Below are 72089 nucleotides of genomic sequence, written 5' to 3' on the forward strand. Positions count from 1 at the left end.
GTGTCCTGGTGGCAGAAAATGTACAAAGGGTGTGTCAATGTGCAGCTGAAAATAAATGTTTTATTTTCTCTCATGCGTAGCTGTTCAAGCAAATTAAAATAAAATAGAGTAAACTAGAATGGAGTCACTTGAAATTATACATTTGTGACCAGTTATATGCATTTGTCTTTATTAGGAATGAGTGGCAGTTGTGTGAGGTGATATATTGTTTAACCTGGAAAGTGCCTTTATCATCTTAGTATGTAAGAAGGTGAGACAAATGTAAGCAAAAAGATAATGAAAAAATAACTACAGTGAAAGTGAGCGGTATAATAGCCAGACAAAGAGGAAAGGGGGTGCAGGATGGACAGTAACTGAGACTGGTTATGCAGTCTGCCAGTTATCAGCTTTCCTGAATCTTTTGTGACACATAGCAGGTCACGAGGCTGACGGATTAATGCTCTGATCTTGACTAGATCAATGGTGCATCAGTGGCAGATAAAATAGGAGGAAACTGCTCATGACTGCACCACTGCCTTCAAACCGCTGGCACCAGACATGACCACACATTGAGTGGCCTCGGGCACTTGCGTTCTCACATTGTTGCAGACACTTAATTTAAATCCTGTGTTTAGTCAGGACCAGAGTATATGCTGCAGTAATGGCTAAATCACTATATGTCACTGGGCACCCTGCAGTTAGTGGCACACTGGATTTTCTTTTGGTATAGGATCACATTTCCCGTTTCTAGAGCTGCTGACCTAAAGAATGAGTGTATAAACAGGGAGTTTGGGGTTCAGCTTTGACTGTAACTGCACTCTGGAGTTGAATTTTGTAATTCACAGGTGGAAAAGTGTCAAACAACCTGCTTTTGCATTTCAAATACCCAGTCTGCATTCTCTACTTTCTGGCTCTAGAAATAAATCACAGAGAGCCTGCTAGTTTACTAGGAATGCAGGATCTCCTGCATGCCTGGCTGAGATCAATGTCACCTTTCAGAGGGTCCGAACACCGGGCAGCCTGGGGGAAACGATGGCCACAAAGGGCTCTTTCAGCAGGAGAGCGTGACCTAAATCTCCACCCTCTCTCCCCTCTCCTCTCTGCCTCACGGCAGCTACTCAGACATTCAGCCTTCATCGAGGCTTCACAGGGAGCAGGAACGTGTGCCTAGTCAGGGAGTCAACGCTGCAGGGTAAAAAGAAAAAAAGAAAATAAAAATGTGGGCCTCTGGGGGAGATGGGAGACGAGTCTCCAGGGGCTGTGGGCGCTAAAATGTAATAAGATTTGATAGCGAGGTGGGACTGGATGATGTTTCATAAGTGAAACACTGATCTAAGTTTGAGATTGTATTGTGTTTCTAGACAGTACACGTTTAGAGGAATGTGACTGCTCACAGTCATTTATCTGCTTCCAGTACTCGACAGTTGGTGAGATTTCATCAGTTTGTCCTTGTTGCTCAATCCAACTGGCAGATTAAAATGGTAGTGATATATAAATAAAAGAGCTCTGACACTCTCCTCTGGAAGATGGCAGCTTTTCTGTAGACCGCCATACCCTCTGTTCTGCCATCAGTCCTACAACCCCCATCTGTACAACTTTCATATGGTTGCGTGTACATGTTTACTCTCGGCCCCTAAGGTAAACTGAGCTACATTTGCACTGGTGTACATCATCACACCACACCCCCGAACACTCCGGAGCTGCTCCCTGCAGCAGAGCAGTACTCCAGACCGGGACAGGCCTGATTACTTCTACATGTGACGTGTTCAGTGGAGAACAGACAGACTCAGAGGATGAGCTGATACAGTGAAAACACAATGGAAGGCTGTCTGCGCCGCTGACAGATCACTTCCAGACGCTGCTTCGCTTCTGCCAGAAGAATCAGCAGAGAGAACTGAATTTCTTAAATTTCAGAGTATCTGAATTTGCTGTATGAGTTTGTAGAAAAAGGTTTATTCAGGAATAATAGATGATGCAGATATCAGAAAGTTTTTTTATGAAGACTTTTATTAAATTTTGACAATAAGTTAAACAACTTTAGTTTTTTTTATTTCAAAATCCATTCACACATATCTCTCAGAAAAATATTGCCGAAATGTTTTCATGAAAGGAAATGAATGAATGAAGGAAAACCTTTCAAGTAAAGCTGAATATTGAACTTCATTTAAACAGAATTCTGTCTTGTTTTTCTGGTGTGCAAACTTTCAAAAATAGATATATATATTTTTTCCCCCCACTGGGCAAATGTCAAACTCAAATTTAACTGATATCACAAATGGAATCTGAACTTTTAGGTAGAAACTTGGATTGTTGATCAGCACCAGTAGTCATTTTTGAAGCAATGGCAAGTTATTACAGTATAAGTGACATTTTACCTGAAACGCAAACAGATACAAAACAGCCATCTGTATGCTAACTGCTAGCAAAGCTGCCAGTGTGTATTAATGACATCGATCATGACAATGTGAAATCAGTATATGACAAGCTACAGTACCAATAATCCCTGATAGGACATTGGTGTTTAATGAAAAAATAAATGGTTTAAATGGAAATGGGAGTGTGACTCAACTGTGTGCCCTGCCAGCATTTGTTTCCTTCTCAGTTCAGTATATGAAATGTGTGAATTACTTTCGCCGCTTCCCTTTATACACTTCGCTCTGTTTGACAGAGAATCCTCTCCTGCAACTATTTATTCTTTTAAAGCAACTGCTTTGAAATAAGAGTTGCATCTGCAAAAACATCTGAGCCACCACACATGAAATGACAAAACGAAACAGACATGACAGAAAAAAAAGCAAAGCAAGGTCAAAAGACTAATTTACAGTATGATCAGATGGTTCAAGGGTCGATGAAGGACACTGCGATGTAGCGCGTCCCGTTGGTGGTGGGCAGGCCTTCGTGGAGGTGGGTCAGACGTCCTGGGTGCATGAAGCTCCAGCCTTTCCTTGGCGAATGTATGGAACAGTTATACCTATGGAAACGGCAACCCCCACCCTAAGAAAGTAACAAAGGGTTTTGAAAGTCGGATTAATAATTGTGAAATGAAGTCACAGGAAGATGATGTAAGTGGGGAGGCCCCCGCCCTAATGCGAGAAAAGGAACAGCTCCACACCTGAAAGTCTGTGTCTTTGTTATTGAGGGCGATGTTGATGGTGAAGGTGGAGGAGTCGTGATGGGGCCTCAAGTACGCTTGTCTCTCAGGTGTGTATTTTACCACGAAGTTCATCACTGCGTAACCCTGTGATGAGGGCGGAGAAACACATCACGTCAGCTGACAGCCAGCGTTCAGTGGACGACCTGTCAGCCACTCGTTAAAGCTCATGAATTTCATGAAAGAATGTCTGTCGCTGTACATGGGAACACAGGCGTCATGAAAAGAAAGCTACTGGCTGTTTATCTTCCTTTCATTCCTACCATGAGGTCACGCTAACCTTGGTGTAGTATCCAGAGAAAACTTTTAACGTGACGGGCGAGATGAACTCTCGGATGAAGTGCAGCCACTCTTTGTCAAAGCCGATTTGCTTCATGTGAATGTCGTCCGTCGGCACGGTCTCGTACCCGCCGGTGATCCGCTTGTCCTGAGAAAAAGGAGGGAGAATGAAGCGCGCCGCAGCGTGATTAACGACGGAACAAATGACCCACCATCCTCCATGTGCAGTTTTCAAAGTGATGAAGATGATGATGATGTGTCAGTGTGCGCGTACGTGTGTCTTTAAACCCGCAGGCTGTGCTCTCGTCTGCCTGCATGAGGCTTAATGGCCCATCCAGCTTCAGCCTTTTCCCAGACACAGTTAGTCAAACTATCGCTGCGCATTTAGTCTCCCAGGCAAACTTTTCGACATGTTCATTACCAATTTCAAACGACATAAAACAGGCCACATGAATTAGACGCCATAAAAAACAAAACACAGCGTCATAACCGTTTATTTGGCTGCGTTCAAATGACGGACCCCGAGAGGGTGGTAATAAAGTTAAGCATGTGTGTACAAGTACCCCGAACACCCGTCATGTGTCTGTGTGTGAGATTGTGCGTGTCCTAACAAATATATGTCATAAAATAAGCTGCCGAAGAATAGTAGTCGACTTGCTACAGGCTACATCTTTCTAACATTTGACCCCCACAGCAGGGTGTGACAGGTACTTGAAAGTAACAGCTCATCCAGCCATCCCAGACTACAAAGACACTTCCTTACGTCCATGTCTTTCTGTTGGTGTCTGGGTTCGGTTAATTACACACACAAAAGGCAAAAGCACACGCTTAACCGCAATGAGACTATGAAGGCGTCATCTTTATGATAATTATCTAACTCAGACAAATTAAAAAGTTTTTCAAGTTTTTCTTATGCCTATTGAATAAATTACACAAATGGCTTCTACTGAAGGTGAGAAAATGAGACCTGGTGTCTCCAACTGTGCTGACTGTGCGCAACCATTGCTGGAAATGATGCCGACCTACTGCTACAAACTTTCAATGGCGTTATTTAGTGCTAAAATAATTGGTCTATTGAGAGAGGGGAGTAGAAAAAGTCAACAGTTTGATGAAGGAAGCTTTAGGTAATTTATCAAATGAAAATGAAGTGAGAGGACTTGCAGTTTTTCCAGTCTCATATCATAATTAACTGAGTCCCTTTGGATTTGTTGGCCCATGCCAGCAGCGTTAGCAAATGTTAGCATGCTATGAAAGAGGACATCTGTAGCCCGGGCAACATGCGATGGACATTTGCTCTTTATTGTTTGGCATTTTATTGTACAAAACAATGAACCGATAAATTAATAGAAATAACAACTTGCAGCCGCAGCATTACTCTTCACACGCTGTTGCCCTCATAAAGATGTGTGAACATAAAGAGGAAGCAAGCACATGTGGCCCTGCGGCGTGTTGACGACAGCTCTGTGTTCAGTGAAACGGGGCTTACAGTACTGACCTCATGTTTGCCTCCAGACCAGGATCCGTAGTTTTCCATCTCCTCGACTATTTCATCACAGGCCTTCTCCGAGAACACTGGGAACCAGAACACATCTGGACACGGCTGCAATGCGCACAGATAGGCAGACAGACTTCTGAGAAAAGACTTGAGTCACACATTCACCTTGAGCTGTGGTGACTGTAACATAATGCCCAGATATGTGAAAAACAGATGTTGGGATTTCTGTGTAATATTATGTCATTCTCCTTTACGGTCTCTCAGTCTGGGCCTCAAACACACACACACACAAACCTCCTCCGTGTAGTTTTCAGTGAAAATTCGAGTGTAGTTTTGGTGGATGTATTTCTCCTTCCAGTCCTGCAAAAAGAAAGAATTTCAGATTAGTGGGCATTTTTTTTAGGACTGTTTGCTGACCCGCATACCTCACAGAGCTAATCCCCTCTCCCACAGGGCAGGTCCCAGCGTGCCAGATACAGTAGTAAAGCACAAAGCCTTATCAGTCAGGACTCTTATCACACTGAAGTTATTATTCTAGAATTCACTCACATCTGCAGTCCTTCCATTATGGCTAATAACCTTTACAGGTGACTGCTGTTTATCTCAGCTATTTAGAAATATGCCTTTTTGGTGGAATTACGAAGAATAATGAGAAATCATAATGACTTACCACAGGGTTTTCAAATATTTGCCACAAGTCATTGTTATAATGAGAAATGTTATAATTGGCGGTGGAAATGAGCCGCCCGAAGTCGTGCCGGTTTGTTATGTACATGAAGACTCCCTGCAGCAAACAGGAAAAAAAAGAGTTCAGTCAGTTTCGTGAAAGTTAGTGTTGAAATCTCTGCAAATCTCACAGGAAGGATCCCTAACACAACCGTAACACATGCACATTTCCAGTGCATAAGTGCACTGCAGGTTCTAATTACAGTAACTGATTATGACTTGAACACGGTTAGCACTGGCGTAAAAACTGACAAACCGTTACTCGTGGCAAACTACTTCAAAGGTTCATTTGCACAAAAAATGAAAATAAAGTGATTCAAGTGTGTTTTAACACACTGAAATCGTTGATGGTCAACTTGGATAGAGACACAGATGCCATATAAATAATCTAAGATTATTTATGGGTGGTGGGCTGCAGGATGTTGGTGGGTTGGGAACAGGACAGGGTGGTGCAGTGAGGTAAGAGGGGCGGGAGAACAGGAACAGAGGGGTGCTGGGCAGCTTGGGACAAAGCAAATCCAGGAATGGTATTCCCTCTACAGTGAAGCATGGGGAGCTGGCTGTGTATGGGTGGATTTGGACTCACTATCAGACTAGGCTTTGTGGAGGACAAGAGGCGATGGATTACAAAGTGTTTTGCAATTTCCTGGTGTGTTTCCAAATTGCTCATGTACAAAATCATCTTGTGACAGCTGTGATTTAGACCAGGTGATTCACATGTGTGAGAAGAAATATCGTTGGAGCCTAGTCTGAGATCAGTCGGTGTGTTTAAAGGGAGCAGCTGGTTACATGTGTTTTCTGTGGCTGTTCGGGGTAAAGCATCAGGACAGGGGACTTGCATGTGAACTGTCTCTCCAACCGTCTTTCTCCTCCTTGATCTCCTCTTGGAAGGCATTATATAAAAACAGGACACAAAACAGGCGTTTCTCTCTCTAGCTCAGACACATATCTGCTTTTGAGCCTCAACTCAAGCAAAATGTCAACATCAATTTCCAAAGAGCTGCCAGACATCCTGATTTCTTATGTGAGGATAGAGGCAGCAGCAGAAACAACTTAATATGAAGATATTGTTTTCTATAAATCTGAAATAATAATTGAAGCAGTCATATAAATTCCAATGGAGAATAAAGAAATTGAGAAGCATGGAATTTCAGTGTTTTGCTTTATGAAACACCTACACACTTCAAGAATTTAACTCAGCAACGCCAAGAAATCCTCAATCAGATCAGGTACAAGTCTTTGGCATGTGAAAAAGAGTCTACCTATGAGATGAGCCAAAGCTTGGAATGGCTCGTGCGTGCTAACCCATTGGAAATGGATGTTTCAGAAAACAGAATAATCAAAACAAATGGAAACCTTTGGGGGCCTGAGCATATGGAATGATTCCGGAGAAGGGGAGTCTTTTTCTCTGTGACTGGTCTAAAATAAAGGAGAAGCATCATGTAAATAGGATAACATAAGTGTTTCAGAATAAGAGACAGGGTGACAGTTGAAATATAAATGTCACAAACATAGCAACTCAGGAGGAGAGAAAATGCGGCTGCGTGAAAAAGGAGCAAGGTTCCCTCTGAAGCTGATGTTTTTTGTGGGTTAATGTGGGTAAAGCATGCTGGGGAAAAGGCCGAGAAATCCAAAGGTGCACTAGGTTTGGATCAGGCATGCTTGTTGTTTAGTGCAAAGCACGGACGGCGTGTCGGTGACAGAAGACGAAGCTGGACGAACGCTTTACAAGTGACAGAAAAACGCATAACAGACAAGACAACTTTTGTCAGCTAGCCAGCCAGGCACCGCAACTGGTTTCACTGTCAGTGGCAACGAGGGCAAGAGAAAGTGAAGGGTGATGGGATACAAGTGGAGCACAGAACCTTAAAGCACCATAGAGCAACCATACACAAAGGACGTGCATGCCTTGATGACAGACAAACACATCTCACGCCGCTCATACTTGCCAGTCTCGCATTTCCGTTGAGCTGTCGACTTTTGTCAGGGTTAACATTCATTGTATTTTTAAACTAGTGCTACTGAATCTATTCTCTCTGTAAACACAGAATTTTCTCATACAAATATCCATAACTGAAATGATTGCATAGCTGCTACACGGTGCAAACCGCTATAGTAACTCCACAATACATTTACAGTGCTGACACATGAATCCCTAAAGATGGAGATTGAGGATTCTTACCATTTCTCTGGCATTTCTACACAAAGCCATATCTGGGTCTAGTTTCTCCAGAACAAAGTAGTTCCTCTCTTTCAGTTCATTCCTCAAGGCACTGCCCTTGACAAGGTACACATGTGCCATGTAAGGAATGTTCCACACACCCCTAGAAACAACAAGACATGAACAAGAGAAAAGATGTGCATGTGACTACAGGTGTGATGTAGCAGCTGTTGGAGAACGTACTGGTGAAGTACACACTAAAAAAAAAAAAAAGATAGCATGTCAAATGCGATAGAAGACGTTATTCATTCAGTATCTTCTCTCTTTGGTTTCACATTTTAGATTCTTTGGTGACAGCTTTGCACACAATTTGTTGCCATTATCTCAACCAGTTTCATGAGCCAGCCACAGGAATCGCCAATTAATGGCACCTCAGGACTGGACGTAAGACCAGTGGAAATCTGTGCTTTTGCCGTTTTATTCACACTTTATGCACACTTAAGCAGTGTGGCTAGCACCACGTTCTGCAGTGGCATCCCATCCTGTCTGGTTCGTGCTCCACGGGACCGTCATTTGTTTTTTTAACAGGACAGTTAAGCAAAACACACCTCCAGGCTACGTGAGGGCAAGGACAGTGTTGGCGTGCTGCATCAGATGACCTGGCCCCCACGATCTCCCAGCCTGAACTCAAATGAGCTGGTTTTGGATGAGCCTGATTGCAGAGTGAAGAAAAAAAAACAGCCAGTAAGTGCTCAACATATATGGGAGCTCCTTCAAGACTGTTGGAAAATCATTCCAGGCAACTACCTCATGAAGCTGACTGAGAGGATGCCAGCAGTGTGCAAAGCTGTCAGCAAAGCTAAATGCAAGCAGATGCTTTTTTTCGCTTATTATATAGTTCCATATGTGTTATTTCATAGTTTTGAGGTCTTCAGTATCAATCTATGAAGTAGAAAGTAATGAAAATGAAGAAAAACTATTGCAAGACATGGTGTGTCCAAACTTTAGACCATTACCGTGTCTTTTACGGTCAATTCCCCTTCCTCTACGGTCTTTGTCATGGAGGTTTATGCTATTCCTATGCCCCCTGACCAACCACTAGGAGTTGCTAGTGCAGCGACAAGGACCTGATTTATCACCGTCTTCCTCTCCGCAGGTCCACAAGGCATTAAACCTGGGTTACTACTGCACTGGGTGAATGTTTTACTCCTTTGCGCCATCTGGTCGCCATTTCAACTTATTTCAAACACATAAAAAGTGAGTCAGTCAGGCAGAAGACGTGAATTTGTCTACAGCTTTTTTCGCGCCTCTGCTTTTGCTCAGGTTGTTTGCAGCTTTAATGTCATATGTGTATTCTAGGATGTAGCTCGTGTTGTTTATGCCTAAACATAGACGTGAACGTTGCACAATTCTGCACAATAGAAAAAGATTTCTTTCAGTCGTGGACACGCTGAGAGATCAAACGCTGGTGTGCGAACCACAAAAATGCAAAGCCGTTGCTGTGTGTACCCTCATTGCACTTGTGACTTACACACGTTTTCTCTGCACAATGTCGACATAATCTTCAGAGCGAGCATAATAACCATCCAGGCTCAAGGCTCCCCAGAAGTTGGACCACAGCTTGCTATGACGAGTGACAAGGGGACCAATTATTTTCCTGTAGGGAAGCAAGAGGCAGAATGAAGAGATGGTAATTCTGTCAGAGCAGATAAAACTCAGTGTCATCTCACAGACAGCCAACTGCCTAATGTACTGGGTCTCTTAAGTTGTAAAACTAGCGTGCCGCATCAAGGAGATCAACCTCTACGTGGAAAGATATGATCACTGCCGAGTCACTAACAGATCGTATAAATGCATGAAGCAAACCAGGACTGTAAATCATGATGGACTGGATTCAGTAAGTGTAATGGCTTGCTGCAGCAACTGCTCTTCTAAACCCTGAATCTGGTCTATTTCTTAGAATTTGCATTAAATACAGTAACTTAGGATTTTTCCACTGCTGTTCTTCTAGCGTTACAGACCCAAACCACCATGCAAGGTTTTTTTTTCCCCTATTATTGAAATAAACTGAGCAGACTAAAAATAATTAAGCCATAAATCACAGTGTTGGTAGGTATGGATGCACTACAGTACTGTATACTGATTGTATGCTGAATTTTCTTGGTCACGACAGATTGACATTTTCCTCCCACATCTACAGTGCCGGCAGAGAATTCTCATGCCGTCTCTAAATATACTAGGAGAGGCTTTTACTTTGCATGCTTCCAACAGGTTATAATACCATGCCACTGCCACAGTGACATGTAGTTCATGGGAAGGTCTCTTCACATTCATGGGCTGCAGAAGGGAAAGGGATTGCATGTTTGTTTTTTCTGTAATGCAAAGTGGCATCTCGGGGTTAGTGCAGTAGACTCTTTCAGCGTTTCCATGTGGCCGGGCACAAACAGGAAGCCAGAGCGGCTTATTTTTAAACTTTCATTCACTCGGCTGTAATGTTTCTGAGGCTTTACCACTTGAGGGATAAATTCAATGGTTCAACAATCGCAGCAGCTACCCGGGAGGCTTGTTGAACGGGTTCCAGCGTGGCTTCTTTTCCAGTTACCAATGTGATTACCTGTTCTGCTCAATGAGGAGCTTCAGCGTCTGTCTGTTGGTGAGCATCACATCTGAGTCCATGCTGAAGTAGTAGTCGCATGTGGCATCCTTGCGGCAAAGATCCCTAATGAAATCAAGAAACAGGCATGGCAGAGGAAGGAGTTATTATTGAATCCAGAGCTGATTACAGTCAATGAAATAGTTGGAAGTAATCAGAGAGAGTCAGACTCTCACTGACTATCTTTAAGCTTCCAGTGGATAATGTGATTTTAGGAAGATTAGAGACTGCTAATAAACCTTAGACTTCTTCATTATAGGGCTGTCCTGACCAGTGCTTTGAGGCATGCTGTGCTTTTGATAGGATTTCTGCGATGAGGCCTCAGATTGAATTATTGCCGTGACAACAGACTATTACTTAGCACTGAGCAATGAGAGAGATGGCCCATATGAGAGGAATCAGGGAGAAATACTGCACCTGTTTAACTGCTATGTAGTATATCACATGCACAATTTTGTGTGCTCTGGCCAAGAAGAGACACAGTATCACACGTCTGGCGAGCTAACTACTAAGCTGACAATATTTCAGCCGCACTGCGTACATGCATGAAGCATTTAGTTTGAAATGAACGCGTGGGGGCCAAGAAGGACCATCATAACCAACTGGGAAACACTGCATGAACATGCTCTGCAACATAAGAGGACTTTTTGAACAAGTAGAAATCATGCAAGCATTGTCTAGAGGTTTAAAAGCAATAGGCAAGTTTTCCTTAAGCCCATGAGCAATTTGGGCCAAAAACACCATCTTCTGGTTTAATCAATGTTGTACTTCAAACCACAGATTTCTGAGAGATGAGAGATGATTTCGAGAAGAGGGATGCATACATGCCCATGTTCCTGGCCTCTCCTTGGCTCAGATTTTCTTCTGGTCCCACAACCTTGAAACTGACGAACACATTCCTGTTCTCTTCCCAGAACTTCTGGATGTGCTTCTCGTGGTAAACCTCCTGAGCGGGGAGCCAGCATTAATAGATTAGAAGCCACGTATGATGAGCCATGCATGGTAAGAGATTTACTGTTGAAGAAGACCCAAGAGCAGCTGCAGCTGCATGTCCTCACATTGTTGTGGACAAAAAGTTTGAGTTTATCCTTGGGGTAATCCAGTGTCAGCAGGCGCTGGAAGAATTCAGGTAGAAAAGGAGTTGGCTGCTCAATGAAGACTCCAACCAGCACATTTGGATACTCCTGTTTAGATTAGAGGATAGACAAATTAGCACTATGTCAAACAGAACAGCTTTGTAATGGAATGCTGTTTAACATAGATCACTGATGATTTGGACATTTCACATCAGACATACGTAAGCAAACAGCCAACTTCCATCAGATTATTTGCTTTAATGTCACTTACATCACTAATGTGATGCCTGCTATCTCTCTTCTGTTACATTAATAAAATTATTTCAACCGTTCACATTTATGATTAGCACAATCTGCAAAACATGACTGGACGTTTCTTGGTGCTACAGACCAGGATGGTTGATGTTAGTGACTTCCACTTGCGCTGCTGTACAGGTATTCTAACTTGTGACTTCAGATTGCCACGTATAACTCTTTCAAGAGGACAGCCCTTGTGCAAAATCACTGGTCAGACAGTTGGGGCAAAGAAGATATACAGAGAAATAAAGCAAGAGACACAGAGGAGCAGAGAGGGAAACATTTTCCCATGATAATCCAGCTCCAGCCCACACAGCTCTGTCTGGATTCCTGATCCTCTTGACCAGTTCACAGCAAAGGTCTGGGCCAGGGATGAAAAGGGATCCGAGCAGAACCGTCTAATTTTCAAGTTCCGCAATGACTGTGTTTTAGGCACAAGAAGGGGAGCTCGTGCATCTTGCCAATGTGAGCTCAAATTGTTACGGACACACTGTACAGTCGGCAGGCAGCGAAAGGAAAGGACTGACCAAGAGGGCAGAGACATGTATAACTAAAGCATTTATTAGAGCAGACAAGAGCGACACCCAGACTTTCATTTGAACACAAGAGACAAAACTAGACTGTGAAGGGGGGGTAGGCCAGCTCAGAGGAGGGCTTTGGTAGTATAACATTCACAGTGTCTTTGCAAGGCCTCATTCCCAAAACCAAAAGTACACAAAGAAACCAAGCTAGGCTGCCAGTGACCCGGGTTTACCACAATATGACCAGTGTTCCACATGACCTGATCTTCCAGAAGTCTCTGTCCCAAACTCACAGAGTGGCACAGTGGAATGAAATATCCTCACTAACTCGCCTGTTATTGAGAGGCAGTGTTTTTCTGCACTCATTATGGAAGGTCACCGAGAGCAGCTTTCACAGGGACACCTTTCATGCAGCTGGGATTGCGCTGAACCAGCTCCAGTTTAAGTATTGAACCACATGTACTCACTTGAGAAATTCATGTCTCAGTTTAACATTTTGTGATTAACAACTGTGCTGTTTTTGTAGTGTGAGGACCTTCGTGTCATTTAATTACAAATGCACACTTTGTTGCACTTTCTAACAGGTCTGTACCAAACTAATTTGTAGAAACGAAGTCGATAAAAACAAGGATAAACGGAGAGATTACTGGATCCGTGTGCTTCGCCACTATGCCCATAAAGAGACAAGTCTGTAATATTGTTGACAGACGCAGCCACACAGCCAGAGAGTGCCTGCCATTCCTGCTGCCTATACGTAGCCAGCCTTGGCTGAACTCTGTGACAAATTTTCGGCATAACCGCCTTAACTTACTATTGTGGATACAACCCATCCTGAGAAGCCCACTAAAAGGCAAGCTGGTCGACAATGACACCCCTTTAAATGAGCCCTTCTGAAAACCCCAGAAGCCATATCCTGCACCACAGCTGTGCACTGCTTCCTTTTCCCCAAGTAGTTTCCCTGGCACATATGCTCTTTTAAAAGGGTCCAAAATGACCAACGGGCACATAGCTTGTTATTGTTGGAGAGGGAGCGTGAGCAGCACCAACGGTCTTGCTTATCTGTTGAAATAGGACAAACTGGGCTCCACTCCTACTGGCTGGACAGATGGATGGTTCATGCTAGAAGACCAGGCGATGTTTCATCCTTTCCTATTTCCACAGGGAGGTGGCTTAATATAAACTTTCCACAGCTGCGCTTTAAAAATGGACCAAAACAGGACAGCAAACAGAAGGAAAATGGCTTAATGTGAAGCCCTTACTTTTAACTGAGACAAGTCCACAACATCGTCATCACAGTGGCTGCAGCCATTTTCATAGTTCCATGTATTGGGGACATAGTTGGCCAAGTAGTTCAAGTACATCTGTAAAGGAAAGAATTCAGGGCAGGTGAATGCCAGGTTACAGGAGATTAATATGAGCATCAGCAGAAACTCCAAGTCTTTCCTGTGATTCGGCAGAACTCCCTTTATTATCACAATGTGTTTTGGAATATCCAACTCTGAGATATGACTGTGGATGTTCAGCCCACTGATTTATTGAGGGACTTTGGGAGAAGATAAGATAGAATCAGCCGGCAGAATCACTTGTCAGACTTGAAAAAACATACAGCTATAAATGTCTCTTTTAGTGAATTGAGACTTTACAGTCTGGTGTAATTATTCTTCTTTTCTCAGTTCTATTTGTAAATGCCAACATATTGTAATCATAATTATGTCTGCTCTGTATTTAGTGTACACGAAAAGCTCAAATCTATGCAAGAACGTAATAGTCCCACTACTGCACTACTGTTTGCGAACCGATTACTGCAGACATTAACATTGTGATTGTCTATTTGTAACCAAATTGTACTTGGTATGATAAAAATAAACTGATGGCAACAGATCTGGTTAGTCAGCTCCAAACGGCGGAAACCACTGCCAGGACAAGGATTCTGTGATCTACTATTTAGAGTTTCAGCTCCAGATGTTGAGGCCTCTGGGAAGAATGACTCAGCAGTTTGCTGGATTTGGTTCGTTACCAAGGAAGAGCAGAGACAGGCGCCTGGTGGAGGGGCGAGACTTTTGAGGAGGTGGGGGAGGCAGAAAGACCAGAAAAAAAAAAAAATAAGCTGACTGACCCCTCACTCTAATACACAGAGAGTGATACCGAAAATAAAATGGAGGACACATTAAGAATCATGGCCTAGTTCAGGCCAGATTTCTCCTCTCAGCTGAATAATGAGCTGATTTTTATGGCCAGGGTTACTGGCAAGTATCAAAGGAACAGTATGTATATTTCGTAAATGTGTGGGAATTTATGCACTGAAATACAAGCTTTGGTAATAAATGTTAGTTGGATAAAAATCCAAAAGGCTTGAGCCAACAGGAACTCATCTGCAAATGGGAAACAAGAGTTCATTAACTCTACCCAAGTGTGAGAGTGATTAACTCAAAGTTACGTTACGTTTTTTCTTTTTATCACACATGTCCTGGAAAATGATTAAAAAAAAAAAAAAGTGTTGATGACTCATCCTGCACTCAGGGGCGTGTGCTAATTTCGCATCCAGTGAAACGCTTTCCGAATTTTTAATGACGACGCCGGAGTGTTTATTGTGGCAGGCCCTCACTGATTTCTGTGCAAAAACAAAACTATATAACTTTATTCCCTGATTTGGGTGAAACTGGATCATTAGTTTATGGAGAAAATATGTTCTGGTTTTCTCTCTGATGCTACAGCTGCTTGGTGATTTACAGATTTCCCCGACGGACAGATAGCTTTACGCGTTGCTAAAGTAACCGCCAAATAACGTACATTCAGTGCTATAAATGGCAATCAATACCCACGGCAAGTCCCTCCCTAGCTGCCCGTTTTTCCAGGAAACGCTCTGCTGGCCGTCTAATGGGAACTCTAAAAGCATCTCTACCTGGCCACAAGTGCAATATGTAAGGTGTACTCAAGAGCATCATTTCTTACTCACTTTGGTGTTTCCGTTGCCATGGACAACCACTGGCAGAGAGTCGTACGCTGTGTTTCTAACTCTTACGCGGCCCGTTCCAAACTTGAGAAGCACTTCGTCTGCCAAAAAGAAGAACAAGAGACGTTTCAGGCCAGGTTATAAAAATCAACTTTCCACACGGACAAGAGCTGCGAAGCTTTATAACTTGCAGGGTGACGCGCCAAGCCTGCGAGCTCCCTCAAAATAGGTAATATTTCACACAGTGTGGGAGCAAAGCAGCACAGTGTTCATTCAAGTTGGTGCAGCAAGTGATTAATAGCCAAATTTTCATTTTTTCATGTACAAAACTAAATCATTTTAATATATGATTTAAAAGTAACACACAGATTAGCAGGAAACTGAACCAGTGTCTGTGATTTCTTACCAACTGCCCCATTCAGGTTCTGGAAAATCTGGCACTTGTGGTCCAGAGTTATGTTGAGAGTTTCCTGAAAGACATGAAATCACAGAGCATCTCAGCCATCCAAGATATGTTTTCAAGGGCCATACTTTCAAAATAAGTGTTGGCATTTCGCACAAGCGTCTTACTCGCTGTAAAGGATCCAAGTATATTTTAGTGTAGAAGAGCTGGTCATCATCATTGTCATGGAGGTTCCACTGTGAAACAAGCCTGTTTATGTGTGGGGCGTAGCCGATTATACCTGCAAGCAATAAACAGTGTGAAACACATATCCAGCTTTAAAGTATAGGGTTGAGAGACGTTTACAAGGTCATATACAACGGGTAGACTGCTGGTGACAATTGCACAGTATCTGCTGGCTCCTTGGTCTAAATACTCCACTCTAGAATGCTTGAATGTCTTACATAAAGTGTGATTTTTGGCAATAATCCCAAGCACACAAGAAATGCGCATGGACTTTCTCTTCCCACAGTCTGTAGATAGAAAGCAGAGCAGTAATGGACGGTAAGAAAGCTAAAATCTAAAGGATATCTCTGTCTCACAACTCACTGAGCTGCTGGAACAGTGTGTCCAAGCACAACATCTCTCACACTCGCCAAATGTATATTCTCATGGCAACGTGTACTCCAGTTTTCCCCCGTCTCCTCTTATTTTCTTCTCATGCTCAGGGACACTGACCACAGCGACAGATTGCAGGGTTTGGCTATGTAGCTGGTGTGCGCCGTTTTGCATCCCATCATTTAAAAAAGGCCTTAGACACTGTAAACAAGTCGATGGATAGACATGACATAATCCCAATGGCTGGAGCAAGGAAAGTTCAAAGGAAATCATGGTATTTCACGCATATCTGTAGCTTATCCACAAAATGATGGCTTTAAATCAACAGATCCCGGAAAGTGCTGAGAAGTGCATGCCTCTTTGGCCCAATGCGTTTGGAAAAAATCACTGTTATGCACTTCTCTGCTGGAAAACACAGTATACTGTATAATGTTCTGTCTGCAAAGCCAGAAGAAAGACAACATGGAACAATAGAGCTTATCATGATATGTGTCTATTTTGACAGGCTGTTGAAAATTTAAAGAAAAGATCCTAACCATATAAGGTTTGTTTGTGAGCAGATTTAATATGTTCAAATAAACACACAGCCACACACAAATACAACCCCACTGCATCCCCGAAACACTGCACTCTCTGTGACACGGTAGTGTGTGTGTCCAGATGCTATAAAACCTTCTCCAATGGTCATTTGGGCGGTAGCTGTATGAACACAAACAAAACCGGCAATTTTACACAAACTGCGGCACATTTTGAGAACCAAGACAAATCCACATGACATGTCAATGACAATGGACGCTAAAAGCAGCCTCTGATCAGTCTGAGGCAGCTCCGCTTCAATATGGGAGGCCAGACCGGGCTGATGACCGCAGGGAAAGTAGTAATTCTCTGTTCTGAATGGATCCTGACGAGTGGCCACTCGCTGTGCCGTGTGGACTGCGCATGAGAACATACTCTACTTTTACCGTTCTTTTTAAAAAAATGTCTGCACATATTATGCAGTTTCCCCTCATTTAGCATCCCTTGTGTATCTTCATATGTGCTGTCTGCCAATGCAAACTGGAGGAGGGTGATCGCTTAACAAAAACATCTAAAGCATGCAGTTATGAATGGGGCTTCTGTCACCTCATGTCCATTTGGACAGGAAATACCTCAGGGAGGCAGTTTACCAGGAACCGCACTTCTGTTTTACAGAAACAGATAAGAATAAAAGTCCTGTGGTTTTATATTTCAAAACTAACACCAGTCTGTTGTCATTCCTTGAAGTCGCTCGACTACTCTTTAAACCAAAAACACAGGGCGCGCTGCAGCTTAGCCCCCTGAATTCCAACTCGGCCTGCAAGCCTTCAGAGTTTGACAGCTGATGGTGGAATGTAAACCGGTGCACGCCCAGGGAAGTTATGGTAACCGCAACACCAGTCTACCCAAACATAAAACCGCTATGCACATAACATATATAAAACTGCTTCATTGGTCTTGACATTCTTGTATTCAGATAATGCAAGTTATTATTTTTCTGTATTTTCCCATATTGACCCAAACATCAGACTAAACTGGGGGTGATCTTTCTCTACAAATGATTGATCCTCAGGTTGATCCTAGATATAGGGTCGGTTAGGGTTAAACATGGGGGTCAAGGTAAAGTTAGGGTTAAACATGGGGGTCAAGGTGGGGTTAGGAATACACCATGTCTACACAGGAGAGCAGCATACTAGAAGAGCAGCAGCTTCAGTCCTCCGTCTGTCTACACAGGATGCGTTCGGGCGCAGTATTGGATATGGGTCACCCGTACTGTGGCGGCGCACAAGACCCAACACACAATCACCAGTTACATTTGTAAAACAGAAGAAAATACACAGAATTCGGCTGAACCACACTTTCACATTTCAATCACAGCTGAGCAGTCGGGGGCGACTTTTGCACTCGCAAAACAAAGCACCAAAACAGCATCAAGCCAGCGATGATAGAGGGAATTCAACAGGTCAAAACATTTACACATTTGGGATCGTAGTTTAAATTTTTGGAACCCACCTCCAGAATTGAGGTAGCGTTTGCCACTGCGGATTGACGGGTACTTGTCGGCCAGCCGCTTATCCGGCCATATCAGTGCCTCTGCAGCGAAAAGCACTTTGTGGTTGGCTTGCTGGAACTTCCTGAGAATCTCCTCTGGTCCTCCAGCAAAGATAAGATCATAGCTAAAAGGGAGGAGTGAACAGATCATTATCGGTCTTTTTTTCCCCTTTGGAAGCAGTCTGACAGTTTTCTTAAGCAAGTGTGTCCTATCTTGCATCTGGCACACAACCTAGGCTTCTACTTGCTTGAGACAGATAGATATCTGAATGTAAACAGTGGAGATTCGTCATGAGTGGGCATTTGCACAGACAAGCATTTCTGGATTGTAATGGAAGGTATTTCTGAAAGAGTTCTGCTCTCCTAGAGGTTAAAACACAAAAGACACAGACTGATCTGATGCAGGCATGGCCTACAGTCAGGCTGTGACAGTCAGAGGGGAAAAAGTGCCGAACCCTTTATGTGGGCTGGTGGCGACTTGTTTAAAAGCACGCTATTACTGAAAGGGCAGATATTTTAGGATGTGGAAACTCGTCATGTTTCTGGTGGCTTTACTTTGAGGTGTGAAGTCATAACAGTAAAAGAGGCGATTTATTTTGGTGGCACCGTTTCCAGCGTCACTGATTTTAAAACGATTTCTTCTGGATGTGACTTTGATTCTGGACTTGTGTCTGTGTGCTGGTCACACTAGTCGAAAAACTGACTGATGCCCAAAAAAATCCTGTTCTGCATATACACTATATACAGAGTAAGGTGTCAGGAAAAGGGAAAGCCCCCCACCCCCGAAAACCTGTACCACCTCAGTCAGGCATGTAATGAGAGGAACGGAAGTCTAACGTAGGTGTGGGGGCCTGTATGCTGCAGAGTATACACATCTGGTCGACACATGGTCGTGCAAATACCCTCCGTCCTCTGTTAAGCCATCAATCCAAGTTACTGCTGCAGTATAAAAAGACCTGCAGTCCACGACAAGACATTTGTGACCATGTTTAAAAAGTTCATTATATGAGAATAAATTTAAGACTAACCTGACCTGGGAATGAACTGGTCTGGTTTACACTCATGACCTCACCTGCTTTGCTTCTATAACAGAACTAAAAGCTACAAACCCTGCTGTGTCTTGATGTTTGGTTTTGACTTGGTTTTAGGGCATTAATGTTTTTTTTACTCTTCATACTGTTTGTCTTCACATTTTATGATGATGAAAACTCAACCAAGTCCTCAGTTTAAAGAAAGTGATTCATCAAATTAAATGAGTATTCTTTAATTAAATAAACTTTCTTTCATGAAAATAATCAAATCATCAAATCATCTCTCTCTCTCTCTCTGTCTCTCTCTCTCTATATATATATATATATATATTTATGCAGTGTTTATGTACTTTTATGCAGTGTTTATGTACTTCTTGCTACTGTTGGGTTTTCACCATTTATGTTGTGGCTTTAACACTAATCACACCCACCACAGAGGAGCAATTGTATCTGAAAGTGTTCATACCTCATAATTTAAACATCAGAAGCACCACCTTTTTTTTATTTTCATGCTGGCAATACAACGGAATGGTGTTTGGAAGCAAGATAACCTCCCTAACTGGTTAAATTTCCCACTGCAGCCCAAAAGTCATTACTGCACACATGACAAATTTCTGCCAATTCAAATGCGCATAGAGTGACTGATGTATAGCCAAATCGTGCAAAACGCTCTGGCTGTGAATAGCAATTGTGGTCTCCATTTAAGGTGTATGGCTTTTGAATTGCATGTAGTCATTTTCTTTTCACTTTGGGAACTCAAGCCCACGCTCAAATGCTCAAACACAGTGAATGAATTTCAGTGTCACTTTTCAGTCGGTGAATTACATAACGGACAAAAATGTAGAACTGTGACCGAATCAGTGTCAGAAACTGTCAAAACAGCCGAGGTGGTCCAGAGGGATTGTGGATTTTAAAAAACATTTGAATTGCTCATAATCATCAGTGAAATGCACATGCAGCTTGTGAGACTACAATCATTTCCCCTAAAAGAAAAATAACCGTTCCAATTACCTGTTTCAAGGGTGTGACAAGTTTGCCTAGCAATTATAGCTCACATTATTCATGTGACATGGTGCAGGAAGTATCATCATCTTCTGCTCTATTTGAGGAAATATGGCCCGCAAAGCTGTCATTATTCTAAACCGCTCACATTATCTCAGGAAAACTTTCCATTGGCTTTGAAAGCTCATAATTCAGCTACCTGCATGTGAAAATTACGCTCCTCATATATTTGGCGATGCTTTATAATAATGCCTTCGCATGAATGAGTAGAGGGCGATTTAGTGCTACATAAATGTGCAGAAACAGCTCTCACTGAGGAGGCATCGCTTTCAAAGCAATTATTACAGTCTGCGATTGTGAAGGTTAGTCTAATTTCTAATTTACAGATCTGCACAGCAATTAAAGGTGTGTTTTGCATCCCTTTCTTGTTATGGAGATATGTGAATCAAAGCTCAATCAGAACAAAGTTCAGTCAAACTCATGTTTGGGGAGAAAGTGAACATCTCTGAGAAAAGTAGCACGCACATAAGCAAGCAAGGAAAAAAAGGAATAATAATTTGAGCTTTTTTCTTTATTATAGTTGTTGGCTGCAAACACATGGAACCAGAATGTATAATACATATTAATACATACATAATACATCTCTTTAGATACTTGGTACTGAATAGATGCTCGCACTCAACAAAATACTGAACTTGAATTATTAGGACAAGTCAGGCTACAGAGGAAAGGTAGCAAAAAAAGCTAAAATACCATACCTATCAACAGTAAGGACAACAAGATCCTCCTGATCAGCCAGAGCCTCCATGGCCTCCTTCAGTAGTCTGACTTTTTGACCTCCACCGATAGAACGACCTACATCACCACCCCTCCACGCCTCTCCCATTCCCAACACCTGAAACAGAACACATGAGGGACAACTTGTAGAGCCCGACGTGAATCAGCTTGTCAACAAACTTCCCCGGAAGGCAGCCCAGCAGCACTGCAAAAATATGCATTTTCACAAGTCTACACTCATTTTTCTGTCTTTATTTTATAAAATGTCTTCATCGTCTTTGTCTCAAAACCACTTGAGGGGATTTTCACTTGCCTCCCAAGACATTTCCAGGAAATTTGCAAAAATAGGGCAGAGTAAGACGGGTCCACTAATATCAAGAAAATTAAGTTTGATTGGATGGATTAAAGAAGCTGCTTTGGAAAAAAACAGCCATTATGTTACCACAATGGCAGATTTTCCAGCGCTAGCTTGAATATCCCATTTTATAAACTGTCAAAATGCAGCCAGACTTCACTTCCACACAATCTCACTGTGAGCGTGAGCCTTGGAGTTTAAGTCGGCCTCATAGTGATGATCCACATGTGCAGAGTTACTGGTAATGTTGCAGTTGCAGTCAAATTGTCAGTTCACTGTTGTTCTTTGTTTGCTAGTGTAGTCACATCAAGCTGAACAATAGGCAGAGAAAAACAGGAAACTAGCAACATTAACTAATCTAGAAAGATCTCTCACGAATGTCTTGCAGAGGGGCCTCAGAGCGTATGTGTGTCTGCAGGTGGTGGAATGCTGCAGCAGCAGGCGGAGAGGCAGAGGACCTCACAAATGCTCGCGGTGCCTCAACTCTGAGCTCCGAACAACACCACCAAAAAAAAGACTGTCATTTTTTTTACTGCTGGCTTTATCCACAAAGGGGAATTCTAGATCCATTTTGAGGTGTATCCCTTTAAGATGGATGTTTTTATAGCTTGCTGCACTTCATTGTTTCCTTTAACAGGCTAATCAATCAGAGAGTGTGTTGAAACGGTGTATGAGTGCGTGCACGCGTTTGTGTGAGTGAGAGACATAATCCTGGCATATGACAAGACAATCTTACCTTCACAGTGTAGTTGAAATATTCTGCAGACTCCATAAAGCGGCGGAAGCCATCGGTTTCTTCTGTTGCGACAGTTAGGACGAGCAATTTTTCTGAAAAAGAAAGAAAAAGAAATTTCCAAAACTCACAAATTAAGTCATCACAACAGTTTCTGGCTACCAGATTACAGGGATGTGGAGAATTTACTATTGCATCTGAAAATTGTGACATATCAAGTTGCAGATTTCTAGTTTTATTGCAATTTTTATTGCTTCCGTTGAAGGGTTGTCCAAACAAACGTGTATATTATTCAATGCTTAAATATGAGCATTGAGATTCCCTCTTCTGCGAACCAAGTGAACCAGTTGTAAACCTCAGACCTATGTCAACAAACTGGTAGCTATTTGGTTTAGCAGTCTGAACGTACATCTCAAATTAGCAACGTCGACTGTAATTTTGATTTGATTCAAAAACAGAAGCGTGTTTTTAAATGTGGAGTCAATAATTTCTTCCTATACGGGTTAAACAAACCACAAACCTCCAGGACATTTCCAGTGGCCGTGAGTGCTGAAGTCTGAGGTCTGAAGACGGGTTAGACCAAATACAAATTAGCACCATGGCCTCATGTGAAGCTAGAAAGGGGAAGACTAAAGCCACTAAGCCAGTTTTCACTTCGTCTATTATGTTTTGTAAAACCCACTGGTGGTGGCCTTGATTAGAAAGACTGCAATCTGTTATTATGAGGCAGGGAAGGAAGTAGCCTGATCTCTAGATCTGGTTCATCAAACTCTATTACTGCATGAAGGGGGAGCGCTCAATCATTTCCAGCTTCCAAAAATATAATTTAAAAATGTGCAATATGTTGCTAGTAGGGAGACAGGCCAACAAAAAAGTTAATGACACTGCTAGTATGGTTTTATAGGACCACTTGAATACTAATCCTGCTTTTCATGTTTCGAGAGGCAATCTGCCCTCTATTTAATATACAGCTACGTTCCACTAAACCCTTGTAAATTATTTATTGGACACTGGCAAGTCGGATTGGAAGTGTGAAAGAGAACATATGAAGCACAGTCTGCGGCAGGACTCAGTTAGAGAGCCGGGGACCTTTAAACATTAACAGGTCTTCATTGTGTCATTTTTGAGGTAATTTTCTATTAGCGTGGTTTAGATTATTTGTTTTGTTGACTGCACAGCAAATCTCACCATGCACATTCAGGTCCAAGCTATAAAGAGGATATGTGGTGATGTCAACTCCCCTCTCCCCAGCTGAGTGGTCACACAAGCCCACTGTGGTTGCCATGGAACGACGTGAATTGAGATTCCTGACACATGCTGTATTTGTGATTTATTCCTACACCGGAGAGGCGAAAGAAACGATACCTGAGAGCACAAATTACAAGCCCAGGTCCTATTCTGAAGCATTATTTGTCAGCAAAATCAAAATCACCCGCCTCCCACCCGCTCGTCCTAACTAAAGTACATTACAAGCAGCCTCCTTGCAGCTCTTTTCCGTCCATTTCCTGTAAATGTGACTTTGCCATTCTCTCATCCCAGTCTAGCCTGTGGCCCTGTCATCGCTCTAACAGCCGTTCCACCGCTCCTCTGACACAGAGGTTCTGTTACAGGTTGGAAATAGGTTAGAGGCAGACAGGGAACTCACAGCATCGGATGAAATATAGCAGAGGACGGGACAGAATCAGAGCAACCAGAGTTTGAAATTGCACACAGGGAAAGGATGCCTGTCGTGAGCCACGGGTGTCTCCCTGTTCTTATGCCTGGCTTGAAGGTAGAAGACAATCAGGCGTAGTGCAGGGAGGGGATGGCGTCTTTCAGGTTTGGGAAGCACATTTTCCATGCAGCTCTCTAAGACAAGTGATCTTAACGGAGACTGGAGAGGTTTTTAGTTCTCCTCCTATCTTACGTGAGACTATCAAGGGGGCAAAGTTTAAGCCCAGATCAGGCAATTAGTTATGTTAAATGCAATATGTCCAAGCACGAAGGACAAGTCATTTGGCAAAAACGTGTAATAAATCACACTACAGACTTTTCTCGCCGTATGAAGCAAATCCTAGACAAAGCTTTTTTTAATTATTATTAATATGGTTTAAATATTGGACACAGTTTCAGTCTCTCCTGGAAACCATTCGCAGTGTTGCGCAGTGCCAGAAATAGTTCAATAACAAATTAAAAAGTGAGCGTGAGAGTGAAGTTTAAACGCAGCTTTCTTTCTCACCTCTGCACAGCTGGCCAATCAGCGCTTGAAGTGGGTGAGAGTGACGGATTGTTGGTTTCGGAAAGTAGCAGAAATGGTCGTGCGATCCAAAAAAAAAGTTGGGACGGCACGCATAACGTAAGTAAAAACAAACCACGTTTGCCGACAAAAGTTTTAAAGAGTTCCTGAGTCCATGCAGTAATATCTTGTATACAGTCATGTGTTCACAAAGTGGTGAACCTCGCTCCATCCTCGCTTGTGAACGACTGAGCCTTTCCAGGATGCTCCTTTCATACCCCATCATGATACTATCACCTGTTACCAATCAACCTGTTTACCTGTGGAATGTTCCAAACAGGTGTTTTTGGATCAGTCCACATCTTTCCCAGTCTTTAGTTGCTCCTGTCCCGACTTGTTTGAAACGTGTTGCTGCATGAAATTTTAAGTAAGCAGATATTTATAAAAATAGGTGACAAGTTAATGAGGTCAAACATTAAATATATTGTCTTTGTACTGTTAAATGTAATTCAAACGGGATCAGCAAGTTATCACATTCTGTTTTACATATGTTTTATTTATTCGACAATCCAACAAGCATTTCTGACAGAGCAAACTGCCGACACTTTCTGCTGGGTTTTCTGGTCAATGTTCGGAAAACCTTCATGAAAATTCTCTATTTCATACTGCTGTAATTACAGCCAGGACACATGTTTTGTATTTCTCCTTGTAATTATCTCAATTCGTTTATCTGTTCCCATAAAATGGGAATTCATCACCAGTTGCTTTGTTTGTGTTTGTACAGTGAAAGCCAACGTCAAGCTTCATGCTATGATTCCTGCTCTATTTTGCTTCACTTATCTATTTAGATTTCCCAAACAGTAAACTACTGAAAACAAAACTGATGACTTGCCTGTGATGTCAAGGAGATACTTCCCATAAGGATAAAACAGGCTGACAGCTTAGACAAATTAACCCTCCGTGACTTTGCCCTGACCTTATGGAACCACACACTTCCCTCTTGTCATAAACATGCAGGCCACATGAGTGCATCCCAGCAAGCAAGCTCCCAGTTAAGTACAGCCCGGGGACACAAACCACCTTTAATTTAAAAGAGATGAGACTGACACTTTTATTTCCTACATTAAACTTGTTGTTCAAACACAATGGCAAGGCTCTTTCGTGGCCTTTCCATACACCATTCCTGGTGGGAAAAAAATCCCTTAGGATTCATGGTGTCCTCACATGAACTATGGATGGAAACCTTGGCTGGACATTCTGATATTGTCTCCAAAAACAACACAAAGTTCAGACGAAGGAATTCTGATGTGCCAACATTGTTGGATTTTAACTATGGACATGTAAATCTGTGATCCATAAATTTAACGAACGACCTCACTCACATTAGTTATGTGTCGATTTTAGACTGATTTTAAACTAGCTTTGATCCATAAATTATGTTGTCACACAGCTAAATGTTGTTGTTCTTCTGCAAAAGACCCTGTTCACCACAGTTAAAAGTAAGGCCAGTCTTATATCACATCCTTCTGCACACCACTGTCAATATGTGCAGGGATCTCTTTTTCAGTTGTTGTCTGAAATTAACACAGAGGATTGATTGTACAGCACACATAATATAACAAAGTGTAGTAGCCTACAGCTAATTATCATGTCACAGGTGAATTAACTGGTAACAACATCTAAAAAATGTGGGAAGGTCAAAATGAATGCCTTCATGTCAATGTTCAGTTTGTATATGTTGCTCCCACTGGGGTCCATCATCCGCAAGCATAGTACTGACTTTTACGTATACGCAGATGACATCCAATTCTATTTTACACTGGACAATCTGCATCCAATTATTATTTAAAAGTTAAGTTTTAGGTGAACAACCTGAGAGTCACTGATTTTTATTTTCATATGCATAAATAAAATATTACCAGCTGTTAGTAAGATGCTATTCTGTGCATTTCTGCCATTATATAAAAAAAATAAGGGGATTGAGTTGTTGAGTGAGCTCCTGATTCCATGACTGTGCTGGCCAGTGTTTTGCTTGTAGCCATAAATCACAAACACCAACCACATTTAAATAGATTCCTATGATTAAGAAGTCATAATTGAGTCACTCTGGTCGAGCCAAAATGTCTCCCTTTATTATCATTGCCTACATTTTAAAAATAGTGTCAAAAGTCACAAGACCAATCTGGGTATTTTATCCTTTTCATGCAACATTCAGACTGTACTGTATATCATTTTCTGCCAGGAAAGTAATTCACTGTACCGCTTGTCACATATTGCTCAAATTAGTCCCAAAAGAAAGAAAACAATAATTGTTTACAGACATCAGAAGTATAAATGTACCTCCCAATCTAATTACAAAATGTAATCTTGGGCCAACTGTCCAATCCATTGATGTGTTTTTTTTAATGTAAACACTTTAATCACACTAATAATTAAGCATAACTGAGAGACAGATGGCAACACTCAAAAGGAGGTTTTACAGACAGCTGTGATTTTTTTGGGGATGAGTATCTAGTCAGAGTAAACACAGCACACTGTCATGTCAGTTCTGTACGAACAGTCCACAGAAGGAGAGGAATGTAGCTCGTACAGTGCTGCCATAACTCCTCTCCAAGAAAGGCGTGGACGTGAAGTGGTCTTTCCCACTCACTGTGCTCTCTTCCCTCTTTCTCTGTGCCACATGGGGCTCAGCCGTCTAGGTAAACTTTCACACTTCAATGAGCAAAAGTTCTGACTCACTGGCTGGGGCTAAGCTTAAGTAAGCATTTCTTGCAGAACGGAAAGAGGTATCATGGGAATGTGCCCTGGCCTTGAACAGAAGGATAACAGGATCTTTCCTCTTTGATGAGACAATCCTGGCCAGTGAACACAAACTCCTGTCCTTTCTATTTTGGTCATCCAAGTAAATAAGCCACTACATAAAGTTCACCTTAAAGCTCACCGCAGCTATCCAGAAAGTGTCAGGCAAAGGAAAGTGCAGGTAGTTCAGTTTATAGCCCACATAGGCAGGGTAAATCCAGGTAAATCAAGAAATTGGGAAAAGAAAACGGATTGCTTACAACCAAATCAGACCTGATTCAGACTTCCATGCAAGGATTGCGCACCGATGCCCAATTCTGCTTTTTTGAGTGCAACCTTCCTAAACTCGGAGATTTGCCTGAGGATGACCCCCCTCCTGAAAAGCCAGCCCTCACCATGTGAAATGTAAATTCAACTCTAACCCCAGTCAGTTTGTGTGTTCCTTTCCTGCATCTGAAATAATGAAATTAATGAATATCAGGGGACGTGGAGAGTGGTAAGACATTGCTTAAACGTGATTGTAACAGACTTCCAGGCATTTACTTTTCGTGGATGGGCCTCGGGTCTTTGAGCTGTGCCAACATTTCAGCAGTGGTATGCGCTGCCAGGTTGTACAGCTAAAACCCTTCACTGTATTACTCAAGACAGCATACAGCTTTTCCATCCTGGAAACAACTTTCTCTAAAAGGGAAAAAAACATTTCAAGCCAGGTTATATAAGAAGAAACATATAGAAATTAACAACAGTATTCTGTTGGTATGTAGTGCAAAGATGGAGAAAGACAATATTTTTGGTATGTGTAAAATGTTTCATTGGCCATTTAATTGGTCACCTTATTGAAAACATTAAAATGGTGCTACTGTTGGGATGCTGGATCGCACCTGGAACCAGAAAGGTGTTAATCAGATCATCAGCACTAATCTGCATTTAATCCAGCTGGAAAGTGAGATGTGACTACTGATCTCTGGTGTAGTTCAGAAAGGCATTACGCTATTAATAAACCTCCAAATCTTTTGGCCATTTTGGGGCAGTGGAAACAGGCTGTGAACACTGCATTGACATATCATCACCTGAGTCATGTTTCTGTCCAAAATAATCTTCCAACTGCTGTGCTGAGTGGGAAGTGTGCAGTTCTAGAGCTCTTCTGCTGAGAACAGCTGCCCGCTACAGCTAGAAACAATGCTAATAGAACAGTGAGAGTGAACCAAAAACAGTAAGGTTGTGGGCTGCTCAGCTAAACAATGAGCTAGAACTCGCCATAAAGCCGCATAAAGCTGAGGTTTCAGGTGATGATCCTCTGATTACTTGCTACGCATGACACCTTTCACACTAGTGTACTGGCTGCACGCTTGAAAGTGCAGTGAAAAGCCTGCCATCGTAGAGAATGGAGAGACACCCTATCATTTAAATACGGGGACAACAATGCACGTTTCCAAACAGTCTCTCCTGGGGGGCATTCATGGTTTTGCACTGAGTTGCACACATGAAAAGTGACAGAAACAGAGCTGGAGAGAGAAGTTCATCCCCTGGCTCCTTTCTCACCCACGCACAGCTGGCTAATCTCTGCTTGAAGTGGGTATGAATGTCTGATTGGCGTTTTTGGAACGTTACACGAATGCCCCCCCCCCAGATCTGACGTCAAAGGGGAGGGGGTTTTACCAAAGCTATGTGACCATCAAACCAGCAGTTCTGATAAAGCATACTTGCAGCTTCAGGGTGGAGATCTGCACATACAAACATCTGTCTGTGTGCATGGAACCGAATATATGCAAAATTCTCAGCCCTCGGCTAAACATAGAAGCACGCCACCCAACCTACAGTTGCTTTAACAGGTTTTCCAGCTTTGGAACACATTAGAATTTTAATGAAACTACAAGTAGCTTTGGCACAGAAGCAGCACTTTTGATGTCTATACGCCAGGAGCCCCCAGACATGCAGACATTCCTTTTCGCCTGAAAAATACCACCGTTGCTAGCTAGGTGAGTGAACCATGTGTTTGTAATTAGCAGTAGTCACCAAATTTGCGGGATGGATACCCGAGGGACTAGAAAATCTGATGCTCAAAGGGCCGGTTAATCGGACATTATTGTAACTGTCCACATCTAGAAAGAGTTTATTTTCTAGCGTTTCAGACCAACCATAATTGATAGAACAACCATATCCATAATACAAGAGCCCTGTAATACATCTGCAGAAAAAGGCTGTGTTTTCAATTACACATGTCAAACCACAGGCACTCCAGCCTTAGGATGTGGCATGATGTCACCAGCGTTAGACCGGGAAGCAATTTCGTCGTCTCGTCACACATCACTTTGATTCAGGAATAGTTTATTCATTTTATCCTATAAAGAACTACTAGAATGTAGAAAAATAACAACTTATTTCATCTGGTTTACGTCATGCAGCGCTCTCGTCAGCAGTAATGACCACATTAGGACAGTCATTTCCACTGTTGGCCACAGTCTGGTGTCACTGTAGAGCTTTAGATTCTTCATTGTTGAGCTAGGTTGATAAACATAATGCACTTAGAGGTTCACTATTTAAGTTTAAACAGCATGCTTGGATAAATTAGGTAATTACTTTATGCTGATATTACTGTAAGTGGAAAGCACAACACGATATTTGCTGCAATGGGGGCACGGGCCAAGCATTTTATTCACGCTGTCACATTTCCACATCGGAACAGCTCCTGTTTCTCTACACAGGATGTGAACTGAAAGTGCTTTAAAGACCAGAATTAAGCTGCTCCCTAAGCACACAGTTTGGCTCCTGCATGTTTTTCTCAGCTCGCAGATTTGTTTTAACAGACTTCAGTGATTAGTAAATACAAACTGAAATCCCTGGCTCATAGAAAGGCAGGAAAAAAAGGCTTTACTTTGAAATTGTGCAGCTGGAATACCAAAACAATCACCTAAAGCAATAGGCGAGAACATTTTCATGAAAGCGAGTGCCTTTGTTGTTTTCTCGCCAGTGAGAATGTATTATTGGGATGAGACCACGTAAAAAGCTGAGACTTGATCTGACAGTTGCACTTACTGTGATGGTCTTGCTTTCCTGCAGCCTCCTTTTAAAAGCTATATCACATTGGTACGTTACAGTTAATATATAAGCCTTAGTGTTCGTAATATCCTGACAACTTCTGACTACAATTTAAAACAAAGCTCAACGAGTTTGAGCAATACGAGGCAACTTCAACAGCATACCATCAGGTACTGTCTTATCAAGACGAGATTCAGCTAGACGCAGCTCTCGCCAAAGATCAACAGCGTCATCATTTAAATTGACTTGCTAGGTAGAACAATGGGACATTTGTACCGCAGCCATACTCCTGACAACATAGCTGAAACATCATCTGTTTTCAGTACTGCTCGAGAGGAACAGTTTGCATAATGGGAACTGTCAGCTTGAGATCCTGCTGTTTTTATCTCTGTGATAGTTGGCAGAAAACACCTCAGACAGAGCTCAGAGAAAAGAGGCCGAGTGAAAAAGCAGACAACACAACACATATTTGGCTGAAAATGAGGCACGGAACCAACCTTGTGGTGATATAGTGACAATGTTCTAAGACATGATTACAGGTTTGGCCTGCCAACAGGGTTTGTTAGTTTGTTAGACTGGAATTACAGGCAATAGAGAGCGCTATTATACAGTATATAAGGCATGGACAACTTTAGGTGGAGTTTCCTTTTCTTCTCTATAAAATGCTGCCTGCTGACACGTCAGTGATGTCTGGGAAAGGTCTAATCTAGAGACGCCTATTCCATGAAACAGTGGAGCAAAGAGATCATACTGACTAATGGCCCTTATGGTGTTTCACACACACACACACACACACACACACACACACACACACACACACACACACACTTATGCCTGCCTCAATGTCTGAGTAATTGTCGGGAATACAATACGTCCAAGGAAATGGTGTCAACACATCTATTTAAAATGTTGCTGATATAAAACCAATCATTTAGATCTCCAATACTGTAAAATGACTCAAACGATCCAATCGAATTCATTAAAAAAACGATCTGAAGGATGGTTTATGCGTTGGGGGGAGGGGTTCAGGATAAAGGAGTCGTGCACAGCGACATGGAGTGGCTCAGACTCGCGCCACAAGATCCACAAGTCAAATCAAATATATACTCTGTCAGAAGTGCTGTTCACACAGTCAGTCGGAGAGGAGTGAAAGGCTCCTTTCAGACGGCTGGACAGCAGGGGTGTGTGCCGCCCAGTTCCTGTAACTTTCCAAAACCGCCTAACCAGCAGGCAAGTCCGCCGTTCACAGCGACCGGCCAGGTGCGCATAGGTGAGAAATGGGCAGAGGTCTGCATTCCTGCGTGTTCTGCTGTCCGGCTGCTGAATCAAACCATTCACGTCTGTGCTACAATACAAATCTGCTTTGAGTCTCTTCTTGCACACAAATCAGGAAATACAAACACCTGCATGCTGCCTTCAAATCACTACTTTTTCTCTAGCCTTTTTTTTTTGTTTGTTTTTTGACTAATCACTGTCTCTGCTTTGTAAAACTCCATCGCTGTGAAGACCAGCATCTTGCTCCACCTAAAAGTAAAATCTCTCTAAAACAGTACGTGCAATGACATGATGTTCGACAGGTCACTTGACCTTGTTGTAAAGGAGAGGATTTAGGCCTTTGTTTGCTTTGCTTTTCACAGCAATGCTCTGTCTTTGTTCAGGGTAAAAGGGAAAAGAGAGAGAACTTGTGTGGTGGGGGGCATGAGTTATCAAGTTGATGTTCCTCACTGTTAACACATCGTATAATAGGTGTAGCACAGTGTTTCTGACATTACGACCCAGACAGGATCCAGAATGGATGATAACTGGTGGACTGGGGTGATTTATCGCTGTAGTGTGTCCCAGTTCAAAACAAATGGTTCCTATTTGGATTATAAAAATGAGGGAAACAATAGATCATCTGCGCTGAAACTCTGGCACACAATGCATGTCGAATTGCAGCGTGTCTTGGGGCTCGGGCCTAGTTGGCTTGTGCTTCACGTCAAGTTAGATGCTGCAGCACAGCAAACTATTCATGGAGTTCTAATGCATAAACTATTACTTGAGTTTGCTCACCAGTGCCTTGGTCAGTGCATAAAACCGTCTGTAGTAGTTAAAAGAGTGATTTCACATAAAGACTGTCTGGATCACATTTTGCAGTCTGTAAAGAAGCTATTTGCTGAAAAATCTCTGCAAATTCCAACTAAAATACTTTGATATAATGACATATTAACATCATTAATCAAATGCTCAATGCATTTTGTTAACAATTGCTGGTCTGCGGTAGCTCCAATGAGAGTTTTTTTGTAGACTTTTGTTGTGCATCTTAGTGAGCTGTAACACTTGTGCTGTAATCTCTCCCAGGTGTACAGACAAGACTTTCACAAGCAAACATTTCAACCCCTCGTAAAGTTAACGTGGCTACTGTGTGAAAGACACTCAGTTAGTGCAGACCAGAGGACAAAACAAGCCTGTGGAGCCTGAAGGCAGCTGCTGTTGTAGACTGCCTCCCCCACCAAACTGCATCATTGGAAAAGTAGATTTCCAGACTTATCTTAAACATAAGACCACAGTACTTATGACATCATCGCTGGTGTACATATATATATATATATATATATATATATAAAACTCCATATGTCTCCACTTATGTTGTTGTTTGCAGGTTTTTACAAGATGCCCAGGACTGTGAAGGAGCTGTGTTTAACTGAAATGATTTCAGGGCAATTTAGAGCAATTTACCCACCAGCGACACGCTACCAGATGAAGGACTTTGAAACAAGTCAATAAAGCTGTGACACATCTGGGGGCTTTGGGGAGCATAAACATGTTCAGTGTGGCCTATGGGCTGTCCCCACAGCTGAGCACTCAAGCAGGTTGCACTTGGCTCCACTCCATGCACCTTCAATTATGGCAGGTTTATAACTGCCTCTCTGTTTATTAAGCACGTAATTGCTTGTTTGCCATTAAAAAAACTCATATGTCGCGCATTCTAATTGAAATCATGGCTAATAAGTGCATGATTGCCCTGTTTTGTTTGTTTTGTTTTTTTTAAATTCAAGCCTAAATGCAAAGACAGGGAAAACTCCTTTAGTTATTTCACTTTACAGCCTGGCATCCGAGCTGCACGCAGCCGAGCGACGCGACATAAAAAATGGGATTGCGAGAAACCGCAGACGCGTCTTTTGTGTGAGGCGCTATCACGTCATTTTACACCCTCACCGTGTGTCGCGCGGGACGTAGAAGATCCGCTGGTGTGCAACCTGCACAGAAACCGTGAAGTGACACCTCGGACTACACATCTTCCCCTGTTTGCACACTTTACACGACAGCCCTGAACGTGCAGAAAAGCGGCGAAATGTGATGTAGCTGCGTGCGTCGTTGCAGCACTTCAGGCTGACTTCGGGGGCAACAAAAAAATGAATAAAAAAGTTTGATCGCTGCTTACCTTTAGGAATAGGCGCAGGGGCTTGAGGTGTTTCTGTAGAGGAGACAGAATTTGCAAACTTCAGCCAGCATGAAAACACAAAACAAAACTTGAGGTACTCCATTGCTGTTACAGTGCGCGCTCCCGGTGACCGACTGGACTCTCAGCCAACCTCCCAGCAGTGGTCAGGATCAGCCCTGGAGGGTCCTGATGTACGCTCTCGCGATAATAAAATTATGAGAGAGAGAGAGCGGGAGGGAGGTAAAAACAAATCCGATGAATTTGAAGTTGAGTGGACGAGCCGCGCTTCGGGACTGCGCTCTCGCTGCGGGGATGGGTAGGATAAGTAGTGCAGTGCGGGGCGATTAGAGCGCAACAGGCGTGGTTCCTTAATTGCAGCTGCGGCCGCGTGTGTTCCCGGTGAAGTTGGGGCAGCAGCGAAGGAAAGATAACGGTGCTCACCCCCCCTGACACGGGGCCGCCCTGCGCCGGAGTGTGTTTAGACCCAGCTGTGTTTGAACCCCCACCGCAACCCCCTGACTGTTAAATACCCCTCCCCTGGTCCCCTCCCCCTGAGCGCCGAGCGCCTGCCTGACCAGCAAAGCTCTCCCTCTCCACTCTGCCCACAACAGACTGTCCATTCAGCCTCACGGTGCGCTCAAAGCCGTGGAAGAAGAGGACAAAGTCTTATTTAAACACTGCACAGTGATGTTCAGCACGCTGCACAACACTTAATTCAGTTTTCGGTGTTTTTTTTTTTTTTTTTGTTGGACCCATTCTTTCCCCTTTCAGATCATATATCCACCACGTGACTTGGCCCTCATTTAACGCCATTATATGGAGTTATATAACATAGAAAATGCCTCCATACAGCAATGGAGGCAGTATTCAGATCCTTTACTTCAATACTAGTGGAAAAGTACATTGTTACAGTAAATTCATGCCTTTTAAAGTGTCAGAAGTACTGTGCATATTATTCAATTAATGTTATTGATCTGTTAACATGTGTACAGCATTTAATGTAGCCCAATTGTTGGAGGTGAACTATCTCATTCTGTTAAGTTGGTCATTTTTATCATACATATTTTTGATGTGGAGTGGAAGGTTTCCTTGTGGAGTGAAGGCAGAGGTGCAATGCAATAAAGGGGGCTACAGTTACTCAAGAACTGTAACACGAACTTCACAAATCAAGACTTGACAGACAAAACACATGAAGAACTTTTAAAACAAGATGCATTGCAAGAACTAACCTACTCAACGGTATATAAAATTTGAGGGTCAATCTCTCATTCAGCTGATTTGTCATTTGTCAAAAATCAATCAGTGACTGTTTCGATTACTGATTAATTGAAACGTTTCATGGTTTTAGCTTCCCATATGTAGCAAAATGCAGCTTTTCTTTGTCTTTAGTGACAGCGAACTGTCATTTTCAGGTTTGAAATGTTGCTTGGACAAAAGACATCACTTTTTTATAGAACAAATTGATTAATCAAGAAAACAATCAGCAGATTATTCCCTAATAAAAAAATAATAATTGTTAGCTGCAGTCTGGTACAAAATAGTTCACAATGCACTCCACCTCAACCAACTACAGCAGTAAACCTGTCTGCATTTTCCTGATTATACTTACAATTTATTGAGTTAACAGTCCCGTGGGAAAATTCAGTGGAGGCAGCTTATGAAAGGAAGAAGACTAAGTATGCAGATTTTAAGACATGATCTGAGCAGAGGGGATGGAAGACCAGGGTTTGTCCAGTTGAAGTGGGGTGTAGAGGTTTTGTTGCAGGGTCAGCTGTTTCACTGTTGAGGGAGCTGGGAGTGCAAGGGCGAAATTTAAGGAATTCAGTGAGGGAGATGTCAGATGAGGCTGCTAGGTCTAGTCAGTGGATATGGATTAGGAGAAATAATAGTAGTTGGGGGGTGAAATAGGGGCAGTGAGGGAGTAGGAGGAGGCAGAGGACATGCATGCCTAATCCGGCAGGAGAGGAAGCTAAAGTCTGAACAAGACGCCTCTCCTCTGCTCTGCATTCCCCGCCCCATCTTCTCGCTCTGCCAATAGGAAGAGAACCAGGAAGAGGAAGTTTAGATAAGGTGGGGGTGTGGCCAGCTAGAGTCTCTCTTTGGGACCATGTGGCCTGTTCAGGTGAGTTTGTGTTGTAAGATACAGAGTTGGCTTGTTTTTTTGTTCTTTTTTGGTTGTTTTCCTGTTTTGTTTGCTTCTTGAAGGAAATGTTAGAAGAGGCTGTTAAATCTAGTCTGTGGCCTAGGCCTCCACCTTCAGCACCCTCCAAACTTTCTACCCTCTACCCGAACAAGGGTCTGTATCCAATCCCTCCTTTCATCTTTGACTCTACCTCTTTACTTTCTACCCCCTACCCGAACCAGGGTTTGCATTCCCACACCCTGCTTTTACTGGTGCAGTTGGTGAGAGGCAGGGGTAGATGATGGTAGTGCGGTAATTGGCAGTTACATGTGGCATCTAGGCCTGTGGTAGCATTGTAGCAGCTAACAATAGCTAAAGCGGTGGTAGTATGATAGTATCTTAGCAGTTAGTATTGGCATCTAGCAGTTAACATTAACAGTATAGGTGAATCTAGCTGTATTGTCTTCTTCTGTTCCTCTTAGCAGGTAGCGGTTAGCATTTAGCATTAGCATTAGCTAAATGGTAGCATCGTTACTGGCCACTACCTGGAGCATCTTCTAAACAGGCCTGGGTCAGTTGAACGTGGCAGTGTTGTTTGGATTGTGTAGGAGCAGTGTGAACTGGCACTAGGGGGGGTGACTCTGGGACGCCGGAGTTCACCGCCTAGCCTCCTGGAGGTGTTGTGGGACTAAGTAGGCGAAACACTGTTGAAGGGAGGTATCCACCTGATGACCCCCAGAGACGTGTTAAGAATCACTGCTCTTTGGCATGTATAGAGGCAGATTAGGGGTCCAAGGTTCATTACTGAGAATGAATCCTCTTTTTGAGCACAAGTATCTTGTGTTTAAATCAACAAGCTTGTACTTATGTAACATTTTCAACTTGCGACAGAATATGTTTACAGTGTGGTATTAATAACTCAGTTTGCTGTAATTTAAGACAAAGAAATGCAGAAAATTGAGACTTCCTCAAATACAGGATTTTATTACTTCCTCCAACTCCTGGTGTAAAGTAGGATAAAATGGAGATGCTCATGTAAAGTACAATTACTACAGATACTCGGGTTACTTTCCACTTGGGCTGCAACTACTGATTATTTCCTTGATTAATCAACTAATTATTTTTGTTTTTTTCAATGTCAGAAATGAGTGAAAATGCCCATCTTCAAACTGCCTTGTCAAGTCATCAGTTATCAAATTTTCTTCCAATCATTTAATCAGCTAATGACTTCAGCTCTACTTTCCACCATTTCTCACTGCAGTACTGTATATAACCCATGAGCTCATCCAGCCATTGATGGTGTATGAAACAGTTAACTGATGCTGCAGACGCTGGAGCTGCTCCTGCTTCCCTACAGCAACGCTCAAACACACACACACACACACACACACACACACACACACACACACACACAAGGGAGAAATGAAGGGGAAAGACACCAAACATTAAATCCAGCCTCTGTTCACTGTCAGATCGTCTCCCGGTGTCTCTGCTGACCTTGAAACCGACGCTTTGTCTCATCTGTGTCGCTCGTTCTTTATTAGGAGTAACAGTCTTGCCCTCCGGCTAAAAACCATTCCTGTCTGGCGAACGCTTTGCATAGCATTTGCAATGGCTGCCAGTGCCCAGATTGTTTTACTTAATGACATCACCATCATGGTTTTGAATGCAGAGGGAGCAGAGGCCGCACTTTTTTACGAGGTAAATCAGTCCTTTCCAGTAAAGCCCTGATAAACCCTGAAAATGTCGAGCTGTGCCAGAGAGCTCAGCACGCTCGGACTTCAGGCATTGTTTTACTGTACTGAGCGCTGGACAGGCACGTTTATGGAAATCGGTGTGTCATGAGAAAATTACCACTTCGACTCTTGCTGTCTGTCTCTCAAATTGAGACACACGCAACCAAAAAAGGTTTTACATCGTAACTTGGACAAACACAAAGCAGCACAAACTGAAGTTATCAGGACGATTGTTTGCAATCAAACGGCTCAGTGACGAATCCCTGAGAGGGATTTTTGCCCTGGGGGTTGGTGAGGGAACTCTCTGCAGCTGGAAAATATGTTTGTGGTGCAGAACCTCATGCTAGATCTTGGCAGCATGTGATAGGAAATGCGCTGTGTCTTGCTTCAATTCACTGGCTTAAGTCTGGACACCCACCACACAGTTGGAATAGCCGGGGAAATGTCCTCTGGATTTGATTACACCCTGACAAAATGTCCAGAAGTCATATGAGCAGTTTAATATCCCACTGGAGGCCCGTACTTGGAGACGCAAGATACTGTAGAGAAATACGAGGCCACTCATTGTCTCTTACCTTTCTGAGTCAGGATTTGCAGAAATGCGACATGTTTTAAGTGCTCGTGGCGGTGGCAGTGGCGCTGATGATTAAATTTGGGATGCGTGTGGTGTGGGTGAGAAAATTGCATTTAATTACACGAAAATTGGCAGATACAGAAGCCTGGAGACTGCTGCGGTAAGTGGGACGAGGATGCAGTAGAAAGCAAGGATAACAAGGCGTACATAACTATCCCGGCTTTATATCTGCCTGGGTATCAGTGAAGGTAGCAGACGCTGGAATGCAGCACACACAGACGTACAGCTAAATACAGCTGTTGATCAAACCTTAAAAGGCAGCACAGACTATGTGGAACCTTTTAACACTACAGGTGGTGCGCTCTTGAGCCGCCTTTCTCATTTTGGCTTATTTCAGTGCCAAATAAAACACACAAGCCTCCAGCCGAGGCCGTCCCTGCATTGGTGAAAGACTAAACAGTGTTGCAGCGTCCCGAAGACGCTAGACCATCCTCTATTTTCAGCACTGTCGCGGAGACAGCGGGTTTACAGGCACTGTTTAAACTTAATCAAGCTGAGAGAAGAAACAGATGATCCATTAGCGAGGCAGACTGTAAAGGAGATGCCCAGTATTGAACATTAAACTAAATATTCCTATGAGGAAAAAAGAGAACTTGGTGAGAAAGGGACACGTGGGAAACACAGCTGAAATTGTTCCTCCATCCCTTCACTGATTTTTTTTTTTCTGACAACCATCAATATGTATACAGAATGTCAGGCATATAATCTAAAAAAACAATGTGTTGCCCCTTTTATTTATGTCAGTGTACCGCTTTGGGAGATATCTAAGCAAAACTCACATGTCAGTGGCTGGGACACACCTTAGATTCTTTCTGCTTTCTGCTCTATTTTTGACGTGACCCTCTTCTGGTGGCATAACTGGATGGTTTTGCAATTGCACTCGTGAGTCACTTCGTCCCCTAAACCCTGCTTGACAACCCACAATTGCACTATGATTGTAAAAGAATGGGTTTTATTTTTATGCCAAAGGCTTTGATCACTCCACAGCAAGTTTAATTACTAGTCCAGATCGATGGAAAGGGCAGCACTCCTTTCCCCGAGTCAGCTCGTCTTCTTGAGAATTTACCTTTACGTCATCCCCGGCTCAGTTCTGTCTACGTGGGTCCCACTTATGAGGCCACAGGGCATCTGTTGGCCCAGGGTGTGGTCTAGGGGTTGCTGGGAGGGGGCAAAGGAGGGGGATTTCATTAACACCGCGTTTAATGTAAGACCAAAGAACTTTAATGAGCACAGCAAGTACATCTTTAATGTCAGCCTAGAGTCTGGCCGGGAAAGGGGTAAGAGGTTCGACATGGATTATTTCACTTTGATCATGGGGGTCTTTCATCTATTGTCTCAGTCTACGAGCATGAGTTCATTGTAAAGATTTGATCAGCAAAATATATTAAATGCACAGTCAAAGATGTTTGCAATTCTCAAACCTATGTGAGTTTCTGTCTTATAAATTTGCATTTCAACAGGATAGACTGGAGTTTTAGGGCAGTGTTCCTTCAAAATTACACATAATGAGCTGTTTTACTAGCCTTTCATTTGAATGTCATCATTAGGCGGCCATGCTGAAACCACAAGGCTTCCAAAAACATCCCAGAAGTAGGTTAAGGAGAGAGGGATCCAACCTTGCACTAATCCTGTCCTTCCAGTGCCACCTAACCTGACGTACCATTCGGTTTGTTATTCAGCACCATCTGGGAAATCGTTGATGGAAACTGTTTGGAAAAAGGCAGGCGCTTTCAAAAAAATACTTGGCAGGTGATTGGGTGAACCATCTGTCTATCACCACAGGCTGACTTCAACCAATCAGATCAACAAACCATATGTTGTCGCGGGACTCCTGCCGAGGCCAGTCGGGAAAAGAGCAAAAACATCTTTTCCATGCCGTTCTTTTGCTCTACTTTCAATGACGAAATTATTTCCAGTTCTGATGTAACTGATGCTGTAGCAGCATCTATGCTAACTCCACGCACACCTGAACCATGTCTGCCTGCAGCTGCCAGTCGTGCTTCATAGGATGCTGATTGGTCGAATGTGGTTCTGCCACTAGCACATAGCTTGAAACCTGGCGAAATATGAATTCTCACGTCCCGTGACTTCGTGTGATCTCGTCCACCTTGCAGAGTACCACCTTATCACCTTAAAAATTTGTTTCAACACTAATAATTTGCTTTGCCAGATACATTGGCGGGTGCATGATCGTTGCCTGAATGACAATTTTCCCAGTCCAGGAAGGGTGACATCTTTATAGTGCCCAGAAGCCACAGGGAGGAGGTCGGGGGCGGGCGGTTAGCTCAGGGCTTTTGACACCACAGACCTGGATTCCGGTCCTGTGTCCCGCATGTTAGGACTAGCTGCTTAAACACTTGAGGTTAAAGGTTAGGTTTTGGCTCATACTAAGAAGTCCATGTGTCCTGTCACCTTTGAGTTGGTTTTTCAATATGAATGAAATGAAAACTATGATCTTTCCCCGACTTTAACTAAGCCAAAGACTAAAATGTCTCCAGTTTTTGATTCGTTCTCACGAATGCTGGTGTAAAAGTAAATAACCATCCCCCATTTCACATTTTACATCTGCTCTCTGTCCGCCAGTTGTGTGTATACGGTGCTCTCCTGGCTGCGTTTGCACAGATGCTGCTTTAGCCATTTGTTTGTCAAAGTGGGTTTAAAGCACAGATACCAGGAATTCCAGATACTGTATGGCGTCAGTAGTCAGCTCTCAGTGTGTGTCGGGCTCCAAAAACAATCGCAGGAGTGTATTTTTTGTTCCGCGCTGGCCTGAAACAGAATTTAAACATAGTTTCCATTAAAGCTTTGGTTTCACTGATTTGTTATCGCGACCGCAGCACTGTGTTACAGGACACACATAAAACAGTCGCAATCAGCCATCTTTTAAAATTCGTCTTAAGGTCTTTCGCCAAACCCCCAAATTTGGGCAGTACTTCAACCCAGCAATTCAATGGCGCAAACAATAGAAGAACCTCAGCCCGCGGCTCCTGAATGTGCCAGTTGTGTAAACAAATGATGATACATGGCCGGCTATCTGCCCCAGCTGACATGTCAGTGTCGCTCACCAAGGCAAAGCACGTTAAAGTTGTTTGTATCGTTGTTTTCTTGCACCTCCCGACTTCAAATTCACTCGTGTAATCAATCGTGTCGTTTTTAAAGGCACGTAACACAGAATTATCTCACATTTTATGGGCTGTGAAGCTGCACTGTGTGTTTAATTATGAGGGCAGTCAATTAAATGGTATGTTGCTCAAAACAGAGCTCCACATACTGTAGCTGCAGAAAACATCTGTGGTTTTCCCCCCGTCTGGGACGTCTCAGCCAGCAAATCACTGCTGCAATGACATCAGTGACATCACTCATGCGCGGTCCGGAATTTGAGTTCATACCAAATGTGGAGAGTTGCTCAGTAACATATTATCTTACAACAAAATTACTGGAAATCCAGAAATGAACAGTTTGTTACAGAATACCCCTGGAGAGGCTGATTTCTAAGGAAGTCTCCTGAGTCGGCTCAAGAGGAAAAAAACCCTGCAGAGTTAAACATTAATCTTTGCGAACCACAGCTGTGTCTGCACTGACTGTTTGTAGAGAAAGCTCCCAGTGAAGTTAATTGAAATGTGGGGTCAGTGGGGTGAGAGTTAACACTTTATGGTACTAATGAAGCACCGGTGGTGGTCAGGATGCAGAGGAAACAAGGGAAAATGTAGCTAAAAGAAAGCTTTATGTGAACAAGTCATGGTTTTTGGTATAGAAACAGGAGAACTAGACTGCACCTTTCAGTTTCGTTTCTTATGAATTTCTGTAGTAATTGGAATGAAAATCAAGTATGTTCCAAGACTGTCTGTCATACTGTGCACAGCTCAATAGGAACAGTTACCAATTAGCCATTAGCAACTGTTTTGAGAAAATGGCAACCATCGGTGGGAACCACTGTTTCTACATTTATTCTTTTTATAAGGAAATGGAACAGCAAGCAGCAAAATGCTAATACCACCAAACATGACCACCAAGTATGGCTGAGGCTGATGGGTATGCCATTAGTTCTGCAGGCATTTGACTATAAATGACAGCGCTGAACGAGTTAGAATTTGGACCCAGTGATGAGTGATCATAGATGATGACGATAAACTAAAGACTGATCAACTGGCAGGCAGTCATTGCCGTCCCTAGAGCCGTTTCGCCGTGTAGTAAAAATGTGAAAGAAGAAACCATCCCTATCCATGTACGCGCCTCCACAGCTCACATTGTTTTCCGACCACAGCTTCATTAACTATAGCACTGCTGCATCATGTATTCCAGAAAACCACGCCAAGCAATGTGTGAAATCTATCATTATCCCAAAATGTGGCATTTGCCATGACTCACCGAAATTCAGCTCTTCAGAACATCTGAGATAATGCAGTGTGAAAATTTAAATGCAAGCTGTGGTCTCGCATGTTTAGGACTATAAGAATGAGCGCTCAAAGCGGCGGAGTATTGACGATGTCCGTGAACGCGCTGACATCAGCCCCGCCAAAACATTGGAGAATATTTCCAAAACGCTGTCGTGGAAAAGGAGCTGTTGCTCCTCAGACAGGACAGTTTGTGAAAAACTACTGCGAGCTGTTCCAAAGTGCAGAAACAGCAACCTTGCACTTTACTCAGTCCCAGAGTGGCGCTTTTCACTGATGGGTGATTAAAAAAAGCTTAAAAAGGCCGTTTTAAATGAGAGTTCTTCAGGTTACACCCAAGGTTAACTGCTCCAGGTTAACGGCTTACTTGAAAAGGCAGAAAAATTAAATGTTCTCATTTCCTTTTTCATGTTATCCCTCAAGGACATCTATGTTTGATGTAATCGGCCCAATCAATTACTCTGCACGCCAGATTCCTTTCAGCGCCCCTCTTAAAATAAGAGAAAAATTAACATTTCACAAGAAAAATCGCTTTAAAAGGGTGAAGGTGGCAATTACAGTAGGCAGGAACTGAACTAATTAACAGGCAAGACCCGGTGGTTTAACATGGCCGTTTCCAAGCTCTGACCATGCATCACTCATAGTTACAAGCTGCATCGAAAGGACTGATAGTGAGTATTAAGCAAATATTTTTGAGGATCAGTGTTTCATGCCAAATGGATCTGGTAATTAAAGAAACAAAAATCAAAAGAACTGCACACATCACAATATTATTTTTTATTGAAGTGTTTCCAAGGACTATTTGCACAATTTAAGCTTAGCTCAGAGGTTGCTTCAATCATTGCATGACTAAATGTTTTATTAGTTAAGAGTATTAGTGCAAAAGTAGAAGAATAAGTACTTAAACTGTCTATTTTTTCAATATATAACTGACTGGGAATAGCTAAATCCCCTTTGTATCACATTCTGACTTGAATTTTTGGCTTTTAAACACAATCAAAGAGCCTTCAGAGGATGTAGCACCAGCATCTTATACTATTAACACATTCAACCAAACAAGATACGTCAAATGATCAGGTTCATCTAAATGGAAAGATTGCAATTCAAATGTACTTAAATTGAGTAGTTTCTCAACAAGACGCCATGGAAACAGAACAGCCTGCAAAAAAACATCCATCTAAAGCACTGGACTATACATTAAGTCTTAAAATCAAGTTGCTCATAAAGGGTGAGATAAATCCACTTGTGGTAATTCTCCAAACAAGAGTCAGCGTATGAATTAAAGGCAGAATATGACACCATTGACACAAGAAAACTTAACTCTACGCTGGAAATATCAGCTCTCCTAACTGGCAGGTAAATATACTTTTTACAAAAATAAAAGACTTTTAAGACTTAATATCTGTTCATAATTGACTCAAGATGGATGTTTTATTTTTCTGCATTTTCCAGAACCACACATGACATACATGTGGAGAAAAACACTTTTTATCATAATGCTACAAAAGAGCACAGTAGATAACGTCGTTGCTACAATACTTAACCGTCCCTAATCAGACTGATGGTCATACTCATATTTAAATTTTACAATGAAGCATGGTGCACCGCAATAACAGTGGCCATTTTCATGGAAATTAAGTTTTTTAGCATTTTTGATACATGTAGAGAACGATGAGAAAGGTCAAAATTGAGTTGATATAGTAAATGTATGCAAAAACTGATATTTAGATGACTGAATGTACATAACCAAAAGTAAAATCTTTATCTTTATAGTATCAGGTGCAGGTGTGTAATTCTTTGAGCCAGCAGTATCCAACACTATAATACAGTAGCATGCATCAACCTGAGTTTGTCCAGAAACATACAATGTCATAAGACATTAATATTAATATTAAAAGCCTATGGCATAAGCTGTGTGGGGTTATTCTTACATGAAAAGCTAGCTCCCTCTTGTGGACAAGGCCAGGACAGCACATCAAGCCATAACCCATCTGTTCCCACGAGAACAACCTCCTCTGGGTTGACAATGCATAATTATTATGGCAGCAAAAATATGATTGAATCTTATGATAATTTATGATTTCAGTTCACACACGAGTTTGCGCGGAGCACACAGACACACACACACTGCTCTATGTTGACAAGTAAACAGACCGACTATAAATCAATAAATAAGAGCATTGAATATCTGAACTACAAACTACTACATTACATGAGTCCTTCAGTTCTCACACAATATAGCTACAAGCATAGTGCTCTATATAAATTAACATCTTCACTATGACCAAATTACACAAGTACTATGTGCCTGAACCCTTTGCATCCAAACCACAACAATCTTCCTTGCACAAACTGTACAATAGCACTTCCCTGTAATGGTGTTCCCTTTTCATTTACTGTATATGGATGTTATCCTTCAAGTTTTTTGTTTGTTTGTTTTAGTCGTTACTAAAGGGTCTGGGCCCAGATTACCTCAGCGACCATGATGTTAACACAAAAGGAAACCTCCTGAAACACGCTTTCTAAAAACACTGCACTGTTTTAACAACCAACCTGAGCAGCTAAGACCAAAACAAACCTTCTATTTCATTGTTCATGCAAAGTTGTAACATTGAGGTACCTTTGGGTACTTTCTTTAAATGTCAAACACTTGAAGGTTGTTCAATGTTAGGGCATCTTGGACTGATCGTTATGGCTTTGTGGCCTTGTTTCCAGGAATGTTGTACGCTTACATGGATATCCTGTTTGGCTCCTAGTTAGTGGTCTCAAAGAACATGAAATCCTGTGTGGACAGAAGAAGAAGGAAGTGTTAAAAGAGAAGCACGAGCATTAAACTGACACAGATCCAGCCGAGGTGCAGAATCACCGATATGTCACTGCCAAATAAAACATCCTAAACATTTAGCATCTGAGCAAATGTGACTCGTGCTACTGCGGAAAGTAGCTCTGACAAGCTGTTTTGCATTTGTAGTGATTGGGGTTGTTTCAGGTCACATTCCCCACAAAATGTGGGCTAAGTGGTATATTAAGTGGTAGGTACATGAAATTTCTGACCATCAGTGAAGAGAAACACATAATTCCACATGAAAGCTGGGTCATATGAGGCTGCAGCATCTGTATCAGCCACATTTTGGATACAGTTGCTCCGATTTTGCAAAAACAGAATCTGCAGGACTTTCGCTTTACAAGTACTTGCGCTCGTTCTTTGACATGTCGATCAACAACTAGAAGTGCTTATTACTGTACTTACAATGAGAAAGCATGCACCGATCATTACAGCCTTTATTTTCACGTCCAGGTCCATGGGGAACTGGATGCCAAAGTTGTCTGAATCTGTGAATGCTTCCCGAAGAAGTCCTGTCCACTGCTTACTGATTTTCCCAATCTTACTGACTTCATCCATCGTCAAAATCTGCAGAGTTACAGAGAGGAGAGAAACACGGGCATGTGTTGCGTTAGGACAGAGATCAACCCCTAAACTTGTTTGCTTTTATTGGAGGGAGATGATGGAGCGATTCATAATCCCGTCCAGTTTTGTCTTTTTGCCCGCTGCCACAGTAACTCGAGTTTTGTATCCCCGTGATGACTTCAAAGCAGCTAAGGAAGAACGGGGATGGTAATATCATGCTTCAGTTACCCCTCCTCCGGGTCTGGTAAAAGGTCTGTATCACTGACCCAAATCCCCTTCACAGTTCAATCTAATAAAACCAGCTGAGCCGTGGAACAATGGCCACACTGTACCACACAAGAGCGTGCCCTGTGCGGCAGCTTCACCCGAGCTACAGCCCGCTCTGATTGGAAACATATTTCCTGCTTCAGAGCACGAGGAGGATCCTTACAAAACAAAAAAACGTACAGAGGGCGAGAATGTTACCACGTCCTGTTATGTTTTCACAGATTTAACGGATTTCTATGTTTAGATAAACTCACCTCAAAGTCAACATCTGGAAGGCAGCTCCATCCACAGAAGGGCCCGTGGATCTTCAGCACAGGCTCGCTGTGTTCGTTCGCTACGATGAATTTAGGTGAGAACGGGTGCCATTGCTGCATTACATACCCCACCGTGTTACCTGGGGGGGCCTGCACCTCCAGCTGAGGGGGGAATCACGGGAGAGGAGAGTGTGATTTGTAGTCATATCCTCACAAGAGATTGTGTTTTAAAGGGACGTGTAAAACTAGACGCCATCGAGCGTAAACAACAATGATGTGGTGAACCGCCTCGAGCGCTGTAATTTCAGGGACATAAAGTGAGCACGTGTAGAGGGGGCGCGACTCACCTCTTGTAGACAACAAGGGAAGAAGCAAGACATGCACTTAAGCGGCCTGGTGACGGTGATGATCTCTTGCCCGAAGTTGTCCAGGACGTGGATGGTGAAGGAGCGCATGGGGCCGCAGCACTGCCGACTCAGGCAGTCGTTCTCCTCGACGGCGTAGAACACGTTCTGGCCCATGACGTTGCGCACCTCATACTTGTTGTTGCTTTCGAAACCAACGAGGGCTGCGTGGACGGACAACATGTGCGAAGGTGTCATGGCTGAACTGAGCAGAGGCAGCGGCATCGATGGTGCATTTTCTCAGAGTGCTTACGTACCTTCAACGAGCTCGACTTTCTGCTTGATGAGCAGCTGGTCCACCTGGAAGACCACACACAGCAGATTCAAAGGTATGCATTTTAGCCTCGTAAGTGCAGCAGTTCAGTGGAGGAGGTGTGGCTGGAGGCGAGGGTTTAAAAGAAAAGTTGGCATAAACATGCTCACATTGTGCGTCCGGCCAGTAAAAGATGGCGTGGGCCCCTGAGCTGTTAAAATCAGTGGTGGAATGTAACATTTAAAGCACATTTATCAGTTCAAATTCCAGGTACTTGTACTTTGTTTCCATTTTATGCAACCAAAAGTATATAAAGCAGTTAAAATGAGCTCAACCTTAAACATAAATCCAAAAAAATAATATATTTACCTTTACTTTTGAAACTTTAAGTACATTTTGCTGATTATACTTACATGCTTGTACTTGTAGAGGAGTATTTCCACAGTGTGGTATTAGTACTTTTACTTAAGTAAAGGATCTGAGTACTTTGTCCGCCACTGGCTGAAACAGGTTAGCCCTGTGGTGCAGTGCAGGGTATGAACATATGCACTGGACTTTTCAGTGGACACTGTTGTGCACTTCCCAAACACCACAGATATAAATACTGCAACCTAAAAGCATGTGCACTGAGAACAGGTTTCTGGACTTTCAGTCTGCAGAAGTGCATTATAATATCTGTGTCCACACATGCAAGGTGTTTTAAAAGTAGTTAGTTTGAGGCTTCCTGCTTCTTGAGTTTCCGCTGTGCCACTGGACCAGCTGCTGATATTGTCTCCTGAGCATGTTGCTGTTAAATATTTAAAGCATGGGAATGTGATAGTGTCAAACACCTTCATGCCTTACCTGAGTCAGGTATTCTAGTCCCGGTGGACAGCCTGGTATTCCCGGGCTGGGCACAGCGTACATGTTCATGCTGGCAGACTGGAGGGAGACCTATTGATAAATGGGACGGTTTAAATGAGATATAGCGCCATCTTGCGCTCGCTTAGGTGACACTCATAAACAAATGGAGACAAATCGCAGCAGATGCACAGCACTCGCAGTGTTTCTCTGTCTGAGCTGAACTGTAGAGCTAACAGGAGGTGTCGGAGCACGCTTGTCCCTTTCTGCCGCTGCGGCCGTGCGCCCGTTCGGCGAGCAGCTCGCCAAACGGCGCGGGGAGGCGGCTGCAGACCCTACATGGTGGGCGACGCGGATAATCTGGCTCGTATCTGGAAGTGACGGGGCTTCTGACGGGAGAGAGATCCTCTTACTCCGTTTGTTTACAACAGGCCCAAAGCCGACACAAGCTGCCGCGGCCGTCTCCGGCGCGTCAGTCCGGATCTACGTGACCCACTGTGCTCAAAGCGGGATGTTTACTGCCTGTGGGTGTTCGGTGTGCTGGCGAGGAGCTCGCACGCCGAGCTTTGACGCGCCTACTTTTTCCTCCGGAGGAGACGGCGACTTGTTAAAAGCGACGAGCTCATGGTTAATAAACACAGTTCATCTGAGCCACGACACCAGCGACTGTTCTATCACAATCACAATTACTCACCGATATTTCACCTGCCACTTAAAACAATAACAGGCCACTCCGGAACCAGGACTATGGAATAAACCTATAATCTCATTGGTCGACGTCATCGTACTTCCCATATCCATGCGCCAATGATAACACGGGAGTATAGAGCAGCACTGAACAGAGCGGAGTAGAACAAAATATAATAGAACATATCAGACTGTGAGTTAGTGCCAATTTGTATAACTAAACAGCCTGCAGGAAAGAAAGCATACACAGTGCATTGATTTGTTCATTTCAGGGCAATAATTTACATTTCTGATTAATAGGAACACATTAAAATAGCTTTTTTTCAGAGTGTTTATTTCAGAAATACTTATGGTGATGATAAATGATCAGATTTTAATTTTTTATATTCTAGATGCCACAAATAACACAGACGAGCAGAGCAGAGTGAAAAGGTTCTGCAGTATTATCTCACATTACATGCCCAGCATAATGTCTTACAAAAGCAAGGCCTATAATAAACATTGTCAGTCACAGTGGGGCCATTTTTGATGTATTTTTGTTGTTGTAAATTAGTTTCTGTCTCATTAAAAGGGCATATGACTATATAAAAAATCTTTTTTTTATATATTTTCACCTCAAGATTATAGTGTATAATACTGTACAGCATGGAATCCAAACTGAAGATCTGTTGCCTACCTCTCCACACCTGCTCCACCACACACACCCAGACATTCACCCACACACGTGCACACTCATGCAGACATTACCCATCTGCACATGAAAGCAGAGGTGGAAAAGAAAACATCACTTCTGTGTGGTGATGAGTGACGGTTCAAGTCGATATTCTGTCCTTTAACAGGAACTACTCTTTCCGCTGTGTTGTATTGATCAATCCGTTAAAGCACGATGTTGTTGTAGAGGCCTTTTTTCTCCAGGCACATACAGCAAGAATACTTTTTAAAAGCTGCAATTAAGTTATGAGATGAGCTTTTGTTGCATCTTTGTAGATAGTCGTGTTATTACTGAGATGTTTTCTACTGTATCTATGTTATTACTTCACAGTTTATGATGAGCTTATTAGTGTTCTCGGGTCTAAAAGTTTTCCACCCATACAACAATGAAACTCTCAGCTGCAGTGTAAATAAATCCTGAGTGTGTTTAAATGGATAATGCAGTGTCATGAATGTAGGTCACACAGTATGCAGATGACACACGTTCTTGTATATATGCACATTAATATTAGCATGGAACTTAAACAGGCTTCCAAGCCCATTCACGTTTTTAAGATGTCCCTGCAGATACACCTATAACCCCGCCTTACAGTCAGAATATGCGTCTGTGCAGGTCATTGGGACATGCGTGGCATCAACAACAACACTTAAAAATCCTAAAAACACATTCACACAAAATATATGTGTGGAATATTTTTAGATACAACACACAAAGTCTGAGAGCCCTGCTCCTCTGTTAAGGTTACATTTATACTATCGCATGTCAAGAAATGTATGTGTTGCGTCTACTGTATTCTAGCAAATTGCACGTTATGGGAGAGACCACAGTTCTGCTGTCCCTACAATGCAGTGGGAGAATAACTGTTAACAGCTGTGACCACAAGGCTGCACTGCATGTCACTCGGCTGCACACACAAGCAACAGAGACATGAAGGTAAAAGTTATCTGGAAATGTTTGCATGCAGATCAAGGTTGCACTCGTTAGAGAATATAACAGGAGCTTGATACAGTGAGAGAATAAAGGCACGGTGTCTTATAGGGAGATGCTGGCGTGGTCTCCTGGAAGAAAAGATGGGAAGGTATGACGCTAAGTGTGTTAGCTAAGTTGTGAATGGTCTGCTTGTGTGAGCTTCATCCTCACCTTGTTAGTTTTGTTTTTGTGCCCAGTTTGTCATCAGGAAGGCGGCTGTAGGTAGCAGACTTTCAGATGGTGTAACCTTCTGGCAGCCATATTGGAGGCCGTCAAGCTTAGATGGAGTCTAAAAAGTGTTTGTTTTGTTGAAGTGAATCACCTCATCTTGTGTTTTGTTTTTTTGTTTTTTTGACGGGAGATTCTGTCAATTATCCGAAATTATTTTGACAGCTCTTCACCAGATCGCTCTGCCATTTTGAAAATATCACCCTTTTAGCTTGAGGGTCCGTATCCTCATAGATAGATAGATAGATAGATAGATAGATAGATAGATACTTTATTAATCTACAAATCTGATAGTGTGCAATAAGATCAATGTTAATGGTCATCTAGAGAAAGAAGTTTAAAAAAAAGCAAAAACTTGAGACTAGAAACTGCATTGTCACTCGTGCAACCGAAAGATGAGCTTCCTGAGCACCTCCATAACCTTTTTCACATTTTGCATGTAATAATTAGCCGAACAAATCAAATCTTCAAAGTTAATTTGTACAGTCTTGTGCTGCGCTGTATCCCATAATATCTGAAAGGCTTTGGTGGTTTGTATAGTTGAAATAAGCTGCAGAACTACCTGATAAAGAGAGAAATCTTTACACACAACAGATGTGCACTTGAACTTTATGTGAGTCATTATACTTTGTGTCCACTGGAGAGCAGTGTTGAGCTAATGATGCTCGGCCTCATGGCCATTACTAAGACTAATGCAGAAATTGCCTTTTCACTGTAAAACAAAATGGTCACAAATAGACACACACTCATGTACACACCGCACACACACACACACACACACACAAATACACTTACTACTCTGTTACAAATGAAATGACGTTGTTGGGTCGAGCATCCTTATTTGTGTATACAAATTACCTGATTTCCTCAAGCGCTACTGATTTCTCCACGAAACACTAATGAGAACAAATGATGACTCGCGCACAGATCTGCTGACACTTCAGGCACAGACGACTAAAAACACCTTTTAATTGATTCATGTTACAGTAATTGCCTACAGTGACCTGACATAGCCTAGAAAACACTGCATATGCAGTAAGTAGTGTGTTTTCTGCTGTCCAAATAAAGAAATGTATTCAATTTCTGCTTATTTCTACAACAGCTATATATTTTTATTTTTTACGTATGTATTTAATTAAGCTTTAAACACGCTATGTCAAATCAAGCCGATGTCTTGGTAGTGTCAAGGGCCCGTTTTATCACCCCAACTGTCCAGCTGAAGCGCTGAAACTTATGTTCTTCATCAGTGAGATCAAAACAAAGTAATGCAATGACTTTGAAATGGTGGCGTTCTGTGCTCCCATCTGAATAAACAGACCGGACAGTCAGGGGGTCTTTGAAAGCCAGTCAGATTGTCTTTCTGACTCCAAGAGCCCAGTTGCTCCCACCAGGGGTTGGTGTGTGTGTGTGTGTGTGTGTGTGTGTGTGTGTGTGTGTGTGTTAACCAATCGTACAGTCTCTGCTCCCTGCATTCCTACCTGTTTTGTCTGTGTGTTTGTGTTTTTTTTTTTTTTTTTTTGGTGTGTGTGTTTGCGTGAAGGTGGTGCTCTTTACCCGCATGGGTAATCTTTCGTGCACTCCTAACGAGGCTGTCATATTCGGCGCATAATGAGGAGCCTAAAGATGAATGTAAAAATGCCTCCATTACACCGCTTTCATCCTCTTGTTCATTAGGTTAGCATAAGGTTACAATACATTACACCAGTCCCAATGTTCCGCACACAAAATTGCATGTGTCACTGAGGCTGTGTGTTGTTTTGCCATGATAATGTTCATTCATGCACACACAAACGCACACACAGTCTTACTGTAGCTGCCTAAACTTAACCCTTAAATGAACCTCAGCATAACACTAAATCTGACTTTTTCTAGTGATGTTTGGAGAATTGCTCTTATAAATGTCCACATCAAAGGAATTTTTCTAAAGCAATATGCCTGCAATTCACACTCACACACAAAAAATGCTAATCGATCGGGTATGTTTTCATCATCTGTGGATGTCCAAATTTGCCACATTCGCCGCTTTTGTTATTCCGTCTCTGTCTCTTCACCTCTGCCCATCCCTCACCTCCCTCCCTCTTTTTATTTCTCCCATTTCTGCACCCCTGTCAAGTGCTTTGTTTGCTGTGACTTTCCATGCGGTTATCTGAGCGGAGACAGTATGCCTCACCCTGGCACAGGACCTCAGTTTCCACGGCAACTTTATAATTGTTTTGGATGCGTTCCAAACGCCACTGGATACCGAGGCATTATTGATGTCAAAAGAAACATGTATGAAATGAGGAGATGTGGAGGCGTCCATATGGTTCTGTACACAGCCTCATGCAAAGCCATTTAACCGTTTTTCAATGGGAGTTTTGTGATACTGCTGAATAGATCCCACATGTGTCGCATGATATTTCATAATTTTGATCTTTCTGTTTCACAAAGGGATAATAGCACGCAATACAAGCCACTGAACTGTGCAATATTTCCCCTATTGATGTCATTAAGTCATTGTCACAGTATGCACTGCTGGGTTGAGTATGGTGACCTTACTGAATACAATATGTCCATCATGATGCATTTAAAAAAAAAAAATCTGAATGGTGGAAATGAGAATGAAGTCCTTCTGAGCACATGAAGGAAAATAAAAGTCTGTAGCACCAAAAGCTTCCTCCAGCCGCCGTAAAGTACGTCGCTGCTGACCTCATTCACTTCAAGTTGTCTTTGTTGTGACAGGAGAGGCGGTATGAGTTATCCCAGCGCTTGTCACTATAACCATATTGTGACCCCCCCCCCACCATCTCTCTGTCTCTCTCTCTCTCACACACACACACACACACACATATGCACAGCACCTCTGAGCCATGAGCTGTGGCCACATTAACCACTACGCCGCAACACTCATTAAAATAACATATAGTGTCAACAGCAGTGTGGCCCCAAGTGGATAAACCCCAAATGCTCCGTCTCGACTCACGGATCCACGGTCTTGTCTTTGCTTCAGAGAATCGCCCTCCAAGCTGCAGGTTCGCTTCTTACTGTTGCTCGTGAAACTTCCAGTCTTTGCCGCGCTGTTATATCGCAGAACGCCTGATAAAAACCGAACTGAAATGAGGTCCTGACTGATCTTTTTTTTTTCCTCTGATCTCAAGCCTCCCCTCCCTCCGCTTAATTTATGACCTGTGAGGAGGAACCCAGGGAGTGAGAAGTGAGTGAGACTGGTGTGAAAGCCCTGAATAGAGCCGGGGCAACAGGCCCTCCAAATAACACAAAGGAGGCACCACAGCTGTTTGGAGGCAACACAAGCCTTCTCGAGGCACTGTCTCCTGCACTGAGCTCCCAGGCTGGCACTCACGCTGACTTTGTAAGCTGAGTTGTTATTTGAATACTGTAACACAATCATCACATTAAATTTTGTGGGTAGAAAACCTTCCAAGACAAGGCCCATGTGCATAAAGTTTAAAAGAAGTAACATTACCGAGAGAAGTCCGGCTATTCCGCTCGAATGAAATCCATCATTTTTGTCACTGATATTTATTATTGGCCCTTAACTGGTCACTAAAAAGGGGATGTTCATACTGTGACATTAGCCTTTGGACTTTTTGATCTTTATGTGACGCTAGCAGCCGAACAAGAAGGGAAAAAGATGCAAATGAGGCGGAAAAGGGATCCAACCTGCTTTATTCCACAGTGAGAGCCAAGAGGAGGGAAAGAAAAACAGCACAACAGCCGATCACCTTTACAGAGGGCTGGATCGTACGAGGAGCCCGCTGGGCCGCAGGCAAGCGTCACCAGCCTTCGTGAGCTCGCTGTCAAGTGCCGGTTACCGACTGTCAACTGCAGCTAAAAATGATTTCAGAATCTGGGGTTAGAAGTTCAGCGCGCTGTTTTCTTCCCTCAGACTGAGGGAAAAACGCTGTCACCATTGCTGGGCCTGTAATAATTTACTCCCCCCCGCACAAAACTCTGCTGGCTCTCGGTCCCTGCGTCTGCTTCTTAGTTTTGCGCTCATGCCCATTAGCTAGCCACATGCAGGACACGTGTGAACTTTCAGAACGATGGCGGCTCCGCGTATGACTTAATTGCCGCCCATATTGTGGAGCATCTTTGTCGTGCGTCAGCTCTTCAGCATTACATTCGCACGTGCTGTTAGCGTGACCGAGCATGGACTATTTTGTTTTGTTGAAGCGTGTGATCTTGAAGCTTCAACAAAAATAACTTAAAATCATATTTGGAAATCCCACTAATTGGAATCTTTCTGGACATTCCAGTTCTCAGGCTTCTGAAACACATTTGTCTCAGGTGGAAAATGGATGAGCTCAGTCTGCTCTCCTTCCCTCTGTCTTTCCCATCCGTCCGTGGAGAGAGCATCCGGAGCCATCTGCAGACCACGATCCATCCCCAAACACCGGGGATCACAAAGGTGTTATTTTTCAAAGCAGGCCCTGTCCACCTCCCGCCGAGGGTGTGCGGCTGCGGTTCAAGGGAAGGTGGGAAACTTCTGAGGCCCTGTTCCCCTTGTACCCCCCTCCCTGTCGCCTGCCTCCTTGGGGGCAGCCCTTTGAGGGTGTCATAACTGCGGCCTGTATAACATGGGTTACTGCTGACGGCGGTTGGTCACACTTGATGAAGCCTTTAAAGAAGCCTCCCCTCTCATGGTTTCTGTTAAAATTCTGGGGAGCGCAGGAGCGAGGCCTGGCTCCCAGACAATTACAGACGTAGTAATGGGAGGACTCTGGAGTGGGCCTGCATTTTGACCTGCGATGGGTAGAGGGTGCTCCAAGTCCACGTTTGAGGAGAGAATGCATTGCAACCCTACACTACTGCCTTCTCTTCCCCCTCCAAAACATGAAATCACCCCCTCTCCATTTTAGTTTTGTGCCTCTATGCTTGCAAGTTGCCTCCACAAAATGAGTCCTCCATGTTTTGCGCTACAACGCGGTCTCCATTTCACAACTAAAGGATGGGGGGGAAATCCATGAAGACTATGAAATATGCTGTAAATGGACAAAGCTGCAGAACATGCAGCTGTTGTGGTGCCACCCTCTTGTCTTGCGGGTGGAGGGGGTGGGGGTGTATGCAAGGTAAAATGGGACAGAAAGCCATGACAGTGTGGTGGTAATAGCATGAGAGGGTTCGCAGCACCTGGTACTCACCTCTTTCTCCGGAGAGTCCCCGTGGACACGGTGCCCTGCTGGCACACCGTAAAACTTGATTGTGGAAAACACCGTCACGCTGAGACCGATAAAAGGAAAAATAGGAGATGTTTTTATTTTCAAATTTCGTTTGTAACAGCAGAGGAGGGAAGGAAATTGGTGTGCAAATAATGTTTTTATTTTTATTTTCAAAACCCTTGTAGATTTCTGACAAATGTTTGTTAGAGTGCAGAAACTTTATTTGATTTTGAATCCTATCATGTGAGTTGCGCTGGCACACGATCTTACAGTTTGGACAAAGATTTACTCCTGAAGTAAGGTTCCTAAAATTTCTAGGGAATGGACATTTATGGATATTTAGCAGATAAAAAAATATTTTAGCATTTTTTTTCCTTCCCATTTTCCTTTCATATATAAGTATATTACTTTATTATCCTTTGTATTCAAGTTTTAGAGTGTAACTAGATATCCAGTCAACGTCCATGTCTAAATTATTGTCTCAATAAATCAATAGAGATTTTATTTGCAAGAAAAATGTTGCATGCCAAGGGTTGCAGATGCTTAGACATGCTCTGATTAATAACATTCGGCATCTCATGCAGTTTGAAAATAACTGTTTAAGAGTGAGAGTAAATTATTTTCAACTTTATGTTTAGTTTAAAAAATAGTACATTTTTTAATCTTTATTTTCAGGGTGTCGTTTCTACATTTTACTACAGTTAAATTTTTCTAAATGGCAGAAAACATTCTTCATCAGTGTCAAATTTAAATTCAAGTGATTTAATTTTCTACATCTGTGCTGGAGGAACTGCTCGTGATGTGCTGAGGATAGCGCACCGGCACTGAATGTCAAATGAGAAACAAGTCCACCCGTGCAGTGAGTGCGCTGCTCCTCCACGGCTCAGGGAGCAGCGTTGAACCTGGCCCGGCCAGACGGATGCAGCAAGGCGGCCACCTTGCCCTGTGTGAGTCGGCGTCAGTGCAAAGTGCAAAGGCCAGTGCGGTTCAGGACTTCTCCTCAGGCCGTGCTACGTGAGCCGCAGCATGTGGACGGCGTGCTCGGAGAAGCCCCGAGGAGCCTCCACGCTGCACAATGCTCCTCTGTTCTTTGTGCTGTACTTCTACCTCGCTTTCTCTTTGTCTCTCTCTTTCTGTCCTGCAAATACACACACACACACACACAAACTCTCTCTCTCTCGCTCTCTCTGTGTGTGTGTCTCTCTCTCTCACACACACACACACACACACTCATGCATACACACTGAAGAGTTCTCTCCACACAGTTGGAAAGACAGGGGTCACTGACTGGATGCTCCCAGCTGAGTATTTCAGTGCAGCCCTTCTCTGAAACACACACATGCGCACAGGCACACCCCTACATGCACACACACACACACACACACACACACACACACACACACACTGTGTTAATGTCTTTTTCCATGCTGGCAACCCGTACAAAGCTTTGACGGTGCTGTAGTCTGCATTTCTCTCTGAAAGTCAAGCATTAACTGAACGTTTTTCTCATTCATTATATCATCAGTAAAAATTGTGTATGAAAGCGCTGCTGGACGGATGAGGGGATGCTGCCTCTGTTGCTAAGAACAACAATCTTGATATTCAAATGTTTTAATAGTATTTAAACAAATCAGTCTCATTAAAACTGAAACCATTTTCTATCAACGGTTTGATTTTATTGGGGATATTTTAGTCTCAGCAAAAAAAACTTATCGTGTTCTTACATTTAAATAAAACAATAAAGTGATAAAGTCATACTGTCATCATTGCTCTTATACAGATGCTGCACATTCAGTCTGCTTTCAAACCCCGAGAGCGGCGCGACCTCCAGCCAGAATCTGACTTCGGGATCCCCGTAAAATGAGTAATTTCATCTTCTTTTTTTTCTATTTATTTTGCAATAACGCAACCGCTAATGGTTCAGGAAAATTCAAACCAGACATACAAGATATTTGAAAACAAGGTTTGTGCAATGAATGGGTATTTCATTAGTCCTATAAGGGATGTCCTGCAGTGATTAGCTGGAAAGCCCATAAAGGTACTGAATTTCACTTTATTACAAGGCAGGCTTTTCATATTATAGTAAATTGTAGTAACGTGATAAAAACAATGTTTAATAAAAAACAAACAAAGTTTGGAGGGAGTGGTTAAATTATACATGAGTGATAGACACAGAACTTTTACTTTTTCTAAAGTGATGGACCCCGCTTGGCAGATGATTCAATCGACAACCTCTCAATGCTCCACTGAATTAATCACTGCCGTGATGCTGCAGTATCGATCAAAGACACAGTAATCCTGTGGCCGTTAATCATTTGTGTCAAAATCAGAGAAACATAACCCAGCCAGGCAGCGCAGGGGGCGTGCAGAGGAAGTGGAATGCACGAGGAACAGGGAGGTTGATCCCTCTGCCGCTTTGACGTCAGGCATCCATCTACTGGTGTTATTCCTTAATCTGATTCACTTGGCTGCTCAGCAGACCAGTGTTGCCTGTTGGAAAGGTTTCACATGTGTGATGGATGCTATTGTCAGAAATGCCAAGGTCAATATGCGACGCGGCAGCGAAAAAAAAAAGAGAGGACTTTCTTATTTCAAAAGTGCTTCCCATGTATCATCGTCTCTGCAATCTGACCTTGCTTCCCTCTGTAATAACATTCAGAGGGAGGACAACTGCTGGGTGCATGCTCACGGGCTGGCGTTGATCTTTAAAACGGGTCATGGCGTGGCAGAGAAGAGGCCCGTCTCACTCGTGACAGTGTGCAGGCGTATTACTTACACTGCAGATTTGGAAATGGAGTTGTGCTGTTTGTTTCGAGTGCTGCGGGACAATTATGTCTTGATTTGAGCGTCTGAACAGAGGGGCCACCGTTCGACTGAACGCTCTCTGTACAAGAGCAATTAGCTGTTATGGAGGCACATCGTGGCGTAAACAGATTTAGAGTAATGAAATGTCAGTTTTGCAAATGAAAAACAATAAAGGAAAACTTCTCGCATAAAGAGATAAGAAATTCAGTCCAACAGTTTGTCAGTTTGACTGACAAGTGTCAGCCGTACTTACTTTTGCTTCGCATTACGCGATTTACTCAACCACATCACCATTAGAACTTCTTCTGTGCACTGGCAGTTATGAATTCCACATGAGGCAGTGGGCAAACTTCATGTGAAGCACAAAAGTGGGATTTTCTTGTCAGTATATCCTGATGCAGGAACTGTACAGGCTGATGCAATCTTGCTCGTATTAAAGACCCCCACTGGAGAGCTATTTAAATGCACAACATGTACATTTCCGCATTGAAACGGCTAAAAAAGACGACCTACTGCATGTTCGATATTTTGTTGAGTTGTGTACTCATTTGGTCCCCATTACACACTCTAGTTGCTAACATGTGAAACACCAGATGATACGTCAGATCATCAGTAACATGAATAAAACTTAAATAAAATGCCTCGTCCATTTCTGCCTGAGTTACATCAGCAGTTGCGGTTGTTTAACAGTGAAGACAAAAACTGCCATGAGCTCAAGATACTTAAAGATGTCATCAATCTACATCCATTGTTTTGTTTTTTTTTTAATTGACCCCCTGGCGGCAGAAATGACACACTGTGCGTATAGGAGCATATGAATATACTCTGCTTCGAGTGATAATTTGCGTCTGATATGTTTTTTTCCACAAGAAAGTTCAATTTACTTCTTCTTTCAAAAAACATCTACTTGTTCTCTTAATTGGAAAATCCAGAATCTATGAATATGCAAATATTGTCCATTTCAAAGTTTAACTATGAGACACAGGATGTCTGAAAAGTCTCCTCTCACTGTTTGTGCATCAGAGGTGTTGACGTTTCCACATCACGGTTGCATAAGCTGCATAATGGGCCAATGATTGGCTTCCAGACTCGGTGTGGCGTCACTAAATTATGCTCCTCCGTACACGTATTAAACTCAGATTGAAGGTGAGAAACTTTCCCCCTTCAGGAGACAAATGTGAAAACAGCCATCGAGTGTCAAACTCTGTACATATACCCCATAAATTAAGCAGAATGTGATAACTTGCTAATCCTTTTTCACAGATGCTCATCTGAAAACAGTACAAAACAATGTTTTTTAATGTTTCACCTCATCAGCTTCATTGATTCTTGTAAAGATCTTCTTATTCTGAATTTGATGCAGCAACACGTTTCAAACAAGTTGGGACAGGAGCAACAAAAGACTGGGAAAGTTGTGGACTGATCCAAAAACACCTGTTTGGATCATTCCACAGGTAAACAGGTTGATTTGTAACAGGTGATAGTATCATGATTGGATATGAAAGGAGCATCCTGGAAAGGCTCAGTCGTTCACAAGCGATGATGGAGCGAAGTTCACCACTTTGTGAACATATGACTGTATAAAGGAGATTAATTCAGGGGCATCTGGGTTAAACATCCAAGTGATAATAAGCAAAATGCATTTTTGATTGGTGGAGGATACTATAACCATTATACTACAATTTGTACCCACCTCTCAGTTAATAGCTTAATTACTGGTATAGTTTAAATGGGATTGTCTGAGAAGGAAAGGCATTACAGTGGTATGTTATAACAAAGCTGTTATCACCAAACAAGGTGGACGTCACACCATCAAAACCCATTTTTTTCCCCCGCAGTGATGTAAGGAAATGGCTGCAAACCTGAGGTGTGTTTCCCCACTGAGCCCTCATCTCCAGCTGTCCACTGATTCACCGCTCCCACAGGGTGAGACTGACCTCCTCAGCCACATGGGGACGACCCCCCCACGCACAGTTAAATATGCTCACAGGAAGGAACCAGAGAGGAGAAAATCATGTCCTTAAGACTCTACGCCGGGCCTGCTGCGTCCGCACTGTCCAGCTTCCTTTCCTCCAAGGCCAGGGAATAAGAAATACCCCAAGTCTTAGAAAATGACTTCAATTAACCATAATGTTAATCACTATTGCTCAGAACAAAAGTCAAGCTGAGAAATCCCTTGATGGAAATTGTTATAATTGCCCTAACAACGGGAATGAATATTTCTCCCTGCTTAATTACATGTGACTTAATATTTAAATATACCATTTGCCGGTTTTAAAGTATCTTAATCACAGCCATTAATTTTAAATATCTAGCATTTGGAGTGGCAGGGGAGCAGACAAACACCTTTTACAGTGAGACTGGTTACATGTGGCAGGTAACGTTAGCAGAATGTCAGGTATGTATTATGCACGAGGCGCTGCTGACAGGGCCTGTATGCCACGACGAGAACAGGTAATTGTGCTTTCCTCGTACAGTGGGAGGTAGAAGCGATCTGTTACGCTCACGCTGGAGTCTGACTTGTCGCTCTGGCCCATCCATCGTAAACAATGGCACTTTTCAGACGAAACTCCATTTCCATTACGACGATAGAATAAGAAATGTTGTGGGAAAGTACTGCTTGTAAAATGCCAACATTATATTCTGCTGACTGGGTTGGACATTTTTCACATTTTTTGCACCTTTTATTGTTTAAAGAATCAACAGATTGCTCTAGAAGGAAAATAACTTCAAACTGAAACCCCTTTAGGCTTCTTTGTGACCAAGAAGCTAACATTTTAAAAACCGATTGCCATACGAGTCATCAAATGTTCGCTCCCTTCTCTTCCCTCGCTGTGGTCATTTAGGAACTCGTGGCATGGCTTCTCAAGGTTCAGGGGTGGCAACCCCAGTGTCCTGGCCGGCAGCCAACAGTGACACTCCCAATCTGGCCACCTAAATCACCGCCTCATCTAATTGGCCAAATCACCCGCTGTTCTCAGACCCCCGTCGCGGCGTGGCAAAGGCCTTCTGAGGAATCAGACAATGTTTGCAAACTGTTAATGTTGTGTTTGGTCAGCGTTCGGAGACTCTTCCAACGGTTGGGAACAGCCAGCTTGTAAGATCTAGAAAAAAAAGTTCAAAGTAAAAGCGCATTTTTCCATTTTATGTCTGAATTTCAACAGTCGGAATAAGTTTCCAGTTTCAGAGCAATTACTGCAATATACACAAATCAACCAGACACTGGGACGCAGCATTTCCACCACGCTGTCACTTATTGCGAGTTGACAATGAGCTGAAATGCTGCGGGGCTAACAAACACACAGCCGTGCGCGGAGAGGCGCACACGCCGACAGACAAGTGCGCGTGCACGTGCGAGTTAAGCAGGCCTTTGGGTCACGCAGTGTGAGTGAAAAACAGAGAGTGGGAGTGAGCGAGCAGCTGCAGGAGCCATGGGGTGGGTTGGGCCTTACGGCGAGCAGCGAGGGGCTGGGGGAGGCTTAGGGGATGGAGGAGGCTGAGGAGGCTGGGGAGGGCTGCGGGGAGACCCTGAGCCAGGGGCCGCCTGTTTAATTGGAGCTCATTTACACAGCAGTGGAGCAGGAGACACCTGAAGGGCCTTCCCTGCCTTATCAGCTAAATGGCTCCCCATCTTCCACAAGCCAGATTCCTCTTCTTGTTTATCTGCTTGTTTCCTTGCTTCCTGCTCCTGATCTTCCAGATTTTTCTCCGCATCGGGGTTACATGAACTCCTTAGCCGTTGCTGTTTGCAATGAAGAGCATAGTAAGTTCAATAAAAAGATAATTAAAAACACAGAAGACAGCAGCGGCTCTGAGAACACTGCTCCACACACAGGCTGTTGACATGCATTGTAAACTGAATTCTAAATGATCTGTGCCTTTAATACATTACGCTGCTGTAAAATAATTAAATTGCTCTTTGTTGACAACGATGACACCCGCCACATCATCTTCCTGTAGCTTTGAAAAGAAGGTAGAGGATGGCAAGGTGGAGAGCAGGAGGGGAGCAGTGAGGGGGGAGTATGATGAGGAGGAGGAAGAGGAGGAGGAGGAGGAGGAGAGGAGCCAAAAGGAGGAACAACTTACTGTAATCATAGTCATGTTCAATCAGACACCTGCTATTAAGTTGATAAATACACTTTTCCCAGTGTGAGTCCGGATACACTGAGTACCCCTAAGGCACTGTTCTGCTCTTTAACTACCTACTCTGCCTGGCTTCTTCACTCAACCACCGACTCTCTTCCCATTAACTCACATTTCACCCAGTCTCACAAGATGTCCCGAAATCCATCCCTTATAGGGTGCTGTATGATGACTAAATGTAGTCCTCAACGGTGAGACTGAGAGCAGATTTGGTGAGTGGTTTTTCTGGCTGTCGGGGAGTGAAAGGGAAGGGAGCTGGGGACATTTTTAGTCCATTAGTAAGTACTATTTTGTCCTTTTTTCCCTTCGTGCTTACGGTAATAAGAAAAAATGGGAGCAGAGTCTATGTGTGTGTTGCGGGGGGTGTGTGGAGAGGTTGTTGTGTTTGAGGCAGGGAGGGTGCACAGACAAAGCTTCTTGCCTCCTTAATCTCTTGTCTCGCCTTTTCAGCTCCCGTCGGTGCCCACATGCTGGCGACGAGGCCGAGAGGATGCCTCCTGTAGAGAATCTTACTCAGCACGGTGTCATGGCCGCCATGACACCTGATAAACATTAAGTACAGGCTGTGATACCTAAGTGTTATTATTGTTGTTTATTTATTTTATGTCCCCTTAGTGGTTTACAGCCTCCTCAGCTTGTCTGCAGCTGTCGTCGGGTAAGATAAGGAAGCGATACGGGCGCTTGCATGTCTTTAGGGTGATTTTTCTCTGGACCAGAAGAGAAAGTAAGTAACTTACTTTAGCCCTGCAGGTTCCAGATTTAAGTGCGCACTGGGATTTAATTAGCCAAAGTATCCAGATTACTTTGTAATCCCGCCTTGTGAGTCAGGCACCCGAGCTTGTGCTACATTTTTAGGGGTCGTATGAAAATTATTGGCGTGGTGAAGGGAGTGAGGCCCTCTCCGGGGGTATTAATGTTGACTTCAACCCTTTTCTTGGGTTAGAAAAACTACAACCTTCCCACAACATGTAAAGGTAAGATCACACTTCATACTAAGGTACACATACTGTATTCACTATTACTAGTTATTTATTAGCATGCATAGCAGTAGCATGTTGGCTCCTTATTAGCTATTATAAAGCCAACTTCTTTACTTACTATCAATAAGCGGTGATTAGGATGTTATTGAGGGAAAACTCTCTAATGGCCTAATGTTTGTAGAATATGTAGAGAATAATATATATGTAGAATAAGGCATTAATAAGTGCTTCATTATGATTAATAAAGAGCTAATATGCTACTAATATGCATGCTTATAAGAAACTAGTTAAAGGTGTATATGTGTACCTTAATATAAGGTGTTCCATAAAGTAATGCACCAGTATTAAATTGGAACTTGTTTATTTGTATACCTTAACTTAGATCTTAATCTCTTAATGGAACTTCTAATGTGTTACATACATCTTTATCGTATTCATTATTGAAACCCGAGTATAGGGACAGAACTGTTGTCCTCTGCATGTGGCAAAGTGCAAGTGAACGTTGTTTTTTTATATATATATTTATGTAACTATCAACTATATTGCAAAAGAAAGCTGACACAAAATATACACTCTCCCAAAAAAAGACTATACAATATTGAAACTGCACCGCTACCCTCAACCAAAAGGGAAAAAAAAATACAATACCCTCACTTTTCTGCTCCCTCTTCACTTTAAAATTTTCATACAGTCCCTTGAGATCCACTTTGACCACTTACAAAATACCTTCTTAGCATCTTTGGTCCTCTATTTCACCCCCTGAGTGGCCGCCACTGGCATGATCACAGGCCACGGGGATGTGGTGAGGCTGCCGTGTACAGCAAAGCCAATCTGATCAATAATAAGAGCGTACGATTTGAAAGCCCCTAATTCTCCTGTTTGATGTGTTTTTTGGCGAGATAAAGTTGCACCAAAAGCCATCCGCAAACATGATCTCTTCCTGAGTAAATGAGCTAATAAGTGTCCTACGATCAGGAGCGTAACAATATTGTATTTGGGTTGTCTAAACTCCTTGCATCAATATTATGAATGTTCTAAAGAATGAACAAAACAAACTTGTGGAAACAGCGTGGTTTAAAGCCAGACTTCCCAACGTTATTGAAACCTAAACTTGCTTTGAAACATGAATATCCTGTGTACATTGTCCTGAAAATATTTTCCTTAGGTTCCTCTGAGTCTTAAAAGAAAATTCATAACTTTGCGGTCAAAGTTCAAAACCATCCCCGGCTCGAACATCTGAAAAAAAAAAAAAAAAGTGGCATAACATACAATTCTCCTCTTAAAATCGCACATGTCACTGATTGAGTTGCAAACTGGCTGGGACGAGATGCGTCTGGAGGCATCGGAGGGGGGTCTCTCTCTCCATCTTTCTCTTACTCCTCCATCCCTCTCTCCTCCTCTATCTATCTATCTGTCTATCTATCCATCGGCTGAGTGGAATTCATCATCTGTTGCGAGGGCGCGGCGCATGATAAGCATGCAAGCGGGAGAGCCGGGGCCGCTATATCACTGGGAATGAATGAACGACCTCACTTTGACCTGACCAGGGGAGGAAAACACATGTTCTGCTGGTCTCGGCTGGCTGGCTACCTGCAGAGAGGGTTGGGAATTCCTCCAGCAGGAGGGATGGGAGATGGAGGGATGGAAGAGGTGGAGGAGGAGGAGGAAGAGTTGTCGGTCTCCATGTGTCTGCGGCGCCCTGACATTAACTTAGAGAGGATGTTGGCATATTGTGCTTTTGTCAGACATGACTGGTTTCTTGTTGAAAGGGTTGAATAATTTAAGACGTGTGATGAATTTAGGTGAAGAGGGATTAGAGGGAGGGTGACAAAACATGTAGCATGAATGTAAAGTGCATTATATTATATGTAGTGAAGCTTGTTAGCGTGAACAATCTGTGACAGTGTTAACCTTTGCAGCAACCGTAGACTAATAGACATTTAACATGACGTTACAAAGCTCACACCCTGCTACACCCTGCTCACACTGCAAATCCTGTGTTTCCTGCTATGAGCTCAGCAAGCTCCACGGCTACCTATTGTTTTTTATTACGTGTAAAGCCTTTTTCCACTCTCTAAATCTATGGGGGACTCTATGGGAACTCTTTGTCCACCATCACCTTCAATGCAGAATCAGCTTCTACACTTTCTCCACCCATGTTCCAATGAAATCCAGCTCTGGATTTCATTACTGGTGAGCTTGTGTGTGCCTGTGCGCACACGTGTTTGTGCGTATCCATGCCTTCGTGTGTGCAAGATGGAGCAGTCAGCCACACTTGAAAATCTTAATTTAAGGTAATCCAGAGTGCAAATAGCAGTACGTGTAGCACTTGTGGCTACACGCATGCATTAATTCACTGCAATGCATCCTCATGTATGCATGCATGTATACTGTGTTTGTACATTTTTGGCCGTGTGTGCACGTTCAGAGAGCGGCGTGTTTGCATTTCTGAATATTTCATGCACACGGAGAAACGCCGTTTGCACCACCAGAGGCCGTATACTGCAGCTACCCGACTGCGTTTCAGTGTCAGACTGTTGCAAACTGTGGAGAAGGGGCCTTGGCCTCATGTCTGGACATGGAGCTGGAGAATGTAGAAAAGGCGGCATGTGGCAGTGGAGGTATGGATGGCCGCGGGAGGGCGTGGTCAGTGGATAAAGAGGCCGATTCCTGTTACTGGGCTGTGGGATGAAGGGAGGAAAAGGGGTTGGTAAGGGGGTTGCTGGAGGCGGTCCACATCGCCCCTTTATTTACTTTGACCCCAGGTCTGCGGGAGGCCCAGGGAGGGCACATGCCAAACTCCCCAGGCGGGCAGAGCTGCCCTGCCCTCTCTCTCACCTCTCTGCCCGCCCCTCTGTCTCCAGTTAGATATATGTCTGTTTGGAGCCAGGGCTGATACTCCTCTTCTCTTTTCTTACATATCTGGTTTAAGACAGTAGGTCTAAGCTGAAATAAAGTTTGGATATGATGGTTTGCTTTGGAAAAACATTCCTCCAAATGATGTTTTACATTACAGTATAATTTATAGCCTCGATCATTGAATGAGTGATTTTATTGTAACAAAGTTCTCCGGCTGTGCTCCTTATGTTAATGGGATTTTATTACGCTTTCAAATGTAGATTTGTTTAGTTTTTCTGTCCACAAACATCACTGTATTTTTTTTTTTTTTAAAGGTTTGGCGTCATCAGCAGTTCATCCATGTTTTTATAATTCTAAAGTTCTTTATACTGCATCCAATATATGTGAATTTGGGTGATGCCGCATGATATTTTTCCCTTTTGCATTTCACCAGAAACCAACAATGATTTATTTCAGAGCTCCTCTACAATAGCTGGGGGATATTCTTCCACAAATTAATTTCCGAGTCGTAAGCAACGAGACACATTAAACTTTAATCTTAAATAAATGTGACACGTGTTATTTGAGGATGCAATTTTACAAATGTGTAGAACTAATTGGTAAATTATGCATAGGGCTCATCAATCCCTCCCTTAATAAACTCACAATTAGTAGTATAAATGGAGGATGATGGGGGAGAAAAAAGGGAAAAGGAGAAAGAGCAGTGGCTCTTAAGATGTTAATTATTCAAATGAGGCAAAGTGTACCTGCCTGATGTCAATGTCATCACAGTAGTAATTATTACCATGGTAATGCTATTGCCATGGTGAATCAGAGTGTGATTTATTTAGTTAAAGCAATTAGGCGGTGTGATTAGAAATACAAACATAAAGGCAAATTTAAACGGATTTTTCACTTTTAGTGGCTGTTTTCATCTTTTAGTGCACATTTCTTTTCGCAACCCTTGACACCACCCTCCACAGCCCCCGGCATCCACGGCAGCATTAAAATATTTCAGTACAAGTACGTACGTACTGTAGTATACAAAAAATAAAACAAAATATGGGGTCACATTTCTTTATATTTTAATTGGCAAAGGAAAGCTTCTCGATCCAAGGAGTCAAAACAGAACCTTCATCTCGGCTCAGCAGCCGATATGCCAGCTGAAAACCAACAGTGTTTTCTAGGAACGGTTTATAGGTATTATTTTTTAAAATGAAAACACACTTTTTCACCCTGACACGCCTGACAGCGGCGATCAGCCTGATGCTGACGTCGCGGACTGAGGAGCGAGGGATTTGGAATCGAGAAGTCTTGTTTAGCGAGGGGACGGTTAATTGATTGTCAAATCATGTCATAGTGTAGAGGGTAACCGAGATGACTCCGGGGCAAATATGTCCTCGTGATCACGGTGCCCTCCTGCCCAGCGAGCTCAGCGGAGTCGGTCGCAGCACAGTGGCAGTGCTGAAAATGTCACCCCAAGATGACAGTCATATTCCATTACAGCTATCGCTCAATATCTTCATGCAGGGCAAATTACAGCGTTTCAACAGAGCATAAAGTAACAAAGGAAAAGCCATATGGATATAAAGTAAATTGGAAGTATTTTTGCGAGGACTTCATAACGCTCACATTGTACTTTATTTGGTGGGTTTGATTGTTAATCGTGATTTCGCTACAAAGAATGAAGGGAAAAAAAAGTTCACAAATGAAAATAGGCATGTTTTGTGTTGAGAGTACCATGCTGTGACACACTGAATGACCTATTACTTTACTGTAAACCATTTTGCCATTGAAAGTTGAGACCAGTGACAAAATCTATCCAATTCCAGTGGTTGTAAGTACCCAGAATGTATTGGACTTCTATGGGGACGCGAATGAAGCTGCTGGGCATCCAGCGAATTTCAGCTCCATCTTGTTTCTTGCCGAAAGGCTCTGGCGTGGGCCTGTGGTTGCCAGGCGCCTCCTGAGGTGACTCTATCAGAGCCAGTCAAGCCTGAAATCAATCACTCACACCCATCAAAGGCTGCCCTGCACCGCCATTGTGACTGAGCCATCTGGGCCTCAGCACACTGTCTACATTTATCTCTATGAACTATATGTGGCTCTGTGTGCATGCTTGTGTGTGTGTGTGTGTGCGAGCGTGCATGTGCATGTGTACTTATCTCTGTGTATTTGCGTGCTTTCTTGCATATGAGCCTAAGTGCAAATGACATCAATGTAACAGTAAAAATTAACAGCGCTTTCTAAACCACAACCATCGGCAGTTGTGAATGTAGGAGGGAGCGTGGGCAGGCCTTAGCATCCATCATGCAAGCCCGCTTCCTTACACCTGTTCACAGCCTTCCACTACATGCCTCTCCTGCATGGCATCATCTGCTTGAACTAGTTTTCCTGTGTGGAGGCCCCTCTCCTTTGGCCCCGCTTTGGTCAGTCTCCTGGTCTCCAGTCCATCCTCTCAGTGCTGAGTGCTAACTGCCCAGCACTGGCAGGCAGAGTGGAGTGGAGCGCCGCTGAGTGTGTGTGGCAGCTGCCATTGGAGGGCAGTAGAGCACCAGCACATCCATCTCTATCAAAGTGGCCCCCGTAGCCCCAGAGGGTGCCTGAGTGTAAAGCACTACTTAGAGGGATGTTGGGAGCACAGAGACAGGCTGGGGAAAATGTGGACAGGTCAGGCCAACACTGGACTCCAGTGGCTCTATGGACTCTGTGCAGCATGAGCGCTCACAGCTTTATATGGCGAGACAGACTGACTAAAACAAGGGGAAAATAATTGCACTTACACATGAACAAAAGTGGATATTAGAGGTATGACGTTAAACAAATAGCAAACAAATAGTACTAATGAATGCTACTGTGAAATTATTCATTTGCATAATATTTGCATTCATTGGTTGTCATATTTTAAAATACGTGGATGTGATATCCTCACACTGTATGATATTGAATGTGGTCATCAATGTAGAATTCTGCCCAAATTATTCACTTTCAAAGATGCATTTACCAACCTGCCCATAAAACATGATGAAATTTCACAATCACATGCCTCGTCTCAGATTTTGCAGCACATCCCTCCTGATCTTAGAGTCATACTCTGTTTTCTCTGAGCAAATAACTCCAAGTCATTTTTTGAAGAAGGACATCTAAGGTCAGCACCATTCAGCCAGGAGCAGTCAATGCACTTCAATACCGTCTTTCAAAAGCCTTTTAGAAAAAGAAAAAGTCATATACTTCTACCATTTTTTGCATGGACATACACCCCCTAATCCTTTTTTCAATAACAGTTCAATACTGCAAGGATACCGCGCCAATATCCGTCAGCTTCACTGTTACATGTATTACACAAATCCCCTCATATGCATTTGGCCAATAATCTACCTTAATTTAAAATGAGCCTTAAACCCCATTTAATACTGTACAGACACACTGTTATGTGAATACTTCCTGATTAAAAGTCATTTCTTGAATCTTGAATAGCTGTTACAAATGTGCTAATACAAATTAAATACACATTTCTGACACTTCTTTAAAAAAGTTATTTAAAAATTATTTCTGCGTAAGATGTCATGTGCAAGATATAATCTTTCAAGGTGCAACACAGTGATGTTTTACAGTGTAATGAAAAGGCAACTTATTTCTCTAAATAGTCTGCATATCATTTAGAATAAGAGGCATTAATTACAATGATGTCTGCAGTTCATTTCTGCAAAAGTTTTACATTATTTTTCTAACAGAGCCATTAATTATAATAAACTCAGTCGCAGCTATATTACCTATAATATAATATAATAATAGAATTTAATCTATAACACCGGCCATTATACAGGTTGCATATCTAATAGGTACACTGTATTATTACTATGTGTCACTCACTGCATTCATGCAATAAATTAATTAGTAGCACATTTTAAAAAGGAAAAATTAAACATGATTGGATACAATTAGAACAGCTATAAATGCTTGCAAGTAAAGAATTAAGACAGATGTAGCGCATATGAAAATAAAGAAAATCAACAACATCAGGTCCAGCACATTGTCCTACATTTAAGTAGCTCTCAATTCACTTAAAACAAACCAGCCTGGAAACTTTCATCTCAGGAAGAAAACACATGTTCCTTGTTTTCTGCTTTTACATTAACGTCCATGTTTTCTCCATTCCATTTAGACAGAGAGCCGGGATGCCCCAGTCCCGAGTGCAATGTCCCAGACCTTGGCCGGCTCTTTTATGTAAACAGAAACTCCTCGCTGTGAAGGGGTCCCATAGTTAAGAATTCCACTTAGAGAGCACGTTGAACTCTGCAGCGATACGGGGAGATTCATGTTCTTGCCCTCCGCTTTAAAGCTACTTCATGTAGCTCTAAATGTAGCCTCAATACCCAGCAGGCTGTGTGTACGTACAATAAACAATTCAGCTGGAGTCACAAACTTGCTTAGTTTTTATGATTTTATTTATTTGTGGATCTTTATTTTGTCAGAACTATATGTGTGTGTGTGTGTGTGTGTGTGTATTAGAGGCTTGGTGATTAAATTATTTTATAAAGACATGGTCAATATTTAACTCTAACTATGACACTGGGCTGTGTGGTATCAAGAAGATAAACTTTGAGAGATTATGCTGCTGTTGAACTGCATTAAGAAATTAATTACAATAACAACAAGAACTGTTTTCTAGTCTGCCCGCTAATTTCTGATTGGTCAAATATTTTTACATGGGAATTGTGTTGTCTTAATCATATGAAATATGATTGATTTCAGTTTGTGGGTCAATTATATATGTATAATGCATAAGCAAATTAGAATATGTCTATAAATCTAGGAATACTTGTTTGGAGATTTAATACCTTTATCCCAAATATATATAAATAATATACAGTTTATACACACTCATAATGTATGTATTCCCTTATGTTTAATTTAATTTAAATTTTTCTCTGTCAGGAAGTGTTGTTTGATAGCGTTACCAGATACAGCAGGACACAGAACTTTGCATGAAACAACACACGAAACAAACACTTTCACCATGTTTACAAGTGCCAGAGGGCGAAATAGGACCTTTTATTTCCCTCCTGCTAATTGTTTGATTTCCTGTTGCCGCTGGAGAGCTCGGTGTACTGTAGGGGAAGAGAGAAGGCCCAGGTTGGCACAGGAGCGTGCACACTCTCACTTCATTTGTCTCAAATACTGCGATGGCTCCAGGCTAGCCCCTCTCTCTGGAGCTTTGTAGAAATACCAAGCAGTGACATCTGACGTTGTCTGTCTACAGTTCCTTTTTTATCATCTCCGTTTTTTTCCCCCTCCGCCATCTCAAGCTGTTACTGACACCCTTGCAGTGCCTGTCACTGTTTGTTTTGCAGCCCTCACCTCAGTAACAAGGTAAGGACATAACTGTAGATGTCTGTTTGTTCATCATACAAGGAAATTACTGAAACCATGAAGTGCTAAATCATAAATCTTCGCTTTAAAATGCATATTTTAGAGGTGTTTTGATTTCTACCCCCGGCTGACGTTGTTTCTATCTAGGA

At 42.8% G+C, this 72089-nt stretch overlaps 2 protein-coding genes across 3 annotated transcripts; both read right to left on the minus strand.

Annotated features, from left to right (window-relative positions):
* Positions 1-1976: 1976 nt before the first annotated feature.
* On the minus strand, positions 1977-34209 carry plod2 (procollagen-lysine, 2-oxoglutarate 5-dioxygenase 2). Of its 2 annotated transcripts, XM_041961257.1 has the most exons (20): positions 33734-34209; positions 22260-22351; positions 21150-21286; positions 18320-18483; positions 15862-15974; positions 15698-15761; positions 15295-15392; positions 13598-13699; positions 11503-11628; positions 11269-11390; positions 10406-10510; positions 9323-9448; positions 7813-7954; positions 6987-7049; positions 5575-5688; positions 5199-5264; positions 4905-5009; positions 3411-3557; positions 3092-3217; positions 1977-2973 (listed from the first exon to the last, which is right to left on the minus strand). In XM_041961257.1, exons 1-20 carry the CDS (start codon positions 33834-33836, stop codon positions 2818-2820), a joined length of 2271 nt encoding a protein of 756 aa, XP_041817191.1. In that variant the 5' UTR covers positions 33837-34209; the 3' UTR covers positions 1977-2817. The 2 variants fall into 2 exon arrangements, with proteins under 2 accessions (XP_041817191.1, XP_041817192.1); XM_041961258.1 differs by lacking the exon at positions 6987-7049.
* Positions 34210-43504: 9295 nt separating this feature from the next.
* si:ch73-206p6.1 (phospholipid scramblase 1) lies at positions 43505-48790 on the minus strand. Its single transcript, XM_041961580.1, has 7 exons — positions 48741-48790; positions 48050-48139; positions 47211-47253; positions 46897-47117; positions 46550-46711; positions 45870-46031; positions 43505-45401 (listed from the first exon to the last, which is right to left on the minus strand). The coding sequence occupies exons 2-7, from the start codon at positions 48116-48118 to the stop codon at positions 45372-45374; spliced, it is 687 nt and encodes a 228-aa protein (XP_041817514.1). The 5' UTR covers positions 48119-48139; positions 48741-48790; the 3' UTR covers positions 43505-45371.
* Positions 48791-72089: the final 23299 nt, after the last annotated feature.

Source organism: Chelmon rostratus, chromosome 20 (genome assembly GCF_017976325.1).
Source record: "Chelmon rostratus isolate fCheRos1 chromosome 20, fCheRos1.pri, whole genome shotgun sequence".
Classification (NCBI taxonomy): domain Eukaryota; kingdom Metazoa; phylum Chordata; class Actinopteri; order Chaetodontiformes; family Chaetodontidae; genus Chelmon; species Chelmon rostratus.

Coding starts and splice junctions, on each gene's coding strand:
- plod2 (XM_041961257.1), bottom strand. CDS start 33,836: ATGGAGTACCTCAAGTTTTGTTTTGTGTTTTCATGCTGGCTGAAGTTT. Junction 11,391..11,502: donor AACTTTTTGTCCACAACAAT/GTGAGGACATGC, acceptor CTCCCCGCTCAG/GAGGTTTACCACGAGAAGCA. Junction 7,955..9,322: donor ATTGTGCAGAGAAAACGTGT/GTAAGTCACAAG, acceptor TGTTGTTTCTAG/GGGTGTGTGGAACATTCCTT.
- si:ch73-206p6.1 (XM_041961580.1), bottom strand. CDS start 48,118: ATGAACATGTACGCTGTGCCCAGCCCGGGAATACCAGGCTGTCCACCG. Junction 47,118..47,210: donor GAAAGTCGAGCTCGTTGAAG/GTACGTAAGCAC, acceptor CCGTCCACGCAG/CCCTCGTTGGTTTCGAAAGC. Junction 46,032..46,549: donor TTCCAGATGTTGACTTTGAG/GTGAGTTTATCT, acceptor GTAACTCTGCAG/ATTTTGACGATGGATGAAGT.